Source organism: Chenopodium album, chromosome 1 (assembly GCF_948465745.1).
Source record: "Chenopodium album chromosome 1, dcCheAlbu1.1, whole genome shotgun sequence".
In the NCBI taxonomy this organism is placed as follows: Eukaryota; Viridiplantae; Streptophyta; class Magnoliopsida; order Caryophyllales; family Amaranthaceae; genus Chenopodium; species Chenopodium album.
The window spans coordinates 57,223,662-57,295,750 of NC_137834.1; the positions used below are offsets into that span (position 1 = coordinate 57,223,662).

General features: G+C 36.5%; 2 protein-coding genes across 5 annotated transcripts; one reads left to right on the forward strand and one right to left on the reverse strand.

Annotated features, from left to right (window-relative positions):
- Positions 1-25,406: 25,406 nt before the first annotated feature.
- LOC145556384 (inactive beta-amylase 9-like) lies at positions 25,407-28,543 on the forward strand. Its single transcript, XM_081618034.1, has 3 exons — positions 25,407-25,746; positions 26,937-27,419; positions 27,512-28,543. Exons 1-3 carry the CDS (start codon positions 25,516-25,518, stop codon positions 28,388-28,390), a joined length of 1,593 nt encoding a protein of 530 aa, XP_081474160.1. The 5' UTR covers positions 25,407-25,515; the 3' UTR covers positions 28,391-28,543.
- Positions 28,544-29,729: 1,186 nt separating this feature from the next.
- LOC145556394 (sulfhydryl oxidase 2-like) lies at positions 29,730-42,727 on the reverse strand. Of its 4 annotated transcripts, none has more exons than XM_081618045.1 (12): positions 42,352-42,727; positions 38,948-38,972; positions 38,768-38,860; positions 37,451-37,629; positions 33,599-33,668; positions 33,407-33,475; positions 33,249-33,322; positions 32,970-33,162; positions 32,314-32,354; positions 30,895-31,041; positions 30,304-30,789; positions 29,730-30,112 (listed from the first exon to the last, which is right to left on the reverse strand). In XM_081618045.1, exons 1-11 carry the CDS (start codon positions 42,567-42,569, stop codon positions 30,315-30,317), a joined length of 1,584 nt encoding a protein of 527 aa, XP_081474171.1. In that variant the 5' UTR covers positions 42,570-42,727; the 3' UTR covers positions 29,730-30,112; positions 30,304-30,314. The 4 variants fall into 4 exon arrangements, with proteins under 4 accessions (XP_081474171.1, XP_081474179.1, XP_081474195.1 ...); XM_081618053.1 differs by having other exon boundaries at positions 30,349-30,789; positions 42,352-42,726; XM_081618069.1 differs by having other exon boundaries at positions 30,349-30,789; positions 32,974-33,130; positions 42,352-42,724.
- Between the last annotated feature and the right edge of the window lie 29,362 nt (positions 42,728-72,089).

Sequence of the window (72,089 nt, forward strand, 5' to 3'; positions counted from 1 at the left end):
TATTCCCTACAGAATGTATGACTTGAAATGTGTTATTCTTCAAATTTATGAGTTCTATGAGACACTTTGAGATTGTCTATCATTTTTGCAATGCTATGATAAGTTATAATCCGATTCATGTAATTTAATCTACTTCATGTTTCTCTTTGACTTTTCTTTTGTGAAGTTGGTGAAAGTATTAACTAGGAAGGATTAAATTCGAAGTCAAAACTAGTTAAGTCTAATCATTTAGATTAGAAAGGTTGGAGAATTAGAAGAAGTCATGGGGTCTCTTCAAGAAGTGATAGAGTAGTATTTGTAACCATATGGAGAAACCATGTCCTTGTGTTTGTACTAGTTTTGGAGATGTAGACACCTGATTATGTCCCCCAAAAAACCAAACTCAGTGATGAGTACCTTTCACGTCATTGATTATCGAGTAAGGTGAAATGTTGAAGAATCTCATGGATTTCCCTTCTTCTAAAATTTTTTAAATTAAAATAATTCATTTCATATTTCAAAAATCATTCATTTCGTATCCTGTTTATGAAAAAAAGTCTAATCCAATTTCGTTTGGTCTATAATCTGGGTCCAATTATTAAGTAGTTGGATAGGATTTGAAAAGAGCTTTCCAACGATATATTATAAGTTCAAATCTGAGTTATAACGAGGAGGTTATGATCAAAATACTAAATAGGGCCCAATATGAGCTTTATATGCGGACCCAATGATCATGTGGAAGTTCCATTAATTTTAATTATATTTCTAAAACCATTAGGATTTATCTTAATTTTCTAGAATTATCTAGAAAATTACTTTAAGTTCTAAAGGCATTAGGATTAATTATTTATCTTATTATGAAAAGATAAATTATCAAGAATTCTACATCGGATAAAACAAGTGTTTTTCAAGGATTTAAATCTGATTTAATAAAGATAAGTACGAACTTCGGCTAACCCAATTTGATTGGGAGTCGGATTCCGTACGGAATTTATCGTGCTGAGACAGCCTTATCGCGGTGCGATAAAGCCATCGCGGCGCGATAGAACCTGTTTTACTCCGAGTCAGATTTTGACTCGTTTATGATCTTTTTCGGTTGTTTTCTCTATAAAAAGGGTCGATTTTCCTCATTTTCAATTCACCCACAATCATCAATCTTCTCTCTCTCTCGAAGCTTATTCTCTCTCTTAATTTTCTAAACACCTTTTTACACACATACACTATATGTCTTTCGCGAGACTCGAATCCACATAACCTAGCTCGAAGTTGCCTTAGACCTCGACGTGAAAGGTTGATAGTTCTGAGGGATTGGTCCCAAATCTATATTTCAATTAATACTACCTCCGGTCTGAGATATAAAATATTCCAAATTTGCGAGTAATTTGGACCGCAGGTAGTATTATTTTAATTGTTTGATTTAATATTTTATTGAAGTTACTAACGTTTGTATCCTTTTGATAGAAAGAGGTACGAGGCTTCAAAGTAAGTAATTTAATTAATTAATTATTCTTTTGATATAAAAGTCATGTTTAGAATATTATATTGATTCCTAGTATCATGTTAGGATGTTTTATTAATTCCTAGGTTGCTACTTTTCTCGTCTTTGAAAAATGTTAAAAAAAAAAATTAGACTATATATGTTAGGATGCTTTTATTGAATCCTGGTACCATGTTAGGGATAAAGCTTTTATCTTTTTTTATTTAGTGACATGCTAGGATTTGTTATTAATCATGTTAGTATCATGTCTAGGATCTTGCTAATAATAATATTATTATGCTTTGATGGGAATATTATTTTGATGATGATGATTTGTGGTATCAATATTGTTATGTTGCTTGATTTATTATTGTTATTTCCTGATCACGCCCTCTCTTGCAGGTTTAAAGGGAATTTGTACATGAAAATAGGCTTAATAAGATAATTAACAATTTTATTTTAGGCTAATATGATTTTAATTCAAGTGATCGTCAATAATAGATTTATTTGTGCATTAATAATTAACCAATATAAATTAAACAGGTTTAGGATTAATTTATTGATTGTATGTTGATCGAAAAGCGCACGTGAATATGAGAAGAACAAAGTAGAGGCCTATTTAGGACATGTTCAATCTCATATAGGTTAGATTCGTACCATCATGCCCGAATATCCAGTCATGGTTCAGGACCACTATGGATTTAGCGATCTATGTGATAGTGAATGGGGTGTAACCTTCACCCCGTGGATGGTTTACAAGTTCTTAAAACTTGTTTGAGACTCTTTTGCTCTAGTTTCCTTCCCTTTGGACGCCACCATGCTTAAATGTGTGATCACAGTGGGGCTCAAAGTTGAGGGTTAGAAATATTCCCTACAAGAGATAAGCAAGTAAATTTAAGTCCTTATTTGTGACCTACCATATTTGTAAAAGTTAGTTTTCTCTAACCATAACAAAGTCATTTGCTGTAATGTTGACTTTCACGCACCAGTTGAAACTTGAAAGTAAAGAAAATTGATATGGCAGATTAATTGAAGGTTAGTGATTGACTATCTCTATTATTTCTCATAATTAACTAAGTTTGTATTTTGTCTTGTTTACGTTATTATCCTTTGTGGTTTTGGTAATGGTTCAAATAAAGGTTAAATTGCAAACTGATATGACATCTTAGTTATGAATTGATGAAGTAAAGGAACTTTCTCCATGTGAGCATCCTTGTAAGGAATAATACAAGGTAAACAACTTTACGATATAAATTGAATTGAACACTAAAGTTATAGTGTGAGAAGTCATTACATGATTATTCTCGTGATCTGTTAGTTTGACTATGATTGTTAATCATTAGCTTCTAACTTAATATTTCTTACGTAACGAAAATATTATTAAATTGCAGTTAGAGACTATATTGTAAAAGTGCTCGCCAATGATCACTGTATGGTATCATGTAATAAGAATTTAACGTGCAGGTTTAAATTGTTTATGAGATAACCAACAGCAATGAGTTCACTATGAAATTTTGGCTTAAAGCGTTATGCAATCTTATTGCAAAATCTAATAGTACGTATCCATTGTGGGGGGAGCCAACTCTATTTGTTACATTAGTAACTTTTGTATATATCCAGTGTATAGTAATTTACCGTACATTGGGGTTCACTTTTATCAAATTAGGGTCACTTTGTCAATTTTTTGGGTAACTTTTATTAATAAAGCATAAATATTTCGTAACTTTTGCTCATTTTATGATAACTTTTTCTTATTTTAAGGTAACTTTAGCTTATTTTAAGGTAACTTTTGCTCATTTTAGGGTAATTTTATAACAGATGTACAATATTTTATTTAGGGGTGAAAGTAATTTAGATTAAAACCAAGCCGAACCGAAAATCAAACCAAATCAGTAATTCGGTTTGGATTTTTTTTAATTCGGATTGGATCAGTTTGAAAAAATTAAAAAAAATGCATTACGGATTGGATACGGTTTGGGGCTTAGAAAAACCAAAAACTGAATTACAAACTGAATTTCGACCCATTACTTTAACCCCGATTTATTTTTCAAAGTATCCAACCATGTTCCCCTTTCATATATAAACAAAAAAAAAAAAAACCTCAATTCTCAATATCTTATTCTCTCACTAAGAATGTAGTTAACAAGAAAATGTTGAGTGATTATAGGAATTTTTTGGGTGAAGTTTGGGTTTCGAGTTTTATTGTTGCAAAATAAGGGAACAAATTTTGGTTTGGATTGGATTCTAATTTGACAAATCGAATTAATTCGGTTTGGTTTGGATTATATCAAATCTTAATTCGGTTTGGATCCAGATTGAGATTTCCAAAACCAAATTAGTTTGGATTGGATTCGGTTTTGGCTATAATCCAAACCGCAAATCGAATTTTCACCCCTAATTTTACTATACATCCGATTTATAAAAGTTTGTCTTATTACATTTGTTGGCGAGTTATAAGTTACAATTAAGGTAGTTTACAATGGAATAAAAATTTATACATGTTGGAGGCATGAATACTAATCATAATATAAAATGTGATCACTTGATGTGAGAGGAATAATTAAGATTCCTCAACAAAGGCCTTTGAAGAAAAATTGGTGCTGGAGTCAGCACAAGGAATGGATTTAAGCCTATGAGGAGTGAATTGTGATTGATACCCATCTTAGAAATACCTAAGTTCAATGGGTCAAACAAAGTCACAAAAGAGCTCAAGTATAGTACCACGACCATTATATATATATGAGGTTAAGTTAAAGAACTCTTAATAAGTTCATAACCTTAATATATAAAGGTGGTTTGTGGCAGTACAAACTTGAAGAACTTACCTATGTGAATGTGGGGGCTACGTCCAACTCCCTATGAGGTACCAAAGGCTAGGAACTTTAAAGCATTCATGAAAAATCCAGAAAAATGTGGGGCATTTTTAATTTCACGAGAATACCTTTGATTTGAGAAAGGTTTAGTACGCAACTATGTTTATACTAACCTCAAGAAAGGTTCAAGGCCAAGTCCATCCAACATGATTCTAGAACACAATTGTAAATACTGGGTATCAATTCAAGTCCACAAGACATTGATACTTGCAAAAACGAGTATCCTTTGCCCAAATTCATATCTCTTTACTTTGCTCTTTTGAATCATGTGGGGAAATGTTGGAGTTATTCACTTATTCCCATAGTACAACTCCATGTCTAGGCTCATCGATTTTGCTTCAAAATATCCAAATTCTTTGCTTGATTGATACTTGTAGGGAATAGATTTCAAGCGTTAACCCCTAGCTTGAACCCCACTGTGATCATACACTAAAGTACGGTGGCGTCCAAAAGGGAAAAAGATAGAGCAAAAGAGTCGCCAACAAGTTTTAGGAACTTGTAAACCGTTCACGAGTTGAAAGTTACACCCCTTAACGATCCAAGAGATCGTCAACTCCATAAGGTCTTGAACCAAATAAGGGTTCGGGGATGAAGGTACAAATCCAACCTAAAAGAGATTGAATCTTCTCTAATAATAGGCCTCTACTTTATTCTGATCGTATTCATGCGCGCTTTCTGATTAACATGCAATCAATAGGATTAACCCCTAAACCTGTTTATCTATGTTGGTTGAATATTAATGCACAAATAAAACTATTATTGGCGATCACTTAAAATTATAATCATATTAACCCTAACAAGATTATTAAATTATCTTATTAAGCGTGATTACAACTACAAATTCCCTTTAAACATGCATAAAAGGTGATCAAGCAATAACAATAAATAATCAAGCAACATAATAATAAATAATCATCATAATAATAATTATAATCATAATAATAATTATAATAAAATAATCATCATTAAAATAATAATAATAATCATAATCATCATAAATTATAACAATTATAATCATAATCATGTTCATGTTAATATTAAAGCATAATAATAGCAAGATCCTAGGCATGATACTAACAAGATTAATAACAAACCCTAGCATGTCACTAAGCAATGAAAATAAAATCTTTAACCCTAACATGATACTAACAATCATAAATATTAGGAAGGACATAGGAAGCATCATAACAATCATATTTAATATTAAAGCTACCCTAGACATGATACTAGGAATATCATAATAACAATATAAACATGATTCTACATCATAATATCAATAAAAACCATTAAAGCACTTACTTTGATGCCTCGTACCTCTTTCTAATAACAAAATACACACGTTAGTAACTTCAAGGAAAATAATAATCAAAACAATTAAATTAAATGATTGAAAGAGAGATTTGGGACCAAACCCTCAGAAATTAAACCTTTCACGTCTAGGGCAAAGGCAACTTCGAATATGGTTAGGTGTTTCTAGATCTTGCGAATGCGGAATTTTGTATGTAAAAAGCAATTTTTAGAAAAGAGAAAGAAAGAAAGATGAATGAGAAGAGAAGAGAATGAGAGAATTAATTGAATGAAAACTGATTGTAGGTGAATATTAATTAAAACTGATTGTTGATGAATGAGAACGGAGTTTTTACGACGTTATTTATAGAGAAAATCAGCCAAAAAAGATAAAATATCAAAACAGAGCACTTGGCGCACATAAAACAGAGATGCCGCCAACCCTGGCTAACTGGCGCCAGGCACCAACACTAGCGCCAGGCCTGGCTCCAAGCGCCAATGCCTGGAGTCAGGCGCCAGGCTTGTTTTTGACGCGTTTTCGAAAATCATATAAGTTTTCCGTACTGGAGGATAAAATCGTATCTTTTCCTCGAAAATGCTTTTTGATTTTAATTAAAACTCTGAAAAGTCAACAAAAGTCAATTTATCAATGCTAATTGAATTAGGAATGAAAAGAACCTTCTAGAAGAATCTAGAAGACTAAAACCATTCCTAATTGCATTAGGAATGATAAATCATATTAGGCCATCCTCTAGATCATTGGGCCGCATATAAGGCTCAAACCAGACCCATTTTGGTAAATTGGCCATAACTTCCTCAATATTCATCGGAATTGGGCTTATAATATATCGTTGGAAAGGTCTTTGCAAGCCCCATCGGAATTGGACTTTCCACACTTTTGCTTCATTCGTTTATGATTCGACGTGAAAGGTACTCATCACTGGGTTTGGTTTTGGGGAGACACAAATGGGTTTCTACATAAGCCCCCACTTTGACTGAGTTTGGAGAAACGCAAGTTTCGAAAACAAAAGTCAAAGTATCGATAGGGACGGAGAATGATTTAGAACGTTCTACGTTCCTAAATCATTCTTGTAACGCCGATACCTGCAAAACTAGCGTTAGTTAAACAGATAAAAGAGTTAAGAAACGCGTATCTTGCACCGTCGAGCACACGTCTCTGAAAGTAACTGATTGTTGCCGCTTTACTGTTGTTTTAATGACCTCCTACAAGCTAGAGAATGCCATCCCGCTTGAAAACCGCTACGCCTGTAGATGCTTCCAATATAGAAGATTGCTTCGCCTGAAACGATCCTACACCGCATTGATAATATTCCACGTCCAAGGGAATACCATTGAAGATTATTTCTCTGGAAACAATCCTCATCCGCATTGATAATATTCCACGTCCAATGGGAATACTATTGAAGATTATTTCTCTTGAAACAATCTTCAGATGTTTGTGACAACTCTCCACAAGCTAGGGAATGCCGTCGAAGATATCCTCGCTTGAAGTCATCCTCATTTGATAATTTTCCAAAGGAAATTACCGTAGATCTCCGCTTGTCGATCCTTAAAAGTTCGCCTGAACTTTGCTTCCGCTATGCCTGTACGTCGGCGCTTCCGTTGCTTTGAACCTGTACGTCGGTGTCCTTTTGCGAATGAACCAAAATGTCGGTGCCTTTTTTGCTTTTGAACCTGTATGTCGGTGCTTTTTTGTTAATGAGCCAATGCTTAGGCGCTTTAAGCTAAGTGAGACGATCTTTCATCAGGTCGATCACTTCATGTAATCAAGATGATTACTAAAAATCATGTCAAATTGCTTAGAGGGGCTAACTGGCGTACCAAGGAACCCAAAATATATTGCAAAAAGGTAGAACAACCTCACCGAGTGGCTGAAATATCTGGCGCCGCTAAAAAGCCATCAGCGCCACACAATCAGCCTTAGCGCCAGGCGCCAAGCCTGATTTTTGACGCCAATGCCTAGGGCTTGGCGCCAGCACGGGGCTTTCCTTAAATACCCCTTTCCTCTTCATTTTGCGGTTTGCTCGTCGCGTAAGCTGCTCGAAAAACCGCAGAACTTCAATTGCTCGGTTCTTGCTCGTTTATCAACCGAATTCACTCAAATTCGTTGCAAATCAAAGCTCTTTTCATCTAATTTCCTGATCTATGTAAGTTTTCTTCAAACTCACATCAGTTTTTATGAATTTTTGACATGTTTACTCACGAATTTCATGTAAATTCGAAATTAAAAATGCTCAATTCACCTTGTTTATCAAGTTTTATGCCATGAAACGGCTTGATTATGTTTATATATTGCCTTGGGAGTAATTTGAGACTTGTTTGACTCAATTTGGTGAAGAAATGAGCAATTTGCCTTTGTTGGACCTCCTAAGGTCGTGAAGAACAATGTGACTTGTTCTTGATGTTTTTGCTAGCAATTCTTGTCCAATTTGTCACAATAATTACTATAGTATCGCAAGAAATTGTGTGATTGATTGAAAAATGCCGTTATGCTCAATTTGAATTTGTGCTCTGTTTTAGTACTATGTACTCTGTTTTTTGCGAACATAGTATCATGAAGCTAGGCGAACCTTAGATACTACAGAACTTTAATTTATGGTGATTTTGCACAATGTAGTATGGCTAGACAGCGAGGTTCGGGTTCACGGTCCCGAAACACTCGACGGGAGCATGAGCCCGTAGAGGACGACGTTACACCATCTACTTCGCTTGGTCGACTCCCCGAGTGGGATGAGCGGACCCTGTTCTTTGCCCCCGTCCACCACATTTCTGAGAGGGTGAGACGGGGCATCACGGTCGGGAGGACGCGCTATCACGGTTCCGGCTGTGATGGTTGGGCGATTTGTACATGATGTACATCGCCAAGGATCTTGAGATGAGACTCCTATGGGAGTCTTGCGGACTGGCTACCTTGTTTGAGACCTCCGAGGCTATGGTTGCCTCTAGTGGGGGTCACCATATAGTGCGTGATTTGGTGGAGTTCTTCTGGGACACCACCAACACTTTCCACTTCCCCTGGGGTGATATGATGGTCACCCCCACGGACTTCAGTCTCATTACAGGACTGGAGTTCAACTCTGTGCCAGTGCTGTTCGATTGTGTCGACGTCTTTTCTCCTGAGGTCGAGGAACTGTTGGGGCCGATCACTATTCGGGCCCGAGCTGAGGTCGAGACGTCTCAGTTTAGTGCCAGGGGAATTCGCCGCTCGACGCTGGCAGCGGCTTTTGATGACGATGCAACCACCCGAGAGCAACGGGTGCGCATCTTTGCACTGATGTTGTTGTCAGGGACGTTCTCTCCTGACAAGGGTAGTAGGGCGTTGCTTTACTACCTTCCTGTTGTCCGCGATCTTCACCGGATCGGGACTTATGACTGGGCCAGCTTGGCCTACGCTGACTTCATTCGTGCACTGAGGGACTCGTGTCGACACCGGTCCTTTGGGACGAATGTTGCTTTGTCCGCCTTTTGGAAGGTCGTAGAGGTAAACATTATTCCCTATAAAGTTTAGCTCTACATTTTAGCTAGCATTTACTTACAATTTTAACTCCTTGTAGATCTGGTTCTACGAGCACTTCCCCTCTGCTGCGCCGGCGAGACCATCGCCGCGCGGATTTCCAGTGAGCGCTTCTTGGGGCGGTCGCCATGTGGATATGTCTACTACACATGTCCGGAACTGGATCATCGTGGTACAACTTTTTTATTTATTTGCCGTATCGCGACGCTTTAGGTATACTCTCGCCTGATTGATGTTATTTGCAGGGGCCTGAGGTGGTGTACCGGCCGTGGGGCGGCTGGACAGTCCCTGGGTTAGCCGCACAGTATTCTGCTGAGCGTCGCTATTTCCTGGGGACTTATGGAGCGATCGCGTACTTGGGAGAGAGGGCTGCTAGACAACATTCCTCTGATGTCTTCGCCGTTCCTGCTCCTCCCCCCCGTCACATGTTCGACGACGCACGGTTGTTGAGCATGTCCGAGGAAGCTGGTACCCCTTGGCGGTCTTACGCGATCCCTGGGCGGTGCTATGCTGAGGAGCTACTACCGTTGTTAGCTCCAGCCCCCGTACCGGCTGAGGATGTGAGGGTAAGATTTTTCAACTTTTACTTTCCATTAAGTAGCCCCTAAGTAATGTTTTACTGACTTTTTTGCTTTATCAGGACTGTGCTACTGAGCTCGTGCCACCCCGTATGTCCATCCATTACCAGGGGACATATGGGCCGATCGAGGAGATGATTCCTCCGGCTCCCGAGGACGAGCGCTTTGTAGAGCGGTCGATTCCTCGCCACCAGACTCGAGTAAGTCTAGTTATTCACATTTTTTGTCCATATATCATGCATATTTACTGACTTATTTCTCTGACAGTTTTCGCGCGAGGTGGTTTCAGCGATGGCACGATGTATAGATGTCTTCCGGAGCCAGCTCGTCCGGATGAGGAATGCGGCCACCTGCCGTCGGGACGACGTCGTCCGAGAGGTAGTCTTTCTTTATATATTTTTGCATTACCGCTTCGATTTTGCCTTGTTTCTGATTTAATTCTTTTTGCAGGGCCATCCTATTGCTTCTCACACCCGCACGAGACCTGAGGTGCGGAGGGATCCGGCGAGGTCTAGCTCGAGACGTCGTCGTACTACGTTAGGGGGTAGAGGCGGTCGCTCTGAGGCTGCTCGTGCTGATGTTGCGGAGGGCTCGGGATCTTCTTCTGAGGGTGCTCATGCTGCACCGGTAGGCGAGGGAGTGGCTACCTCGGCTTTCAGAGGTGGTGGGATGTACGAGGTAGGCTCGTCATCGCAGTAGCCTCCACAGCCTCAGCCTCAGGTTGATCTTGGGTGGAGTGGACCTACATTGAGTTTTCCTCCTCCTGCGGAGACTGGAGCTGGAGCTGGTGGAGAGGTGACTCCTCGTACGGCGCAATTTTACGATATGATGGGTATACGTCCTCCGGCGCCGTAGTTTGTTCCTGTGATTTTTACTTTGACTTTTTATAGAACTTTGCCTTAGACTCACTATTTTTAGACATATTTTGTGTATTTATGCTATTATGAGTTTATTTTGTTTGCTATTATTATGTGCATGTTTGTGTGTGCAAGAGAAGTGTGACAAACAGTTTTGCGCAAAAATTTCGTCATATTTATTATTGATGGAGGGTATCCGACTCTCTCCCCCAAAAAGAAAAATGAAAAAAAGGAAAAAATCAAATAAAATATCGGGTGTATAAAAAAACTTGGAAATTAATCTAAATAAAATCCAAAAAAGAATAATATAATTAATATAGTAGCTATTTTAATTAAAAAAAAAAGAAGATAAAAAAAGATGTTTAGAAAAGATAAACGGAGCCGTAAAGTCATTAGCCGACTCGAGTTTAGGATAAAAACGCGATTTAAGCAAGCGCGCCTGATGTGGCAACTTGGCACCAGCTGGCGCCACGCAATGGTGTGTAGCGCCAGGCACTACACTTGGCGTGTGGCGCCAAGCGCTGGCGTCTGACGCCAATTACAGAGTCTGACGCCAATTGACGCTGATTCCGTATTTCATTCAGATTAAAACTGCTCGCAATTTGTGTATAAATAGCCCCCTGCCCAGCCGATTCTTCTCATAATTCCAGCAAATAAAATAATTCTTTGCCTTAGAAAAATAATACCATGTCTTTAGTCACCAAAACTTTCACCCAATACACTCATGAATGGTGTCGATCTCTTAATGCTAGAGACAGAAAAGAATTAGATTTGTTTCACTTGGGGGGAATTTATGGCGTAAAAGGGGTAGATCTTGACTTAGATTTCATACATTATACCGCTCTAGAATTTTGGAATGTTGATACTCATTGCTTTAGAATAGGGTATGATGAGATTAGCCCTTTGCCAGAAGAATTTGGTGCTATTTTAGGCTTCCCTGCAATAGACCTCATAGTAATCCCTAGAGTAGATGCATATTATTATAAGGATTTTGAGCGTTTCTTTAATTTAAAAGAAAGGGATTTATCAAAAATAGTAGATGGCAACATAGTTAATTTGAAAGAATTTGCACGCCATTATTTTGATAAACCTCTTTCTGAATCTTTTCATATATATAGAAGAAGGACGTTCTTATTTTGCATGCTTAATCAATTTTTTCTTAGTAGTGGTAAAAATAATGAAAGCCAATCAGTTATAACCACCGTTCTAGAACAAATTGAATCAGGGAGAAATCCAATGCCATTGATAGTTGGAGAGACCATGATTAGTCTTGATGAATTGAAAAGGAACCCAAAAAGCACCTTTTCGCGGCTCTCCAATTTTATTACATGTAGAAAAATAATATTTTTAATTACAGAAATCAAAAAATATATTTTTGTATTGTAATAATAATTTATTTGCATTGCAATTTTTTACAGATGTGGCTAATGGAAAGGCTAGAATTAATTATCCCTCCGGACAATATTGAGAAGTATACTCCCAATTGCTTCGTGAGGAGGAAGAAACGATTCCCTAAAATTGGGCGCCATGGGTGGAGAAGGGTCTTCGAATCTCGCGATTTTGCTATCAAGTGGGTCGTCCCATGGTGGAAAATAGAAAGGATGGTTGGTGTCAACAAGCAACCTTTCTACCGTCTTCCAAGTTTGTCTCGTATGACTTATTATTACCCCTGCAGAGTAAAAAGACAATACGGCTTGCGTCAGAATATTCCTTCCGGGGATCTTCGTCCTCCCTATGAGTACCCTGTTTCCCAGGAAGTAGACAGATTTGATGCTTACTGGAGTGCTAGACCTTTATGGGAAGTGATTCCTGCCAAGGAACTCTTAGGTGCAAGAGTTGAATTCAAAACACCTGCAATGCCTAGGAAGAAAAATGCTACCAAAGATAAAGGGAAAAAGAAAGCTGACGCCACAGATAAAAAGGCCTGGGTGGAAAAGAAACATGGAGTACAAGCTGAAGGGGAGACTATCTATTCTAAGATTGAATGTAGGTCCTCTAAAGGATGCCTACTAGCTAAAGTTATGGATGAGGAGAAGGAGGCAGACAAAAATTGGAAAAGGGCTAGGAAAGAAAAGAAAGATTAGGAGCATTGCTTAATTCCAAATTATTAGACTTAGTTTAAAAAATTTTAAAGTTAATTTATTTCTGCTTTATTTAAATTCCATCAATAATGTAATTTTATTTTATTAATGAAATTTCAGCTTTTAATTAAATTATGTAATTTAAATTTGTTTTATTAAAGCAATGAAAACCGAAAAAAAATTAATTTTCCAGAATCCTTCGAGTACGGAAGTCGAAAATTTTCCGAAAAACACCGAAATTTGCCCAGAATTTATTTGCAAATTGGCGCCGCTTATTTGCGATTGGCGCCTGCCAGGGAAGTCTGGCGCCAGGCGCCAATTTCATCGGCTGACACTGATGGTTGTTGACTAGCGCCAGGTTCTTCTCTGCGACGTCGATATTTCGCCGATCTTCTGTCGAATTTTTAATTAATTCTGGGACGCGAGAATGTCGAAAAGTAAGGTGGCCGCACCCGTAATGGGTTGCCTACGTATCCTTTCTTAAGGAATCAGACCAAATGTAGCTCTCTTGAGTATCTTACTCAAGTAATTATGGGTAGTATTTCTTAAGTTGGTCAAGATTTGTCATGTTCGATAATTCATTGCCATCCATATCAGTTAGTTTTGCTGCACCTCCTGACAGGATTGTTTTGACAATGTAGGGTCCAGACCAATTAGGTCTAAATTTACCCCTTGTATCTAAAACATTTTTCCTTAGTGCTTTTAACACCAAGTCTCCTACTTTGATGTTTCTTGTCTTGACCTTCTTATTAAAATGCCTAGCCATACGAGTCTGATAACACTGAGTGTGATGTAGAGCTTCTAGTCGTTTCTCATCGAGTAGAATTAATTCTTCATATTTTGCCCTAGTCCATTCAACTTCATCGAGTTTACTCTCTAACGCAATGCGTAGAGATGGTATTTCTAGTTCGACAGGTTGTACGGCATCCATTCCATATACCAAGGAAAATGGCGTATTTCCTGTTGATGTGCGAATTGACATGCGGTAACCCCACAATGCGAAGTGAAGTTTGTCAGGCCAATCCTTGTAATTCTCCGTCATTTTCTCGATGATAGTCTTTAGGTTTTTATTAGCTGCCTCAACTGCTCCATTCGCTTGAGGTCTATAAGGGGAATAATGATGATGTTGAATGCCGTATTTTTGTAGCAATTCTTCACATTCGGCTTGAAAGTGAGTTCTCTCGATAAATAGTGCTACATGTTTTGCAGTGAGTTTAGCGTACAATTGCGCTTCGACCCACTTTGTGAAGTAATCGATTGCTACTAGGATATATTCGTGGCCTCCTGTTCCTGAGGGAGTGATTTTGCCAACGATGTCAATTCCCCATGTAGAGAATGGCCATGGCGATGTGTAGGTGTCGAGCAAGGATGGAGGAACATGTTGTAAATTGGCATAAATTTGGCATTTAGGGCAACTTTTTACGTATTGATGGCAATCCCTATTCATTGTAGTCCAATAATATCCTTCTCGCATTATTTTCTGGACTAACATTTTGCCATTTATATGTGTTCCACAGATTCCTTCGTGGACTATCCTCATTGCTCTTTGTGCATCCTTCTTTCCTACACATAAGAGAGCTCGACCCTTAAGTACCCTTTTATGTAGCTCGTTGTCTATGAGTACATATTAGGAAGCCTTAATGCTCGTTTTGCCCTTTTGTCAGCATGAGGAGGGTATTCTCCTTTGGTGACATAATTGAGTATGTCTGTGTACCACGGTTCTTCTTCTTCTTCTTCGCCTTGGGCTACTTCGTCATCTTCTATAGCCTGGATGTATGCTGGTTTGTGCCTTTTTTCTATAGTTAGAGGCATTTGCTCGATTTCCGTGGGAATCCTAACCATTGAGGCTAATCTTGCCAAGGCATCAGCAAATTGATTTTCCTCTCTAGGTAGATATGTATATTCTACCTTCTCTAACTGATCGGTAAGAGTTTCCAGATAGGTTTGGTAAGGGGCTAGACTTTCGCTCCTTACTTTCCACCTTTTGGATATCTGATTGATAATCAAAGAAGAGTCTTCGAATATTCTTAACTTTTTTACTCCCAATGCCAAAGCTGTTTCAAGGCCTACCACGCATGCTTCATATTCAGCAGCATTGTTGGTAACGTCGAAATCAAGCTTTATGGAGATAAGGACATGCTCTTCTTTAGGTGATACTAGCAATACTCCAACGCCGCATCCCTTTTGGTTTGAGGCTCCGTCGAAGTATAAGGTCCAAGTATCATCTTCAGTAACCATTAGGTCTTCGTCTGGAAATTCATTGTCTTGTATTGGCGTCGAGTCTTCTATTGGAAAATCTGCTAGAAAGTCTGACACCACGGATCCTTTGATAGCTTTTTGTGGCATGAACCTTACATCAAACTGGGCTAGATTGACTATCCATCTTGATATGCGTCCATTGAGTGTAGATTTCTCAAATAGATACTTGAGTGGATCTAATCGGGAGACTACAAAGACGGTGTGCACTAGCATGTAATGTCTTAACTTGGTTGCGGCCCACACCAAGGCGAGGCACAACTTCTCGAGTGGTGTATAGCGTGCTTTGTATTCGAGCATCTTCTTGCTTAGTTAGTAGATTGCATTCTCTTTGCCTTCTACTTCTTGTGCTAGCATAGCTCCCATTGTCTCTTTGGTAACCGTCAAATATAACCTAAGAGGTATTCCGGGGAGTGGTGGTGCTAATACGAGAGGATTTGCGAGATAGGCTTTGATCTTTTCAAAGGCTTTTTGACACTCGTCGTCCCATATTACTGGTACATTCTTCTTGAGTTTTTTGAAGATTGGTTCACATATTGTTGTCAATTTTGATATGAACCTAGCTACTTATGTATTGCAACCGGCCAATAAATCCTCGAATCTGTTTCTCAGTCTTGGGCGGTGGCATTGACATGATTGCTTTGATCTTGGTTGGGTCTACCTCTATTCCTCTAGAGCTTATGAAGTAACCCAAAAGCTTACCTGAGGTGACTCCAAAAGCGCACTTAGATGGATTCAACCTCATATTATATTTTCTTAGCCTTTCGAAAAAATTCCTTAAGGCTATTTGATGGCCTGGACGGTCTTTTGATTTTACAATCATATCGTTGACATATACCTCGACTTCTTTATGCATCATGTCATGGAGTAAGGCAGTTGCTGCACGTTGGTAAGTAGCACCCGCATTTTTCAACCCGAATGGCATTATCGTGTAGCAGTAAGTGCCCCATGGTGTTATAAAGTTGTTTTCTCCATGTCTTCTTCTGCCATGAGAATCTGGTTGTAACCTGCGTACCCATCCATGAACGAGAGAAGCACGTGATTTGCCGTGTTATCTACCAGAATATCGATGTGTGGCAAAGGGAAGTCGTCCTTTGGACTTGCCTTATTTAGATCTCGATAGTCGAAACACATTCTTACCCTTCCATCTTTCTTCGGAACTGGGACGACGTTGGCGACCCATTCAGGGTATTTGGATACTTTGATGAAACCTGCAGTTATTTGTTTTTGAACTTCTTCTTTTATTTTAAGAGCTACGTCAGGTTTCATTCGACGTAACTTTTGTTTTACAGGTTTCATTCCTGGAATTAGTGGTATAGTGTGTTGAGCTATTTCTCTATTAATGCCTGGCATATCTTCATATGACCAAGCAAATACATCGATAAATTCTTTAAGTAAGTTAATTAAATCGATTCTTTCTTGTTTATTCAATGTTAATCCGATTTTAACTTCTCTTTTATAGGTTGAATCATTTGAGATATCAACTGTTTCAGTTTCTTCAATTACCGATGTTTTCTTTTCGAGTGTTTCCATTGATTTAATAATTTCTTTGTCTTTTTCATTGTTAGTTAAGCAATGCTCGTCATCTTGGGTTAGAGAAGAACACGATAAGTAAGGAGAATGAGAAATATTATTATACTCTGAGATCATTACATCAAAGAGTGATAAGTCCTTAGGGACTGGATCACAAACTATTTTAGGAGAAGAAATAGGAGGGGGAGGTGCTACTACTAAAGATCTAGAAGACTCTAGGGGGAGAGACTCCGACTCAGACTCTGACTCAGACGACTCTTCAAACATCGGTCCTTGCCCTGTCGTGATGGCTATCTTCCTTCCGCTTGGAGTAGTCACCTTGATAGTCTTGCGCCACCCTTGTAGTGATCCTTCAGCTGGAGTGGTTAACTTCGAGGGATCGAAGCTTTCACTTTGTAGGACTGTTTGAATGAGCGAGAAGTTATCCTCTTTATAAGTTGGCTCATTCTTTTCTCGCCCAAACAGTAGTCCCATGACGTTAAAGTCAAAGCATGGGGGTGCTTTCTCTTTGTAGACAGGAGCTGGGATTTCATCAGTGAAGTAGAAATCCAAGAAAATCTCGAATCCCGGTTGTCTTATGCCGTTTACAACAAAAGGCTCGGGAAATTCATGGCATGGATAATCCTCTCCTTCTTTTATAAATTGACCATTAAGCGTAAGAGGATACTGATCCATTGGGATTGCTTTCTTTTGAATGCGAGCATCCCTGCGTGCTTTTGACTTTTCCTGGGCTCGCTTGAGATCTTTCCGAGTCGGTTCGAAACCAAGTCCGAAAGTTTCTAACTTAGGGAGGCCAGGTGACTCCAGCGGTTTTGCCATTCCTTTCTTCTTTCCTAGGGTCATCCTAGGAAAATGTCCTTGTTTCTGCAGCATGGCATTTACAATCATGTTGGAATGGGGGTCATGGAAAAGAGGGGTCCTTTCATCCTCCTGGATTAAGGAGACTTCTTCGTTAAAGCCCCATAAATCTTCATCATCCTCGTCGTGCTCCACATTAATGATCGGATTCTCTATAGATTTGATCCTCATAGGCGAAGCATCGATGGTGACTGGAATTCCCCCAAGTATAGCTTTAACTTGTTGGTGGAGAGATGAAGGGACGGCCTTTAGATCATGAAGCCAAGGGCGTCCTAACAAAAAGTTGAACGAAGCTTTAATGTCTACTACTTGGAAAGTAGTAGCATGTTCTATTGCTCCTGCCGTTACATTCAGGGTAATTTTGCCAAGAGCTTGACGACGAGTGTTGTCATAGGCCCTTATTCCTTGTGTAGACGGAGTTAAATCTTCGTCCCTTATGCCTAGCATCCTCGCAGTTCTAAGTGGACATACGTTGATGGCCGATCCATTGTCTACAAGAGTCATAGGAACATTCATCCTCTTGCACACTACTGTGAGGTTTAATGCCTTGTAATGTTTGTCACCTTCTGGGGGTAAATCTTTGTCAGAAAAAGTGATCAAATTAATTGGACTAGAAAGGTCACTTGTGAGGAAGTTGGATAATCCCTCAGGAGTAGTGTCAGAATCTATCCCAATTTTTTCCAAGGCATTCATTACAGCCAACCTATGTTCTCGAGATGTTGCCAAAAGTTTCCATACATTCATCTCAACTTTTGTTTTCTTAAACTGCTTAACAATATCATTGTCTTCAATGATAGGTATGGGAACTTGTTGTGTGGTTGGCATAGGTTGTGTTGAAACGGGAGGTTGCATTCTCCCAGATCTTGTGAGGACGCCTATCGATGAGTCTTCTTCAGCCCAAATGTCATCTGTGGTGTATGACACAGAAGGTGGAGGTCCTACTATGTCCTTTAGATAGACATCTTCTTCATAACTGTCCCAAACTCCATTAATTGTTGCATCCTCTTCTTGTTGAACTTGGACTAGTTTCTTTTCATCAATCATTTTCTGAACCAAATCCTTGAATTTGAAACAGTTTTCTATAGTGTGACCCCCTGATTGATGATACTGACAGTAATATCTATCCGTCCTTTTCAATGATTCGAATGGTCTTGGTTCGAGAGGTTTGATCTCGCCACTCTCGGAGAGCATTTCGAACATTTGTGCATATGGGATCCCAATTGGAGTGTAGATTCTATTGCTCTTCTTGGGTTTTTCAGTGACTTGTAAGGAAAAACGCTTTGCCTCATAAGTCGTTCCCTTGCTAGCTAGAGGTAATGAGATCTTATTAGCTTCCACAAGATCTTGGATAAGGTTTTGAAACCTGTAGCATTCATTTGTAGTATGACCGTTTCCTTGATGGTACTTGCAGTATGACTTGAGATCCCACCTCGGAGATCGCTTTTCTGGTGTTGGATCCTCTGTTGGACCAATAGGTTTGATTAGTCCTTGATCATAGAGATGATCGAAAGTAGCATCATAGGTCATTCCTATGGGTGTGAATTCTCTTTTAGGTTTATCTTTCAGAAGTAGAACCTCGTCATATTTCTTTTGGGGTTCCTTTATGGCCTTGAGAGCTTCACGTAGTAGATGCGATACCTCCATCATAGACAGTGTGAGAAATTGTATATCTTCCTTACTTGCCGGTTCTGGAAGGTTATCCTTGACATCGAAAAAGGTTTCCTCTTCCTTTTCTGTGGCATAGATTTCTTTGACAGGTCTAATGAGAGATGAGGGGTCAACCTCGTTTTCTTCATCAGAGATAGCCAGGGTATGAGCGAGAGGTGCATTGTCGATGCTTGGCTTCTTACTGGCAGGGGGCAACGGCAGCTTGTTGTTGTCGATTAAGTCTTGGATAGCTTCCTTAAGCTTCCAACAGTTTTCGGTGAGATGGCCCCTACCTTGGTGATACTTGCAATGTGCATTGGGGTTCCAATTAGCCGACCTCTTCTCGACTGGTGGGTCCCCAAATGGTCCAATAGGAGTTATAAGGCCTTTTGCATTTAATCGATCAAATGCGGTGTCATAACTTATGCCAATAGGAGTAAAGTTCCTCCTAAATGGTTTCTTCTATCCTTGATTGTTCATAGCAAGGACTTCTCCTAAATTAAAAGTGCTAACGTTGTTTGAGTGGGTGGTTTTGGAAGAAGAAGGATTGTCGTTCTTCTTTCCTTTCCAGCCACTGTTGGAGTTATTGTTGGTAGCTTTTAACTTAGCCAAGTCGTCTTCAATATTGATCCCAATGTCATAGACGGCCTTCAAGGTATGGAGATTATTTTGATACTTGAGATGCTTGGAATATTTTTCTTGAAGATTTTTTATGAACAGCCTCACATACTCTTTTTCACTTGGCACCTCAATCATCTTAGCTGAGGTTTCCCTCCATTTGTTAAAGAAAGAGGTGAAGCCTTCATTCTCTTTCTGCTTGAGGATTTCAAGTTCCCTATGGTCAGTCTCGACTTGAATGTTGCACTTGTACCTATCAACGAAAGCGTTTGCTATGGACTCCCAGGTAGAGTAGGTCTTTTCTTTCTCGAGAGAAAAGAACCATTGTTGGCAAACGGTCTCGAGAGATAGTGAGAATAGAGAGGGGAAAACCTTCTTATCGATACCCTTAATACTCATTATTGTTTCGAATGCTCTTAAATGAAAGTAAGGGTTGTCAGTTGCTCTGAATTTTGGGATGTCATTGGCATTGAACTTCTGCAGAAGAAGATATTTGTCCACCGAGACCCCTTGTGATGTAAGCTCTTGAAACTTGTAGTCGCTAGACAGCTTTCTTAGACTCTCTTGCATGAGGTCCATCTGTTGTTGTTTCACGGGATCATCGATCTTGAGTGCGAGAAGCTTCAGTGTCTCAGTCACGGTAACCAGTTGGTTCCTAAGATCATTGACTTCTTCTTCTGTTGCCATTATAGTCTTAGCTTTCCTCTTATGAGCTATGGGTTTGTCGAAAAGTTGGACTTGTACGAAAAGGTTGTCTTTGATTAACCGTCCTTCCTTTCTTGACCACGCGCTGTAAATTAAACCATTTTGCGTTTTAATTACTTGACTCGAATCAACTTGACTTTACGGTTTATTTTAAGGAGGAAAAAAGAATAAATAAAAAATAAAAAATGGGTGCCTATTTTTGGCAAAAATAATGTACATATTATTAGGGAACTAAGTATATTTTTTTTTTATTATTATTGGAGGATTAATATCCGACTTACCCCCCTAAAAAAAATGACAGAAAAAACGCGCACACAAGACTCTCTTAAACATGGTCAAAGTATGTGTATTGGTGTGTGCGTTGAGTGTAAGTGACATGCTTGGACTCTTGTGTAAGACCATGGGACTTAGTGCCTAACCCCTAGCTTGAACCCCACTGTGATCATACACTAAAGTACGGTGGCGTCCAAAAGGGAAGAAGATAGAGCAAAAGAGTCGCCAACAAGTTTTAGGAACTTGTAAACCGTTCACGAGTTGAAAGTTACACCCCTTAACGATCCAAGAGATCGTCAACTCCATAAGGTCTTGAACCAAATAAGGGTTCGGGGATGAAGGTACAATCCAACCTAAAAGAGATTGAACCTGCCCTAATAATAGGCCTCTACATTATTCTGATCGTATTCATGCGCGCTTTCTGATTAACATGCAATCAATAGGATTAACCCCTAAACCTGTTTATCTATGTTGGTTGAATATTAATGCACAAATAAAACTATTATTGGCGATCACTTAAAATTATAATCATATTAACCCTAACAAGATTATTAAATTATCTTATTAAGCGTGATTACAACTACAAATTCCCTTTAAACATGCATAAAAGGTGATCAAGCAATAACAATAAATAATCAAGCAACATAATAATAAATAATCATCATAATAATAATTATAATCATAATAAAAATTATAATAAAATAATCATCATCAAAATAATAATAATAATCATAATCATCATAAATTATAACAATTATAATCATAATCATGTTCATGTTAATATTAAAGCATAATAATAGCAAGATCCTAGGCATGATACTAACAAGATTAATAACAAACCCTAGCATGTCACTAAGCAATGAAAATAAAATCTTTAACCCTAACATGATACTAACAATCATAAATATTAGGAAGGACATAGGAAGCATCATAACAATCATATTTAATATTAAAGCTACCCTAGACATGATACTAGGAATATCATAATAACAATATAAACATGATTCTACATCATAATATCAATAAAAACCATTAAAGCACTTACTTTGATGCCTCGTACCTCTTTCTAATAACAAAATACACACGTTAGTAACTTCAAGGAAAATAATAATCAAAACAATTAAATTAAATGATTGAAAGAGAGATTTGGGACCAAACCCTCAGAAATTAAACCTTTCACGTCTAGGGCAAAGGCAACTTCGAATATGGTTAGGTGTTTCTAGATCTTGCGAATGCGGAATTTTGTATGTAAAAAGCAATTTTTAGAAAAGAGAAAGAAAGAAAGATGAATGAGAAGAGAAGAGAATGAGAGAATTAATTGAATGAAAACTGATTGTAGGTGAATATTAATTAAAACTGATTGTTGATGAATGAGAACGGAGTTTTTACGACGTTATTTATAGAGAAAATCAGCCAAAAAAGATAAAATATCAAAACAGAGCACTTGGCGCACATAAAACAGAGCTGCCGCCAACCCTGGCTAACTGGCGCCAGGCACCAACACTAGCGCCAGGCGCCAATGGCTAGCGCCAGGCCTGGCTCCAAGCGCCAATGCCTGGAGTCAGGCGCCAGGCTTGTTTTTGACGCGTTTTCGAAAATCATATAAGTTTGCCGTACTGGAGGATAAAATCGTATCTTTTCCTCGAAAATACTTTTTGATTTTAATTAAAACTCTGAAAAGTCAACAAAAGTCAATTTATCAATGCTAATTGAATTAGGAATGAAAAGAACCTTCTAGAAGAATCTAGAAGACTAAAACCATTCCTAATTGCATTAGGAATGATAAATCATATTAGGCCATCCTCTAGATCATTGGGCCGCATATAAGGCTCAAACCAGACCCATTTTGGTAAATTGGCCATAACTTCCTCAATATTCATCGGAATTGGGCTTATAATATATCGTTGGAAAGGTCTTTGCAAGCCCCATCAAACTACACTACTATTGGACCCATATCATGGACCAACCAAACTGGATTGGCTGTTTTCTTAAAATAAGTTTTTAAAAACAGAAAGAAGAGAAAAGAAATTAAAACTATCCGCAACACTGGACTTTTCACACTTTCGCTTCATTCGTTTATGATTCGACGTGAAAGGTACTCATCACTGGGATTGGTTTTGGGGAGACACAAATGGGTGTCTACAATACCATGATTATAGCAATTAGTTAACTGTGATCATCATATATTTCTTCCTCGGTAGCCGTTTGATACATAGATGGAAGACTAATTAGAAAACATGCATAATCAAAGGGTTTTGATGATTTCTTAGTTGCCGTGAAATATTAATTCTATTCCTTTGACTTGAGCTTAGTGAAACTACTACATAAATGAAGCTCCTCTACTTCTTTTGAACACATAAAAAAAAAATTAAAAAAAAAAAAAAAAAAAAAAAAGGGATTACATACTACACTAAAAATTGAAGTATCCTCCACTTCAAAAGTACACACAAAAAAGATATATTTATCTTCTTTACTCCTAAAATGTTACACAAAATAGTTTCTTGTTTTGGGCATTGATCATTGTGTTCTCAATCTGGCTCTTTGTAGTACACTGGAGAGTTAGAGTCGTGCAGTGTAACCCTAGAGGTCGATTGCTATAATTCTGTGTGTACAAGTATGGTGCAAATTCGACTTTAAGGCAGTGATGCTATGTCACGCCACGACATTAAATCAGACAAGTTTGTTCTATTATTAATTGCTATTAGTTATAATTCCTACAAGTGAGTCATACCATGTTAGAGGATCAACTCAACCAAAAGCGAGCTTAAGCTTAAGCTGATGGTTAAAGCCTAGGATTAACTTGTCCTTTTGTTTTTTTTTGACAACTACCTCGCTCACAATTCCTCTTCCTATTCCTATTGCTCTTCCTATTCGTGTTCCTATTGAGCAGGAAGCCAAGAAGGGCAAAATAAGGAGAAAAGTCTGAATTTCATAGTTAATACAACAGTAGAAAACCATACTTACACGTACTTTGTCCTATAGGATGATGAGATAAATGCATCAAACTACAAACACAAACAATGCTATAACAATAACAAAAATTTCATAGGAAACAAAGAACCCTAAATTGAGAATAATTGAAATAACAAAAAGCCTTAGATTGTGTAATTGATATCCTATTATTACAAAAAAAAAAAAAAAAAAAAAAAAAAAAAATGGCTTTTTCTCCATATACCACTGAATTTTTACTTAATTAATTCGCCATATACCATCAAAAACTTTCAAATTCACCATATACCACTGAGTTTAACAAAAATGTTACCAAATGCCCAAATGACTAACGGACGTTCACTCTGCTAGTCATTATGGTTAATTATATCACGTGGCATAATAGAATTATTGGTTCTTTTTTAAAATTATTTTAATTCTAAAATAATTATTTAATTAATTATTAAAAAAATAATAAATAATTAAACCCACCCTCCCCACCACACTGCCTAGCCAACAGCCCTGCCCCCACCGGCGCAACGTCCCCGTCGGCATTGAATTCCCACTGAACCCCTGTGCCGGCGCCACCATAACTCCCAACGACCCACCTGAACTCGCCCATCCCTTCCCCCTAAACCACCAAGTCCATCATCCTCACAAATCCCACCCTAAAACTCGAAAAACCCTTTCTCCGGCGCCCAAACTCACCTTCACCACGCTGGTGATCCTAAATAACCCCTCCCTCTTCCAACTCCACCCATTTACCCCCCTCTCAAACCATCACCCCACCTCCCCTAATAACCCTTCCACTTAAGCCGAAAACTACAATATAGTGTTCCATAAGACATTACTCGTAAAAGGACGATAATATTAGCATAAGAGTTCAATGACATCAAAATTCCAACATTTCCAATATAAATACTTCGTAATTCAAATTCATTTTTTACGTAGTATTTTTTTTCTACAATTTTTATCTTAAGAAACCCCCAAACTACATTGGAATATAAATTAATAGAATAGTTTGCCTTACAGGCTTACACCCTAATTTACAATAATCTTAGGGGAAAATTGCTATAAATAATACAACCTTTGGCCAATTCTTTTTTATAATACAACATTTGGATTATTTTGTAATAATACTACCTTTAGAAGGTATTCATTTTAAACAAGATAAAATCGAATTTTCGGTAGACTTTAAGGTTATGAAAGGGGAGGGGATGAGTTTTTAGTGGTGGGGACAAGGAAGTGTGGAAAATCCCATCCCCTTCACCCACCTCAAACTCACCGAAAATCAAATTTTTCTTGTTTAAAATGAACACCTCCTTAAGGTTATATTATTACAAAATAATCAAAAGATTGTATTATTAAAAAAGAATGGCCAAAAGTTATATAATTTTAGCAATTTTTCCTAATCTTGATAGATTCCCACTATAAAAACTCTTGTCCAAATTGTAATAAGTAGTAATTTATTAATGGATAAGAATGCTCAATCATAGAAATTGAATGCCACTCATAGTACACTATAAATTCCAAAATTTTCAAACAAATAAATTTTTTTTTTTTTTTTTTTGAGAAAATACAAATATAAAATATATTTCCACTTGAATGCCACAAAATAAAAGTGTAAGTCCAAGTTGTAATTTGTTATATGGATAAGAATACTCAAACATAGAAATCAAAATAGTCACATGCATGTGAAAAATGTCCAAGATTGTTTCATCCACAAACAACCTTTTCAAACTTTGAGAAAAAACGAGCAAAGTTCCTAATCCATAACCATTATTTGCGGCTGTTCTTCATTTGCCACCTGTACTCAACACGTGTCAAATTCTTGTTGGCTCTTCACTATGCACTTTCCCACCCACCTAAAAATGCACTTTTCCTATTTAAACATCTTTACATTTCTTTCAAATTAAAAAATCAAACACTTTTCTACTACTATACTCCAAAAAAAAATTGTTCTTAAATTCTCAACTTTTTCAATCAAATTTAATTTTTTTTAGTGTTAAATCTATTTCTTTCTTGAAAAAATGGAGATATCAGTAATTGGTAATTCTCAGATGAAGATTGGGAAGATAGAAGAAAATCTGAGAGATTTATGTTTTCCCAATTTTGGAAATAATAAACAGAAATCTAGGGTTTTATTTGATCAATCAATGATCAAGGAAAAGGGTAATTATGGGTTTCGATTTCCTCTTAGAGCTGTGCAATCTGATGTTATACCTGTTGAGAAGACACCTGCTTCGCCTAATTCAATTTCTGTGAGCTTCTTCTTTATTTATTTTAATTTAATTTTTCAATCAGTCTATTTATTTATTTTTTTTTTATATAATTTTTTTTGTTGTTGTTGCTGCTATGATTTAGTGATTATAATAAACCAAAATTATTGTAGTATTTATGAATTATTATTATAAATTGAAGAAATTCCATTGAAAAATATTGTACAATTAGAATATCTGTGGTTTGTTAAGTAGAAGTGTATACAGAATAAAAATGAGGTAGTGTGTATTGTTAATTTAGTAAAATTAGAATTTTATGAGAAAATTCAAGTTTACTACAAAGATGAGCAAAAATTGTTAATTAAGTGTTAATTACGTAAATAAAGCAACAATTTTCCATTAAATGTTGCTTTCATAACGAAAATGTTATGCCCGGGTAGAATTGTTGATTTATTTACGAAAATGCTACTCGATTGACATTTATGTTGTGATAAACTGGGTTTCCTGGAGTAAGAGATAATGGGGACTAATGGAAGAGTAATGCTTTAAGAGAGTTGAGAGAGAAGATGGATATAATATGTTAAAGATGAAAATGAAAAACAATATTATATCAAATGGACATAGCCAATGAGAGAAGTGAGTCGATTTTTGTGGGACAAACTATAAGAGAGATATGAGACATTTTTTGTAGGATAGAGGGGGTGTGATCTTTGTATGGTGAGGTATTCAAGGCCGAAGAAGGGGAAGTTGATTTGGTAACTTTGAATGTTTTTTTTATTTCACCATATTTTTCGTGGGTGGATGGGTATACTCAATGGACGAGGTAGTAGTAGATCCAGCCATTATTATTATGCATAGATAGCGCTTTACTATGCATATTCATTAACTCCTTTATACTTAGTAGTACCCGGTGCCTTCCGTCGGCTCTAGCACTTATGTTGAAGATTATGTATTCCGCAAATGGTGATTTCAATTGTGTTTATGTTAGTAATGGAGCAACAATTTTAGATCATAATTTTGTGGGAATATAATGAAGAAGTTTGGAAGAATTTGTAAGCCAAGAGTGCAAGTTTTGGTCAATTTTGATCTCATAACTTTTAGTATAGATTCAATATATGTATTCATCTTCAAGTTTTCAATTGATGAGTTTGGTCCTTGGATTATATTTTTTGTCATTATCGAACCCACTATATTAATCTCATTTCTAATCGTAGGCTTTATTGGATATCCAGGTTGATGGCGTAAGCCTTTTTGTTGGGTTACCCTTAGATACAGTGTCAAGGGACAACACACTGAATCATGAGAGAGCTATAACTGCTGGCTTAAAAGCTTTGAAGCTAATGGGCGTTGATGGTGTGGAGCTTCCTGTCTGGTGGGGAATTGTTGAGAAGGAAGCTATGGGAAAGTATGACTGGTCTGGTTACCTTGCTGTTGCAGAGATGGTCCAAAAATTGGGTTTAAAGCTGCGTGTAAGCCTCTGCTTCCATGCTTCTCAGGAACCAAAAATTCCTCTCCCTAATTGGGTTTCTGAATTTGGTGAGGCTGACCCAAGTATATACTTCACAGACCGCTTGGGGCAACAATACAAAGAGTGTTTATCATTAGCTGTTGATGATCTACCTATTTTCGACAATAGATCGCCAATCCAAGTGTATCAAAATTTCTGTGAGAGCTTCAAATCAACATTTTCACCTTTCATGGGATCCACTATCACTGTGAGTATAGATACCTTCTTTAGTATATTATGCTATCACATTTGTGAGGTAGCTTTATTGCTAACTAATGTATTTCCCATTGTTTTTTGTAGGGTGTCACAATAGGGCTTGGACCAGATGGTGAGCTTCGTTATCCTTCATGCCATGATTCAGCATCACGCAATAACCACTCGGGTGTTGGAGAATTCCAGTGCTACGACAAATACATGCTCACACACCTCAAGCACTATGCTGAAATGATGGGCAAACCAATGTGGGGTCTGGGTGGGCCTCATGATGTTCCTTCATACAATGAGCCTCCTTGTGCAAAAAACTTCTTTAAGGATAATGGTGGATCTTGGGAGACTCCGTATGGTGACTTTTTCCTTTCATGGTATTCCGACCAGCTCATCTCTCATGGGAACCGCATTCTTTCCCTTGCCTCGGCTGTTTTTGGTGAAACTCCATTGATCATTTCTGGAAAATTACCCTTGGTGCATTCATGGTATAAGACTCGGTCCCACCCTTCTGAGTTGACTGCTGGTTTTTACAACACAGTTTATAGAGATGGATATGAAGAAGTTATTGAGATGTTTGGCAAGAATTCATGCAGAATAATATTGCCAGGATTGGACCTGTCAGACAATCGCGAACCAAATGGATCAAGTCCTCAGTCATTACTTGCACAAATTAAAGATGTATGCAGAGTGCAAGGGGTCGGTGTATCTGGCGAGAACCTTTCACTTTCTAAAGTGACTGATGGATTTTCTAATATTAAGAGCAATCTATCAGAAGAGAACCCAGTAGTGGATTCATTCACATATCAGAGAATGGGAGCAGATTTTTTCTCCCCTAAACATTTTCCTATGTTCACAGCATTCGTTCGTGGAGTAAATCAGTTGGATGTAGATGTCGATGATATGCCAGAAACTAGGAGAGTTGCAGAACCTGTACATGTGAAGTCAGAAGTTCTTCAGGTGCAAACTGCATAAATAATCTTTCTTTAGAAGAGATTAAGTAAATACTGAACCTTGTAAAGATAATTATAGAGAAACTGTCATGTAAACCTGCTCTATATCAATGTACTTGCCATAAGTTTAATTTGTAATTAAGTCGAAAGTTAAATACGGATTATTTTTTTCTCAGGTCTCCCTTATTGGCTTATTGCAGTTGTTTAAGGTTACTAAATGTTGGTTTATGATCGTTTACAGCAAAAAAAGAAAGTGAAACAACTGTAGAGAGTGCAGCTCTCTCAGTCAAACCTTAAGCTTGGTGGATGCTTGCCCCTTTCAGTTTATTTTCGTTTATTACTCTGTCTAGTGCAGCATTTTCCCCTTCGATCTCATGATTGATTGATTGCTTCTCTTCTGCTCCTGATTGTTTGATCTGTATCTTGGTTATGACTTGTAACCTTGAACTGCTGCATCTGATCCCAAATTTTGTAGTTCCTTCAAGCAGCAAAGGATACTACTCTTAACGATTCTTGTTTAGTTGCCATGTTGCCCAAAATTATGGGCAAGATTTTATTACAAGACCTTGTATATAATGCCATTGTTTTAAAACTAAGTGAGGCTTATTCTCATCTTGTTTGGGCAATATTTGGTTGAGGACATAATCTTGTTTCCGCATTGGAATTTTACATAAATGGTATTTTTAACATCAATTTAACTCTTTTGCCACTATTTTGCCTGTTATAGTTGTGAGAATCCATCCAAGCTTCGATGAAGGAATTTTCCGAACCGTCTGATCTTTTAGAGACGCTGTGGAAATTGATGTTGCGCAAAAGTTCCAGCGAAATTCAAAATACTCTGTACATTGCATAAAATGGTTTGCTAAGGAAAGGAGTAGGTTTCAAGAATTGAAGGCTTTTTATGCGTTACACTTTCATGAAGTAAAAGAGTACTCCCTCCATTTTTAAATACTTGCTCCACTTTTCATTTGCGGCCGTTTTTAAATACTTGTTCCATTTCCTTATTTGAAAAGCTTTTACAATATTTAATCAATTTCTCTCACCGAGTGGTCCTAACATATATTCTCTCTCCTCCAATTCTCTCTAGTACTTTTGCTTTCTATAATTTTTTATTCTTCCACCAACTCTACTACCTTCATATTTTATTACTTTCTCTAATTTCTCCTAAAACTCCGCGCATGGAGAAATAGAGCAAGTATTTAAAAACAGATGGAGTAATCGTTTGTAGTAAACCCAGCAGTACAAAATATTCAGCTATTATTCCAAAGACAAATGAAAAAGGTTTGACAGTATAAACTCGTAGGAGCAGACATAACTCGCAATATAAATGAACATATGTATCCCTCATCTTTACTCAAAAATTGGCATCAAATTAAACAATATCCTTACGTAGAGACATTAGCCGCTAATAATTGCATATGAGAACCAATTTCATGATGATTTCTCAACTCCCACTACAATGTGTGCACCATACAAAAAATGAACAAGAAAGCGTGTATTGTGTATGTGGCTAAGAGGCAACATATGTGAGTTTACGAAACTGCCAACCAAATTCAGATGCTCTGTACATTGCATATAATGGTACAGCAAGGAGCCGCGGTGTACTCTGCATGAGACAGTTCGGAAGCCTTAAATGTACATTCTTAACCCATATTTCCATATCCAAACTGCCTTAGCCATGGCTTCTGTAAACTGTGCTCGATACGCTTTCCTTCAATTATCTCAATTCCAGCTTCTTCTTGGCCTGAGATCAAGAGTGAAAGAACAAAGGATAAGGATTTCAAACAAAAGAATATTGATAATAACATGCACTTATTAAACCTACTTTCAAGGGTTCTTTTTTTTTTTTTTTTTTTTGTGTGTGTGTTTTTTTGTTATTTTCTTTTTTAAATTCCAGTTGATTTATGCCCGGACATCTTTAAAAGAGTTCATTACCCTCCTAATAGTCATATGTTCTTTAAAGAATGTAGATGTCTATACTTTCGACTCTTTTGCTGTGAGCGCCAATAACAAGTCAATGCCCCGAATAAAGCGCTAGCAACAGCGAGAGCAAGAGCTGCTCCAATTGACACAACCATGGGATTTGTTGCCTCCATCTGTTCTTCAGCATGTGAATGCTGAACCTCGTCATGCCTTAGAAGGTCTTTGTCCTTGTATACAGACAGCAATGTTTTTCCGTAGTAACTAGCCAAGAACTTGAACACCTCATCTTTGTCCCAATTAACTTGGCTGCTCGAGTCACTTTTCTGGCTCAAGTGACAAGAAGGACATAGCTGCTTTGGAGGCCAGATCATCTTTGGATAGTTGGGATCCCCAGTCTCAAGAGCAGCTTCTTCTTTACTTAGCCTTTCATTGACCTGATTATGCACGTCCCATAACCAGAGGGCAAAGTTGCGTGTACTGTTTAAAGGACTATCAACCCTGAAATTTAAAATAAATTCACATCAAAAAATCCCTGACCATGCTGAAACTTTCAAGCTGAAGAATTTGCTAAGAAGTCAAAGGAGTGGGTTCTAGCATCCTCACCTCGAACACATGTCAAAAAAATGCTCCCGACATTCCTCGCAGATGAAAAAGTTGTGAATGAATTCACATATGGTTGTGAATGCAGTGTGGCTCTCTCCGTCTTCAACCTTCACTGAAAGGGAGTGCAATAGAACCCATAATCCACAACTGCAGATAAAGCAAACCCATCATTAGACATATTATAACATTTTTCAAAATTCTACAGTTCTCATTAACAAACTGGGGGGTATATGGTATGGGGCAATTATCAAAGAGTAAGAATATAATATGCTGATTCCCTTTGTTATTGATAGTTATACCATTTAGATCATTTCCTTTATCGTTTTCATACCCTCAAAGTCCTCTACTTTGATTCCTCACCTCCACTATGGTAATTGTACTTCCAATCCTTTCTTGAGCCACCCCAACACCACCACATCCACAACTGCCTACCGCACCACCCACCACAGAAGCCAAACACCACCCTCACCTGCACCACCCACCACCACAGCCTACACCAGCATTGCCATTGCGGCCCTACCAGCGCTCATACAGTCATACCCCACCCAAACCACAGTGAATATCCCGATACCCAACTTCACCTGGCCGAAACCTCACCCTAACAGCCCAAAAAGCACCCCTCACCTACTAAAAAACCCCTCCCTAACCACCCCTAAACCACCACACCCATTCCAAACCCACCCGAAATCAGACCACCCACCCCGAAACACCCAGAGAGAGAGAGAGCAATAGTAGCAACAAGAGATTGACGGGGCAGTAGGATGGCAGCAGAGGGTGGTTGTATGGTGGTGGTTGAGGGAAGGGTAGATTGAAGGATAGGGTTGTGGTGATGGTGGTTGAGTGGAAGGATAAAGGTGATGAATTTAAATATAAGGGCTAAGTTTTCATTCTCCTTGTTTACCTTCATTAAACCAATCGCCCCCTAAATCATCCATAGGAGTATCATTGTACAACGAGAAAAAGATCCAACATAGAATACAATATCCTAATGCTATACTACCATTAAGTATCATCCAAGTGTAGGCACAGATTTTAACTATTTCTACTTCTACCGATGTATCACAGGGTAAAAGAAACAGCCTAGCAAAAGTAGAAATGTTTCAAGTTTGATCAATGGAGAAAGGTAATCTTGAGTACTGAAAGGCAAGTCAATAACAGACCACATTCCAATGGAAGTAACTTTAATTTTCAATATGATGGCAGTCTTTTATAAAGCAACAGAGCAAAGGAACACAATCCTTGTCCCCCCCCCCCCCCCCCCCAAAAAAAAAAAAAAAAAAAAAAAAAACAATAATAAATAAAAAATTGTAATTGAGTTGATTTGATTGCCACATGCTTGATGTTTATATCTCCAAAACATAAATTAAACAAACTGAAGAAGCTAAGTAGAGATTACAACAGAACAATGAGCTCACACACCTAAAGCCTCTTGTATCATTCCTGCTCCCTCGACAGAACATCTGCAATCAGCCAACCGAGAGAAATCAAAATGTATTTTATTGAAATATTCAATCAGAAAACAATTTTTAGTTCAAACAAACAAACAAACAAAAAAAAAAAAAAAAGATGACAATTATAATGATCAAATTCTATTAATTTAATTAATTCCTGGCTAACTAGAAGTTCTTTGTTTTCACTTTTCAATTTACTTTGGCTAAATAATTGTCACTTGAACTATCTACTCCCTATATTTTTTTGTTCCCTGAAATAGCAATATAAAGCATCTCACCTAAGGAAATCAGATAAACAGTTTCCCTACAATCAATTTGATGAGTACATATAACACCCTAATCTCTAACACAGCAATAGGCATGAATTTTGTGTTTGTTAATTGTACTAAACTCTGATGACAACAGAGTTTTCCCCTACCCTGTGTTTGGCAGACTTTGGGCAAGGGTGAGGATGTGAAGGCATGGCTAAGGTGGAGGCAAGGAGGTGGTAAAGAAGGAGAGGAGGGAGGATGGATATGGCTGGCAAGGAGGCTGGTATGCTGACTAAAGGGAAGGAGCGGGAAGAGAGAAGGCATAAGATAGCAATATATCAGAAATAAAACAAGAATTAGTAAAGAGAAGTACCAACCCAGTATCCACGAGGAACATCTTTTCCACAAATCTGGAAACTCTCAAGAATTTTTGTTGCATTTTCAGATATGCCATCTTCTTTATTATCTGCCATAATCTCTGGTGGATACAAGTCATCAAAGTTGACAAGTATCTCAGCGCTTCCTTTACGGCATCTGATAACAGATATCCATGGTAGAAAAAAAACCTAAAATTACGCACTTCCTTTAAGCATTGATAAAATTATGGTCACATCTGGCAGATGTGATATATGGGGAGAACTATATGGCATACCTCCTTGAAGGATGATGAGCTGCTATAAGTTGAAGAAACCTCACGAGTGAAGCTTTGGTCCCCGGTTTTATCATCTGTCATACCACATGTAGAATATAAGGAAATGAAACCTGGAACAAGCCTAGCACAAATTAATCTAAACAGATGACTGACAGTACCTTATGCCGCATAATGATATCAAAAGCAGAAGATGTTGCTTCCTCAATGTCATAAACTGCTTGCGCAATCTTCATGCAGAATAACAAGAATTTTATTAAACCAAATGAAGGCATCATCGTCATTATCAACAACAACAATAAAATAAAATAAAAATAATTAAAAATTAACCAGCTTCTTATAGTTAAAAGTACCTGCTCAGGAACTAAAGTCTTTGATTGAAGGTGCTCGTGTTCATATTTATTGTCATCAAAACCATATGAGCTGCAGAAAGACAATCTAGCATTAATCTAGGAGCTAATAATAGGAATGTAAAGTTAACACTCAATAAAACACTACATTATGGATTAAATTTACACCAATTAATAATATCAGCAGAATGAGCTTTCATGTGGATTAATAGCCAAGGTAGATTGGTAGGCATTGCTACTTCACAATTAGTTAGGGTATAGACAGAATGTGGAATATGTCACCATGTTTTACGAGAGCATAAACAATATGTCAGCATCTTTTTAAAAGAGAAAAAACACATCACCAAAGTTACAAAATAGGGGGCAATTTCAAACATCTTAATTAAGTTAGCAACACACACACACACACACACACACACCAATCTCCAACTGTCTCTATTTGTTTACCACTTGCAATATGACCATAAATTCCCGTTAATCGAAAGGCGATAACATAACCATGTGGGATCTTTTTGGATTCGTCTCATTAAATATTTATTTTTAACAAGTTTTGATAAGATTATGCATATGGAAATGGAGATATGTGTTTTGTCTTGAAAACCATAAATACTAATGGGGCAAATAAATAGGGACGAAGTGAGTACTTGTTTGAGAATGGATGAAATAATCACATAGCACTAATGGGGTATCAATCCTAATAAGAAAAAGGAGGACTTGCAGTTACTTTAAGAGAACCAAGTTCCAAGGTCTGAATTCTAAATCCTTTGTGAAGTATTTTCTTTAAATTGTCAATCCAGGCTGTTCACCAGTTTATGGCCATGTGAATTGTGTATGGCCTAGGCTAGAGTTTATAGGGAATGGGACCAGCATTCTAAGATTTCGAAAAATAATAAAAGGAAGAATAAAACAAAGATAATCTTTATTATAACAAAGTAGATCTTGGTTTATATAAACACGAAGGAGGCAAAATTCAGCTCCAACCAAAGGTCAAGGGGAAAAGAGAGAGAGAGAGAGAGCGAACAATGACCACAATGTGGTAAGGAAACCCAATTTCAAGTACACATATATAAATTGCACACGTATTTAATGTAACAACTAGTCTTAAACCCGTGCGGGTTGTCTACTGTATTTATAAATTGCACACGTATTTGATGCTTCTTTTTTTTTTTTTTTTTAACGTATAGTGATATATTGATCTAAAAACTCTCATAAATTCTTAAACATTCAATAATACCATTTAAACATTTATTCCCAAAAATAGTAACATATGAAATCGAATTTCATTAAATCAGAAAAGATGTACATTTTACACAAAAATATTAATATATGTAAGCGAATTTCATAAAACCAGAAAAGATGTACATTCTTACCAAATAAACATTGCAAAGAAAAAGGATAATCAGATGATCACAACAATTCTACGGCCTAATACTCACAATTTTCGTCGGAATTTATGACAATTGGAAACGAAACTTGTGACAATTGAAGATGAAAAATAAATTAACTTCTTCTCAACATCCCACAAACAAATTAGTCGTCAGATACCATAAACCTAATTTTGTCATCCAAATAAACTAAAATCTGACCAAATTAGCCAAAACAATCCCACAAACTTGACAACCCAGAAGTTCTTAAAACATAGTAAAAAGAAGCATCAATTAACAATAAGACAATGAGAGTGAGAAAATATAAATTCTGAAGAAAAAAAAATTTTAAAAAAAAATTTATAGTATCAAAAATCTATAACAGATAAATTCACCACTGCAACCTGATTTCAAATATGAAACCAAAAAATTTAACGGGTAAAAATACAAACCTTGTTGTAACATACATCACGAAACCGATCACGAAAACCCAATTTCTTTTAAGCAAAAACTCAAAGTTTGGTTGGAGAGATCAATTGCATGTGTATTGTGATATAAATAGGAGAGGGGAATGTGGAACTGACTACTAAAGAAACAAATTTTAGAAACAGATGAAGAACAATGATAAGAGGAAAAGAAATAACTTAAAAGGGAAAAAAAAATTAAAACACTTCACTGTGATTTTTTTTTTTTTTTTTTTTTTGGAAAGGACGCTTCAGTTAGATTAAAAGGGCTTAAATTTTTGTAAAACCAAAATAAATTTTTTTTTAAAATAAAAAGTCAATCACGTGTCCTCCAAACTTCCTGTTTTAAAATATTAGTATAGATTTCTTCATGGAGCATGATCGAATAACAATTGACATATTAAAAATTCTTCCAATTTCCATTATACAGCTCCCTTCAGTAAACTTGGTGTCACCGAGGCCACCGACACATACAAAGAGTATAGTAAACCACGTTTGCCTCTTTAGTGTAGTATGTTGCACTAAGAAAATGTGTCATGTAGTCATGTACAATAAATACATAAGAAACTCAACAATCAAAAACCTCCTTCGTATTTTTTATTTGCAACAATTTGGCTTTTACAATATTCAAATACTTACATTGACATGAATTTTTTTTATGAATATTTTTACGGAAAAATTGCCTAAAATAATCCAAACTTTGCTTCATTCGCCCAAAATAATCCCAACTTTCAATAATTTTTTAATAATCCAAACTTTAATATACATTCGCTTTTAATGGTCCCAACCGGTCATCTAACTCGTTAAAACAAGTTATTTGACACATGTTGCCATGTGATAGGTCAAAAAAATTTAATAAAAAAAATTAGATTAAAAAATCATTTCAATTAAAAAAAAAAAAAACTCTTTCAAAAAAAAAAAATTATAAAATAAAATCCAATCCCGGCAGGTAGCCGCTGACAGTCTGCCATCGCAGGGAGGCTATTACCGCCGGCATCCCCTCCCCTTCTCCGTCCCATTTTCGACCCCCCTTCCGTTCTCCCGCCCGTTTCCGACCCCCTCCCCCTCCCTCACCCGAAACCACCCACCCAAATCCGAAACCCTACCGCAACCACTCTCACCCATTAATTCTCTCTCCTCACTTGCCTTCTGCAATGCCTTTCCTTCCCATTCCCAAAACTTCAAATTTGCAACCTCAAATTTTTAATATGAAGATGAAGAACATGTAATTGGGGATTGTTTGATTTTTGAGATGGGGTTCTTTTAGGATAGGATAAAGTCTGGTTAGGTGGGGGTGGTGGTTTCGGGTTTGGGTGGGGGTGGAGGAGGTGGTTCCGGCGTCTAAGTTAGGGTGGGAGTGGAGATATTGGTGGCTAAGGTGGTGGTTTTTTTTTCATAAGATTTTTACTTTCTTTTTATTTATTTTTTTTTTTAAAAAAAAAATTAACCTATTTAGCCGGTTTCAAGTCACCTGGGACTATTTAAAATGAATAGGGTATAAAGTTGGGATTATTTAAAAATAATTGAAAGGTGGGATTATTTTGAGCAAACGGAACAAAGTTCGGATTATTCTTGGCAAGTTTTCCTATTTAAAAAGCAAATATTATGTTAAATGATGACAGGAGAGTCTCGATGCATATTTTCAAAGTAAAAGATTTCATAATTTTTACTCAAAGATAATCGAAGATATTAAAGGTCTAGGAAATGTGCAGGCAAGAATGAGAGTCAAAGTGTTATAGTTTTTCTTTCTTTCTTTTTTTTTTTTTATTTTTTTTTATACCTAGAGTTGTCCTCTGCTATTACTTTTAATAAAGAATAAATATCCCCCCAAATATAGCAGCAATAAAACCAAAGACCTGTACGGCTATATATCAGCAATGCAGTGAAAAATGTCAAACCAAATCCATAGTGCTAAACAAAAAGCATGCAACAAATATAATGTACCGCACAGAACCCAGAGTAAAACTTTACCAAAAATCATCTTGTTTATAAACTTATTGGTTGCAATAGGACAATAGAATCCTTACCTATTCATTTTCTTATTTATCCAATTAAGCAGCCGATCAGATGTGCGCCCATCCTTGATTGACATTATATCACCATCATTTCCATCCCAAACAGCCGTTGATGCAAACTTACCAGGCTTACTCCAAAGAAGCATAGGGTAACGATCCACTGAAAACCTATCACATAGTTTGGCATTTATCTGTGCTGCCAAAAAAGTGAAAAATAAAAAATAAAAAAAGGATAATCACTACAAAGAACAGAAGCAGCTAAAAATTACTGAATAAATCTTGGAGCAAAGCTAAGGCATACACTATACAGTATACACAATTGTTGAAGGAATTCCAATATATTGATGCTAATAATAGAACAGAGGACTGCCATTGCAAGTTGAGATTTCAAAACAATTTCAATGATCACTCCCATTACAAGAATATGATGTCATAATGATATTCATAACACAGAATCAAACAACATAACCCACCCCAAACAAAAGGATGAGAAAACCAGATACTTAGAAAGGAAACAAAATGAAAAAGTAAGAAAAATAGGAAGCCAAAATCATGTCATGTCATGAGAAAAATCTTTATTTTAGTAGAGCAAAAAAAGAGCATATTAATTGCCTCATCCATAATATTATTAAAACTAAAAGGGATAACATGTTGATGACATATGTCACTCTTAAGTCATCATGAGATTTATGACATGGCACCACATGGGTAATGACATGTCAATGCATATAATTATTTGGACCACATTAAAACCCTTACATCCCTTGGAATTTCGACCTTTTAATACCATTATTTCCCTATTAAGTGGAAAATTATTTCATATTGATTCACCATTAAATAAAATTACCTTTTGATCTATTGTATTTGTTGTTTTATTCCACAACAATGCCATTTTATTACTTAATTAACATTCATTTAAAAAAATTATACAAACTTAAGATAATTTTTTTAATTTGTACTTAAACGGAATCCGGAGCATCGCCCGAGTCACAAACTAGTTTTTTTTCATTCCTCAACTGTTCAAATTCATACGATGTATATTATTACCTCAAATGACATAAATAAACAATTTTCTCCCGAACATCCTTTTTTTACCAAAAAAAACCATTGTAGAGTCGGTGCAAATGTGCAATGATCAATTGATCACAATAAGGTTGCCATATCACCATTTCATCAACACAAGCCGTATGACACATAGGAAAGACTCAGCTCAAAATATTTAGTCTTCAAACAGACATCTGACATAATAGCCACATTCTCACTCAAGAAGAGCGAAAAATTTGCAGTCACAGAGGTGATCAAGGTAACACAGAAGCAAAGCACCAATACCTTTGAGGCACAATCTACCCTAGCCATCAAAAGAATTCCTGGATGTGCTGCATCAGGCCCATTAAAAATCCTTGCAACTTTTTCATAATGAGGCTGCAAGAAAACAATCCCAACTTATCATACAGTTGGTTATAAAGAAGCATTATTTGCAGCAAAAAACTAATAAGCACTTGATTCTACCTTATAATTTCTGCATGCAGGGCACCTGTCACATCACATTGCAAATTAAAAGAGTCAGCATATAAACAACCAACAGTATAACCTAGGACTCATATAGCATCTTAGTAGCTATGAGGATGTTAGATTTAATCATAAACTTTTGTATGATCGCAATCCCCAATGATTTGGAGAACCAAAAGGATGCAAGAAAAGTCCAACTCCAAGAATTTCATTTTTGTTCATTGGGTTGGGACGGGGGTGGTTTACAAAAAACATATATTTCCAACTTAGCCACTTTTTTTAAGAGTTATCCCTAACTCCCTAAACATCAATTGTTCATCAAGATTCAGTAATAAGCTATGTTCTAGAAAGAGTCCCTACGGCCCTACCTTGAAACTCTTTCACGTCCTGGTACTAACAAACAAACATGATGTCACCAATTTTTTTTATCTTTTTTTTTTTTAAATACGATCATAAGAAATACTTTACTAGAACAGCACAGAACAATATCTAAAAGGAGGTATCCTCATAAAGTAACCATAAAAACCACAACTACAAATTAGCAGTTTCTTTGAAAATTTGGGAAATCTCACCTCCTTAGCCCATAAAGAATTAAAGAGAGCCTAAAATATATAAATAGATAATTACTTCCCAAAAAAATCACAGTCCGTTTACCAAAGTGGAAAACTGCAGCTATTCAGTATGTAGAAACAATCTCGCATCTCCAAAACCCCAGAAAGACAACCAACATAGTGCAAGAAGGCAGTAAGGCAATGATTTGTTGTATTTCTTCTAGATAAGCTGACTTCTATTGCCATCAGATGGGGTTAATTATTTTTACATATAGTGCGGTATGAAAAACCCAAGGGCAGACCAAAGATCCAGCTAGCAACTAACAAAGCCAGTTTTACGTTTTTTTTTTCTGTCTTTGAGAGAGGAAAGCTTACATCTAAGCAACATGTTACTATAAACATGTTACAATATAGCACGGAATATTAAAGTTAAGAGATCTCATGTTAAATTCTTTTTTGAAATATGTTTCATATCATATGTGATGACTGATAGAAGTATCAAAATTGACATCACCTTTTTAAGTATGAAAAAAAAAAACATATACATCATATTAAATGTTATTGGGATATTTATAACAATTAATATGTACATTCTCTTTTTCACTGAGGGGAGCTTCGGTGAGGAGTGAGGGGTATTGGGTATTTTAGGGTTTGAGAGAGAGAGAGAGAGAGAGAGAGAGAGAGTGATGGGTAATGAAGTGGGGAATGGGAATGGAAATGGAAAAGTCTTGTGGGGTGGGGGAATCAGTGTGAAACATATTTAGGTAAACTCAATAATGAAAGTGGGTAAAGGGAATGATAGAAAGTGACAAACAAACAACAACAAAGGGAATGAGGCTTGTTCATTTCCGGTCCCTTTGATTATTACCCCCAACCAAATGCCCCCTAAAGTAACTTATGTTAATAGTGTCCAAAGTCAAATCATGCCAATTTAAATGAGACGGAGTCAGTACTTATTATGATTATAGATATTTTTTTTAATGAAATTGTATTACAAAATAATTCTTTTAAATTAATAGCTTTGGCAAAATAAGTTCCTATAATACCATTTTATTTTTTTTTAAATGCCCAAATACCAAAAGTTTTGACACTATCCCATTAGGAGTAAGACACGTTTGTTTTCCAGAAACAGCTCCAAATCTCCCTCTACCATATTTAACCGCCTTTAACCAATCAAGTAGCTCCAAATAATGGTCAGTTCTCTCTCCTCTTTCTATGAAGATAATATTTCGTGTTGATATAGATAATTATTATTCTGTGAATATAAAAAAATCCCTCTGTGTTAGTTTTGTTCCAAACAACATACAATCAGAATAAATTTTGTAATTCCACATTCTATGAATTCGAAGTTTGATCAACGCTTGACATGATCAAACGTTTATTAAAACTCACATATTCATCTTCAGGCATTAGATTTTTACATTACTCCATGTATTGACGATCTTTGAATTTTGAGATGCCCCAGAAAAGTTGTCATCTTTCTTAGTTATGATGATCATTCTTTTTTTTTTTTTTTTTTTTTTTTTCCCCTTTCGTTTTTATAATTGGCTTATAGGCTTATACCAAAGTTTTCATCCCATCTGAGAAAAGATTGACACTATTGTTTTCCAGAAATCCATAAACAACTCCAATTTCTCTCCTCCATATTCTACCACCTTCAGCCAATCAAGCAGCTCTAAAAAACGTCAGTTCTATCCTCTCTTTCTATACCGTTTATAATTAATATTGTTATAGATAATTACGATTCTGCAAATATAATGACATCCCCCTGTATTAATTTCGCCTAAACCCTAGGCAGAACCCAGGGAATGTTATTAAGAGTGTTAAAGCCTCCAGTGTATTCTGGCAGCACCTCCCTATAACAAGAAACAACTGCCTTCTAAATACTACCTCCGCCCCTTATTAGTTGATCATTGCACAGAGACTAAGCACATGTTCATGTAAGTATAGTCCTTTAAGACATCCATATAAGGTACATAATTTTGTCTGCGACAGAAGGATCAGCTTGTATACTTTAGCGACTTTCAGCCCTTTTCCAAGCAACTAATTCACGTGTACCTAAAAGCTAACCCTAACAATGTCACAATTTCCATGAGTCGTGAGTCATGCTCTCCCCCAGCAAGACATGAACCCTTATGTCAAAGACTTGATTCTTGGACATGAAAGTATACGATGTGTAGTGAGTTTCTAGGAACTCAAAGAAGCAGCAGGGTACTCAATTTACAGTTCCACTTCAACCAGCTCTAACTACCTACACTAAACATAGAGTACTCTAATTTAAATTTCCTAATTTAAGAAATGAGCAGTTATGCCATCGGAAACACACACCTTCCCATAATTACTACCTAATACTACTAGTAGATTACAAGTAAATCCACCCTTATTGCAACAATTCAAAACATCTACATCACGGCATCACGCCCTATATGCCCCACAAAATTCTTACATCCTCCAAATTACTCTACTCCACGGGACACCCCGCTAATTCGATTGGTCAGTACACAATTAACAACATAACTCTAAGACTGTTATCTGCAATTGCTAATGCTTTCTTTACCTCAGCAGTTGCAATAAACACAATTTCTGTAATCTCTAATGCCACACTTACCACGAATATTAACTACTCCGAAAATACATAATAAATCACACATTTTTAATTTTCTATCAACAACAATTGTCCAAACCCACCAAAACATTAACCACCAACTAAAATCGGGGCAAATTAAGATCATCAATTCAAATAATCAAACATGAATACAGTCAATAATGTCCAATTCAATCCATTCAATACAAAAATCAATCAAATCTACGAATATCAGATCAAAATCCAAACAATTAAAATAATTCACTAACCAGTGAGCAAAGAATTCGACAATAGCAAAAGTAGCAGGGGTTTCACGAAGAACATCCTTGAAATTAGTATCATTCAATTCAACAACAACATCATGAAATTCGCCATTTACAACATCATCGGTAATCTTCCGAAGAATTGAACGAGATCCAATCGACGACGATGAAACATCGAAATTCAAGTGAGAGAAAACAAGAAGAATCACAAAAAATGAATACATTGAAGTTTGATTAAAGATTATCAAAAAAAATGTGGAGTTGATTGAAAATGGCGGAAGTATAAAAAAGGTGTTTTGGTTTGGTTGAAGTGAGTTTAGTTGTTCAAACAAACTTCAATAATGGTGTTGTAAAATAATGGTTAAGAAAGAAAGAAAGCGCGCAGGTTGTATGAGAGCAAAGTTAGGTTAATCCCTGTTTTTTTAAGTTTTGTCGTCTTTTTACATTTTTTTTTAAGATCTTCCATGACATGATCTTTGAGTTACAACATTTTTTTTTTTTTTGTTTTAGTTTATTATATTACCTCTGGTTTTCAATATTTGCGGGTTTAATTTTAGAAGTTTCTATAGACTCTTGGGTAAAATTTATTTGTGAGCGTTAAATGGAGATTTAAAAAAATAAAATAAATAAAAAATAAAAATAAAAAAAAGAGGACAATTTAGAGCTTATTCACATTTATTAAAGTGAACTGAACTGAACTGATTGGAGGTGAATTGAACTGAACTAAATAGAAATCTCCCTCGCAAGAAAGGGCTCTCTCTCTATTCGATAGAACGACCTGCCGACGGTAACGGCGTTTTCTCCCTGGTGGCTAATCTCTTAGCAATGGCTGAGGAACTTGCAGCCTATGTCTCACGCCTTGCTCTTGAGGAGGAGGGATCAGTGATTGATTTAGGAGAAATACAGAATAACGAAAGCGAAGAAAACCTAAGTCTGATGCTAATTGGGCGTATCCACACTGACAGATCCTATAATGTGGAAGCGTTTAAGCGCACAATTACCAGCGCTTGGGGGCTTTCCCATGGTGTTGCGATAAGGGTTTTGAGCCCTAATTTATACGCTTTTCAATTTTTCCATTACAAAGACAAGGAGAAGGTTTTGGAGGGACGACCCTGGTGCTTTGATAATAATCTAATTTTACTAAAAGACATTGAAGGGGATGAGCAGCCTGATGAAATTGTGATTAAGCACTCTCCTTTTTGGGTCCGTATTAAAAACATGCCATTCAATTGCCGTTCTGATGCCTTTGTACGAGCGGTGGTAGCAGGGATGGGTGAAATTCTAGAAATTGAGAAAGATTTGCTTGGGGTAGGACGCTATAGACGAGTTAAATTGCTGTTAGATGTAACCAGGCCTTTGCGCCGATTTCAGAAAATCAAAGACAAGAAGGGGAAGGAGGTTCAGGTGGACTTTGCTTATGAGCGCTTGCCGTTCTTTTGTTTTGCCTGTGGTTTGATGGGGCACTCGGAGAGGGAATGTCGAGTGGTGGATGAAGATGAGAAAGAAAAGAAATTGGGGTGGGGCTTTAATCTCAAGGCTACACCTCGAAAAGGGAGAGCAAAAGAACTGGAAGAGTTGGAGGAAATGTCTAAGAGGAAAGCTTTGTTCATTACTAAGGCAGCGAATACGATCCCTGTAGTGAATAGTGATGCTGGTGAGAAACTTGATATCGAAACGAGTCAAACTAATCCCATGCTTGCTGACCATGTCCTGAATGATGATTTGAATGTGGAGGGCTTACCTGTGATGACTAAAAATTCAACCCTTGCTTTGTTGGAGAAAGGAGAGGGGGGAGGGAAGGAAGGGGAGGGGGGTGTGGTGAGTAGAAAGAGTGAAAATAAGGGTAGGAGGGAAGAAGGGGAAGGTGCTGGGAGTATAAAGGGGGTGAAGGCTGCTGCAATTCCAAATTCGGGCTTTGTGTGTTAATTCGAGTGAGATAGTGAAGGAAAAGAAGGGTTGGAAGAGAGCAAGTAGAGCAACAGGGGAAGGGGCTATGGAAGTGGAAGGGGTTGGGAAAATGCTGGCAGGGGCACAAAAAAGAGGGGTGAATGAAGTGTTAGAAGGTGAGACAGAAGATATTGAAGGAGATAGGAAACGAGGTAAGAGTAGTTCCCTTTCACCTATGTCGACTGTTTTTACGACGGAGGTTGGCGATTTCCAACCCCGTCGATTGCAATGAGTTTCTTATGCTGGAACTGTCGGGGTGTGGGCAACCCTTGGACAGTTCGAAGACTCCGCAAATGGAGTAGAGCTATTAGCCCGGATTTAGTTTTCCTTTCGGAGACTAAAATTAGCAAGGAAGCAGTGGAAGGAATTAAAGCTAGAATTGGCTACAATAGTGCTTTTGGAGTGTCTAGTAGGGGGAAAGCAGGAGGTTTGTGTATGTTTTGGAATGATGATGTTGTGGAGTTTAAAATTGTTTCTTTTTCTCAGAACCACATATGTGGGGATGTGATTCAGGGAGGGACAAGGTGGAGATTTGTTGGTGTGTATGGATGGCCGGAGTCCGGAAAGAAGCACCAAATTTGGAACTTAATTCGACACCTTTGTGAGGAGGCTGACTGCCCAGTTGTATTGGGTGGGGATTTTAACGAAATATTATCTTCTGATGAGATTGAGGGAGGGGTGGACCGAGAAAGGAGGGAGATACAAGGGTTTAGGGATGTTCTTGATACATGTGAGCTTCGAGACCTTGGTTATAAAGGCCAATGGTGGACTTGGGAGCGTGGGAAGACAGTGACAACTCGGGTTCGAGAGAGACTTGACAGGTTCATTGCCTCATCTTCTTAGGCTAATATTTATCCCCGTGCTTCTGTTGAAAATCTGATGAAGTTTAGCTCTGACCACGCACCTATAGTTTTGCGTTTAACTCCTAAAGCTCGAAAAAGGCGCAAACGAACCAAGACCTTCAGGTTCGAAACGTCATGGCTCTTTGATGAGTCATGCGAAGGGGAAGTGAGGAAAGCTTGGCAGTCCGTAGAGGGCAGGGATGTAGTTGGGAAGCTTGGGGCTACGGGTAGTGTGCTGGCTACTTGGAGCAAAGAAAAATTTGATGATTTGGGAAAGCAAATTGAGGAAGTGGAGGCAGCCTTAAAAGAGGTTCAACATGATTGTGTCACACCTGAAACATGTGAGAGGAGTGTGGAGCTTGAGAAAAAATTAGATGGTTTGTATCGAAAGCATGAAGCTTATTGGTTCTTAAGATCCCGAGTACTTGAGGTTAGGGATGGCAACAAGAACACGAGTTACTACCACCACAAGGCATCTCAACGAAGGAAACGCAACATGATTGAAGGACTGTATGATGGAGAGGGCGTGTGGCAGGAGGAGGACGAGCTTTTTGAAGGAATCATCAGTGGCTTTTATTCGAACTTATTCACCTCCTCTGACCCCACAGAAGATAATATTCAAGAGGTTCTGCAGCATGTTAAACCGGTTATAGTGGAGGCAGACAACGCAGATCTTCTACGGTCATACACAAAAGACGAGGTTTATGCGGCCCTTCTTCAGATGCATCCGTGTAAAGCCCCTGGCCCAGACGGGATGCATGCTATATTCTACCAGAAATTTTGGCATATTATAGGTGATGATGTTTTTAATTTTGTTCGTAATGTTTTATGTGGTATCTCTACTCTAGACCATGTGAACAATACTAACATAGCTCTTATTCCGAAAGTGAAATCTCCTACTAGCTTGTCAGAGTACCGCCCTATAAGTATGTGTAATGTGCTTTATAAATTGGTTTCGAAGGTTATTGTTCTCCGGTTGAAGTCTATCCTGCCGAATGTTATCACAGAAAATCAAAGTGCTTTTGTACCAGGTCGATTGATAACTGATAATGCTCTTATTGCCTTAGAATTGTTTCATACCATGAGGAATAGGAGCCGGAGCAGGAAAGGGTCGATTGCCTTGAAACTTGACATGAGTAAGGCCTATGATAGGGTTGAATGGGGTTTTTTGAGAAAGCTTCTCCTCACTATGGGATTTGATGGTAGATGGGTCAACCTAGTGATGCACTGTGTGACGTCGGTAACATACTCCTTTATAATTAATGGGAGCGTATGTGGAAAGGTAACCCCAACCCGGGGCTTGAGGCAAGGAGATCCACTCTCTCCCTACCTCTTTATTTTGGTTGCTGATGCTTTTTCCCATATGTTGCAGAATAAAGTTCGAATTGGTGAGCTTCATGGGGTAAAAGCAAGTAGGAGTGGCCCTGCTATCTCACACCTTCTGTTTGCAGATGATAGTTTGCTTTTCACTCGAGCGACTCGGCAGGAATGCGAAGTTATAGTTGATATTCTCAACAAATATGAAGTAGCATATGGTCAGAAAATTAATTTTGAAAAGTCGGAAGTGTCGTTCAGTAGAGGGGTAAGCGTGGAGCAGCAAGAGGAGCTTATAGGGGTTCTCAATATGCGCATGGTTGATCGTCACAGCAAATATTTGGGAATCCCTACGATAGTAGGGAGATCGAAGAAGGTCATTTTTGGAGCACTACTTGACAGAATTTGGAAAAAGTTGATGGGATGGAAAGAAAAAATACTCTCGAGGGCTGGGAAGGAGGTTTTACTGAAAGCGGTGATCCAAGCGATCCCGACATATTTAATGGGAGTATATAGATTCCCTTCTTCTGTGATTCAGAGCATTCGTTCGGCCATGTCAAAATTTTTTTGGGGTTCGGGCTCTCAAAGGAAAACTCACTGGAAGTCATGGGACTATATGTGCACGCCAAAATGCTTTGGGGGTATGGGGTTTAAAGATCTAGAAGTGTTTAATGTTGCTTTGCTAGGGAAACAAGCCTGGAGGCTCGTTCACAAAGAGGACTCCCTCCTCAGTAGAGTGATGCAAGCTAAATACTACCCTAACAGCTCCTTTATTGATTCGTATTTGGGCACTTCGGGAAGTTATTCTTGGAATAGCATATGGGGTGCTAAGGCATTGTTGAAAGAAGGGTTAATTTGGCGTATTGGTAATGGCACCATGGTTAATATATGGAGAGACCCGTGGGTTGCAGACGAAGAGGGAAAATTTGTTACAAGCCCGGAAGTGGTTGGTTTGAGCACTGTGAATGACCTTATTAATTTCTTTAGGATGGAGTGGAATGAGGAGCTTGTCTCCTCCAATTTTAATGAAAGAGATACTAAGTGCATTCTCTCAATCCCTCTGGGTTCACAAGCTTCGAAGGACACTATGACTTGGGCTTTTTCGAATGATGGTTTATACTCAACGAAAACATCTTACATGCTTGGTACTGGATGTAACTTTGATCAGTTTCATCAGGCGTGGGCTGCTTTATGGGGTCTCGAAGCTTCACCAAAAGTCCGGCACTTTTTGTGGCGTATGTGTACAAATACGCTGCCAACTAAGAGCCTCTTGAAATATCGTCATATAATTGATGTTGCTAGCTTCCCATGGTGTGGAGAGGAGGACGAATCTGCTTCCCATGCTATTTTTCAATGTGTACGTGTGCAAGATCTTTGGGCAGAGAGTGCGTGTGGTGATGCTGTGCTGAAGGAAGGAGAATCAATGTGCGATGTTGTGGTGCGCTGGGGTGATTTGGGAGGGAAGGTTAAGCAAAGGGCTGCTATTCTTGCTTGGGTGATTTGGATGGAAAGGAACGATAGAGTTTTTAGTGGTAAAATCACCCCTAATGAAGTACCCCTTGCACGAGTCCACAAAGCAGTAGAAGAGCACGGTCTATATAGCAAAAAGGTATACGCCATTTCAGCAGCAAAACCGCAAGTTAGCAGCAACAAATGGCATCCTCCACCAGCTGGGGTTGTTAAGATTAACTCAGATGCATCGTTGAGCGAGGAAGGCTGGGTGGGCATGGGAGTTATTGCTCGTGATAATGAAGGGAACGTGTTATTTGCTGCTACGCGAAGAGTCCGGGCTTGGTGGCCCCCTGAGATCGCTGAAGGGAAAGCTATGCTCCTCGCTGTGAAGCTAGCTAAGAGGTATGGGTATGATAATGTTATTCTCGAGTCGGATAACCAAGTCCTCATCAATCGTTTAACAACAGCCTTAGTCTATTTATCAGATTTTGATGTAGTGTTAGAGGATATTCTGTCGATTAGTAGTGCTTTTATGACTTTTTCTTGGTCTCATGTTAGAAGGGATGGCAACATTGTAGCCCATCACCTAGCTAAGCTAATGCCATTTGGTGTGGAACAGATATGGGTGAATCATTGTCCTGTGATGATCTCCCCTTATGTACTCTCGGACAAATTGTCCATTGATTGATTAATGCATTAGCACGGCTTCCCCTAAAAAAAAAAAACTGAACTAAATAGAGATGAAATCAATATTTTATGAGAGAAGAAAATTAGGAGCAAAACTGAACTGAACTAAGTGAACATGCCCTCTCCCCATTTTGTAATGATCAGTGGCGTACACGGTGGGTCCCGTGACACTGCAAAAATAAATAAATAAATAAATAAATAAATAAATAAAGTTTGAAATTAACAAAAATAATGTAAAAAAATGTATCGTAATCAACCACCCAATTTGGTTTGTACGTTTCCTTGGAATTCGGTTAAAATTATGCAAATTGTTTAGATGATGGTTTCACGATCCATCTCATATACTACAAAATCCTTCTTCTCCACCTCCTCAAGTAAATGTTCAAAACCTACGATGAATGATGTTAGAGATATATTTGCTTTGATTGATGACATGAATGATATTATAGATCAATATTAAAACACGAAAACTATTAGAAAAAATTTGTAATTTTTTTTAAATAACTATTTTTTACGAGAAAAAAATCTTTTCATTAATGAATAGCCATACGTAGGGATGTCAATGGCCAATGGGTAGGGTTTGGGCAGGTCTAGTAATACCTGGACCATACCCGTACCCTTATTTTTTTCCTATACCCATACCCTACCCGAACCCTTAGGGTCTACAATTTTAAGACCCTTACTCGGACCCTATGGGTCTAGCAGGGATTGGGCATGGTCTAAACAGAGTGAAGTGATATAAAAACCTAAATTTCAATTATTTTTAGCAATTCAATTTCAAGCTATGCACCAATTTAGATGAAAGTGGAAGAAGAGGGAAGCAATCAGAATCGATAGAAGAAGAAAGAAAATGGAAGGAAATAGCAAAAATGATGTCGTCTTTGAGGGGTTGATCAAAGTGGTGGAAAGTTTTAGCGTTTTGGAAAAATTCAAAAAAAAAAATGTTGGTGGTTATTACTAAAACACCAACAACTTTTGGTAATTACTGTCAAAAAATCCAAAGGTTAAGTTACTCTAATATATTTTTGGAAAAAATTGATTCTAATAATCCCACCTTTGGTCGGTTCGCTATTAATAATTCCACCTTTATAGTAGATTTTCGGTTCGCTGTTAATAATTCCACCTTTATAGTAGATCTTCTTCTATTTGTCCATAACCTATTGGTAACAGATTTTGATAAGTTAAGATGACAAGTGTCACTTTATAATTGGTCAAAAAAGAAAAAACAAAAAAAAAACCCACCAATCATCACCACCCATCGTGATGGCGTGAAACCCCTAAGGCTTAACCTAGCCCCACCAAAAATCGGCCGCCCATCACCCTAAACCCCCGAAGATGGCCGACAGGAACACCCCCCCCCCCCCATTACCGTAAACCACCCCGCAGACCAAAAGTCATCCCCAAAATCACCCCCTAACCCATACCCTAACCCTGAAACTGACATACCCACAACCTTCATGAAAACCGCCCAAAACCCCCTATCATCGCCTAAAACTACCAAAAACTCCCTCTAATCACCGAAAACCCCCGTAAGCTGCAAGTCCTACCCAAATTCAAGCGCAAGCCATCTCTTTTGTTGTTAAAGGTTTTTCTCTTTTTTTTTTTTACTTTTTTTTAATTCATTGAAATCAAGGGCCGATTTTGCTGCGTGGGGGTGGGAATAGAAGTTCCGCTGGTGGGATAGAGGTTCCGACGATGAGAATAGGGGTTTCGACGGTGGGATGGGGGAGGAGGGGCTGCCGGAGGTTGGGAAGGATGGTTGTTGGGGTTGGCTGGGTTTTTTAAAAAAAAAAAAAAAAAATTTTAAATTTTTTTTACCAGAAAATTTTATTTTTAATGTTTTTTTAACCAATTATTTAGTACACGTGTCACTCAAATTTACAAAAAGAAAAAAAAGTTTACCCAATGTACAGGTTACCGGTTATAAAGAACCAATGTATCGAAAGAAGATCCCCTATGAAGGTGGGATTATTAAAAAATAATCTAAAGGTGGGATTATTAGAATAAATTTTTCCTTTGTTTTTAGAAATACTTTTACTTCTTATATACTAGAGAATATTTATGCTTTACACGGGATATATTACACGCGAAGAAAATTACATAAAGTGAAATATAGATAGTGGTATCCTTTGAAAAAAAATGAAAAACAATAGTAGAACGGGTAGTTAATTGTGTTTTTAAAAAAAATTAAAACAATAATATTAATAATAAAAAGTGTGATCCACAAAATTTGAGTATTGGGAATTTGGGGTATTGGGAATTTGGAGGATTGTGGTGAATTAACTCTATTATACGAAACCAGAATTTGAGTATAATAGATCTGCTATCAATTTATGTGTGCTTCATTTTATTTATTGAAATTAATTAATTATTCAAGGTTTATATTTCTAATAACGGGTTTTTCACCACATACCCCTGATTTTTTTATTTATTCACCATATACCCATGAAAATTGTCAAATTCACCATATACACCTGAGTTGTTACAAAAAATCACCATATACCCCTGATGACAACAAAATGAGTGGAATTTGATTAATTATGCATCTACATATACATCACCTTATATTTCTCCTTTCATCCCTGAAACCACTCCTCTCCTTTTGTCCAATCCCTGAAACCGCTCCAAATCTCAATAATCATATTCGTATAATTTATTTTGAGATAGAAAAAAAAAGAAATTTGGTGTGGTTTTGAATGTGAGAAAAAGAAATGTGGGTGATTTCGGAGGTGGAGGAATGTATTAAGGGTAGTTTTGGGTCATAAGTAACCTTAATAATTGACAAAGTTAACAATCATTAGTCATCAAGGGTATATGATGTATTTTTGTGAAAACCTGAGGGTATATGATGAATTTTATAAACTTCATGGGTATATGGTGAATAAAAAAAAACTCAGGGGTATATGGTGAAAAACCCGAATAAAAAATGTTTTATAATTTTTTGGTGATTATTCTGGGTTTTTTGAATTATGGGTTTTAGTTATTGATCATTTAAAAATAATAACATGAGTGTCGTATGCGATTAAAATGAATTGTGTTTTTGGTTTTGAATCATGAATCAATTGCAACATTTTTTTCAAATACATGGACTATATACTTATTGATCATTTAAAAATAATAACATGAGTGTCGTATGCGATTAAAATGAATTGTGTTTTTGTTTTTGAATCATGAATCAATTGCAACATTTTTTCAAATACATGGACTATATACCTAATACTGCACATGGGAAACAATTGACAATACCAAAATATGCGGCAACTAGCTAAGTTGTTTGTCATTGATCACTTCAAAACAAAAGAAGGTAGGAACCTAGCAAGGATTATCTATCTATATATCTATCTATCTATACTATATATTAAAAGGCGTTCCTTTTTGCACTCTTCAAAGTATGTGTGCTACGTCACAATGTCACGTCATCATGCAAAGTATATGTGTCATGTAAGCTAGCCACTTCATTTAAGTGAAATAAAATATGCTTTGAACAAGATTTGAACCCATAACCTCCAATACATATAAGTAATACATTCACCATCCCAACCAACTATTATTAATGTTTCAAGCTGCACATAATATTATTATATATTCCTTTCATTTATTAAGTAAAATAAAGGTAATATAATTTATTTATTTTTCACAAGATTAGAATATAAAAACATATGATGTAAAAAAAAAAAAAAAAGTGACATCCGAGGCAGCGCCCGAACCACTCACACATTTACTATACAAATAGTCGAACATAATTGCTAAATTAAAGCAAGAAGTACACAAACTAGCAACTCGGGGCATCGCCCGGGGTACACACTAGTAATATTATTAAAACCCATGGACTGCATTATATTACAACACGTGGCATCCTTATGTCAACATGACATGGCGCAGATTAAGGAGACTATATAAACGGAGGGTTGAGAGAGATTTAGAAGTGTCTCACAGGGGTAGATTGGTTATTTCATGCGGGATTTAAATTTTGCCATTTTAGATTCAATGGTACAAAATACACTCTCGGTGGTATAAAATATAATTTTAGTGGTATTTAAAAAAAGGTTCAAATGTCTAGTTAGGCTGTCAAATAATACCATTACAGCTCAGTGGTACAAAATACACTCCTAGTGGTACTTATAAAAATCCTCAGTGGTACTCAGTAGTTGTGGTCCCAAAATTTTTTTGTCATTTTTGCATGTGAAACCATTTCTGAAAAGTTTTAGTGGGGCCCACACCACCTTTTCACTCTTCCTATCTCTCTCCTCCTTTATCTCTCTTCTTTTTACTTTTATGTTATTTTAATGGTTGTGAGACATTTGCATTTGTCTCACAACCCTCCATTTTTACGTCCTCCGAATTAAGCTATCTTATAAAAATCTAAGGCGTGACATGGAGGTTAACAATACTTAAGCTACCTGGAAAACTTTTCATATGTGTAACCTCTTTATAATAATGTTTAATTTAATGGAAAACTCTTCATATGTATTAACCTCTCTAATTAATTTTTTTTTTCTTATCTCCTTAGTAATTGCACAATAATAAAATCTAATTAGCAAGTAATTAATCGCACTAATGGTGATTCATTGGATACTTATATTCTAGGTTGAATAAGCATCAAACAATTTACAAGTAATATTTCATCATTTATTATATTTACCATTATTAATATTATTCTTTTGTTTCTCTAACTCATACGTCCATTAAAGAAATTGTATGACTAAACTTTTAATTTTGATACTATTTTTTTCTCTATCTGTTGCATATTGCTTGGGTGTGCCTATAATATACGAAGTACAATTCTCATTTATAGTATACATGTAATACATTTTTTATTATTATTCTTATGAGTTAGAGCATGTTCTGATTTACTGAACTAAGCTGAGCTGAACTGAATTGTTTATGAGAGAAGGAAATTAGGAACTGAATTGAACTGAAATTAAGCTGAAGAGAACAGGTCCTAAGTGCTTATAAATTATAATGCACAATTTTTCATTTATCAATCAATAACTATATACTAAAAAGACACACCAGCAATGACACGTGTCATTTTCTAGTGTCTCCTTAGTTTTTTTTTATTTAAAAAATATTTTGGAAACAAATCTTATACAATACATAAATAAAAGATAACAAATTTATACACAATTAAAAGATTTGATGTATATTTCCATAATATATTATCAACTATATAAACATAAGTAAAAAAAAAATTGATTTTTTTTTATAGAATTTGTGTCAAATATTACTAGAAGGATTCTATTTTTATTTTAATTTAATATATATTAAAAGCTCCAAGAAAGTAATTCGAATATCAAATATTAAAAAATTAGTTAAAATAAAAGATTTGATTTATCCTTCCAAAAAAAAAATAACAACTTTAAATTTAAGCAAAAAAAAAGAAAAGAAAAAAAAAGAAAAAAAAAAGATTCTTAACATAATTTTAATGTCCTATGTTTTAATAAATTCATTTGGTTAATAAATGATATCAATGCAATTTGTTAGTGAAATCAAATATATACAAAAATATATGCATATTAACAAATGCATATTTTTAAAATCATGTCTTGCCAATGGACAGTAACTAATTGTCACCTTTTATATACACCCGGGTGCACATAGAGGTATGTGTAGGTAAAAGTAGTTTTAAAGAAAATATACTGGCTAACAGGCTCTTTCATAAATTAAGCATAATCTTTTAAACAAATTTTTATTTTATAACTAAATGTAGTGTTAATATGAAACAATTATTAAAAATAACCGTGCATGGCACGGGACCTAACCTAGTGCTATAAAAATCGTAAGTTTCAATTATTCTTATCTCTTACATTGAAGTTAATATTTTTAGGTGGCATATGTGGCACATTGCACGTTTAATTGGTCCGGATCCGGGGCATCGCCCGGGGCAATAACTAGTTTTTCTTAAACACACTTTTCATCAACTAATTTCTAGCTTTTAGTTTTTAGAGAGATTTTGTATAAAGCACTCTTATTATTATTGTTGATTTTCATAATAGAAATTCAAATAATTTCCTTTACGTGTGGTATTGATTTTTTCTTAACCCTTTTATTGCGTATTTTAATTATTGCTTTTGATATGTTTGATTTAATTGATTTGGTTAATTTAAAGTTAATTACATGTGAGTAATTTAATTCTATGGTTTTAGGGATCCATGAATTTATATGATGGGATAATTTGTTCTTGTTAATTGTTGATATTTCATGTAATTTTCTATTGATTGTTTTAAGTCTATGAAATTAAATTAGGCCTGGTTTGATTGTAATTGTATAGAAATATTGATTTTATGATTCAGAGATATAACTTTGATATAAAGGCTAGTTGTAATAGGCAGAATTGGATTTAACATATTACAAGAGGTTGTTACTTCTAAATTAAATTCTATGATTAATAAATTGTTTGTAAGAGCCAGTTAATTTGATACTTGCAATATTGATTGTTTACTATTCTATTTTACCTTTGAATATTATTCATTGGTGAACCTATACCCTATGCCTTATAATATTGATGTTATCCCTTAGTTAATTATTTCTTTAGATTATAATTTAATTCATACAATTCATACTTGTTTCTTAATAATTTAAATTATATTATTTAATTTGGAATAGAAGAACATTGCTTCCCAATTCGACCCTAGTTGCCTCCGTGACTACCTTGTAAGTGGATTCTAGGATTACTTTGATTAGGCAATACTATTTTAGCATGTTAGAGTGAATTCCTTTAAAAGAATGGGTTCAAAAAGTATTTAGCTTTTTAATAGCAAAGATGGTGTTAAAAGTGCGCGAATTGTAGATTTTATGTCAACTTTATGGGGGCATATGGACTACGAGAAACATTAGAGTTTTAAACAATGAAGTTGGATATTTAGCATCGTCTTTGCCCAAATCCAAAATGGTAAAACATAGGACAATATGTACATCACCAGGCCAGTAAGAAGGGTGGTAATATTTATAAAGGGTGGTAATATGGATGGAGGCTCAGCATACCCCTAAGGTTTTTTTATAGTTAATTAGTTGGTAAGAGCTATATTATTACGTATGATGTCATAACACAAATTAACGGTTCTTGGGAGAAGAAAAATAGAAAGTTGGGGTGGGTTAATTGGACCTTATCTAATACTCGTAGTAAGGATGTGTTCTATGATGGGGGAGGACACCATGGGTGTGAAGCTTTCCGCAATTAAAATAAACAGATCCAACGTCTAACTCTTTATACGGATTCTACACAACTAGTTTTTTCTCTATAGGGAAGATAGGGGTTGTCTAATTCAATTAAATGGACGATAAACAGTAGGGGTAAGAAAATCGGGTACCCGCTCAATATTTTAGGAACCAGACCCGGAATTGGTTGGGACCGGGTCATAAAATTTGGAACCAAAATTGGAATTGGTTCAACCAGGTCCTAAAACATAGTAATTGGAATTAGAACCACCGAGTACCAGTTCCGGTTTTGGGTACCCACTTTTGTATGTAATTGTTAAAATATAAAACAAAATATAATACTTATTTTCGGCTATCTTTATTTTTTGCATTTAAAACATTATATTATATATGCATCATTAAGATATTTGTATTTATGTTAGGTATTAATAGCACTTTTTTTTATTTTACTAACTAGATACAATCAATAGATTCTTATTATTTAAATTTTATTTAATTTAGCATATAAACCGGTTCCAGTTACAAAAAAGTTGAGAATTGGAATCATAACCAATTGTAATTGGGTCCTTAATTTATTACCTGGAATTGAAACCACCAGGTCCAATTCCCGTTGCGGATCCGCCGGTTCCTAGCCAATTCCAACTCCAATTCCGGATACCTTGAATTTTTGCTCACCCCTAATAAATAGTATACATGATATATCAAAGAACTTCCAGCTCAACACTGTTGCATAAGGAAAGTACAAGGGAACAAGTTTAGAGAGCAAGCGTCATACCTTATTTTTGCGTAAAAGTTTTGTTTAATTTAGTTCTTTTGTTTTTGCTTTAGATTAATTTATGCGATTTAGCATTTGTCAAAAAAAGAAAAAATAAAGTGTGTAGCCCTGTACTATTGGGTTGTTTGCACATCCTAATAAACATCCCTGCTCCGACTTATTATAGTTAATTTTATGTCCGAAAGCTGCTTCTATATCTTGAGAATATCAACTATTGCCAACAATAATTTCTCTCGGTTGACTCCAACAAATAGATAGCAAACTGTCCTCTGGAAATAAAACAAAAAGGTGAGAATTTTGCCTCGTTCCTACTCGCACCAGCACCATGAATTAATCTTGCATCCGACGCTTTCTTGATTAAACTTTACAAAGCATCAACAATCGTAATAAACAAATATGGAGAAAGATCGAGGGTCACCTTGTCATAGACCTTGGGTGGGCGTAATCGAGTGTTATTGATATAACAAAAGAATATGAGACTATCGAGACCCAACTCATCACTATTTTCACCATTCCTACTAAAACCGAATAGAAGAAGCTTTTCAAGGAAGAACCACTCCACAGTCCACCTATCACAAGCATTACTCATCATATCAAGATTCATAGCCACTGTCCCTTTATTAGGCCCCTCACTCCTTTTCTTCACCGTGGGAAAGAGTTCAATAGAAATTAAAACATTATAAATGACTAATTTGCATGGAATGAAAGTACTCTGATTTTCGGTGATGACTTTTAGGAGGATAGACTTCAATCTCACTGCCTTGGAATCTATTTTATAGAACACATGGCGTAAAGAAATAGGGAGAAAGATTGATATAGTAGTAAGGGGTTTAACTTTTGGGATCAATAAAATATTTGTAAAATTCACACTCCTTAAGAAAGAAACCACGTGAAGAAAAATACAATCACGAATAGTAGTGTATCATCACCTAATATATGCCTTTTTGATAAAATATTGCGTGCATACCGTCGAGCCTTGGATAATCTCACAAGTGGAAGCAAAACTCTCATCCATGGTGAAGATTGGCAAAGAAGCTCGTTGTCTGGGGGGAAGCCGATCAAAGAGTTCATAACAGCAAGGACCGCTAGCTTCATATGTTTCTTTCTTAAATCTCTTAAGTCTAACCTAAATTGGGGGTGTGGTCAGACTTAATTTTCACTTAGTGTTTGATAATTGCTTCAGGAAATAGTTCGAAACATATTTCATTCCTACAATATCTATCCAAGTGCTCTCTAATCATTGTTTGCTCACATAACCCCCGCTCAAGTATATACAAGGTTTAGATTGACTCCATGCATTTACGCTTAATTTTAATTTTACTACTACAATACAACTTGCATTGACACACACATTTTGGTTTAAATCCAATCCAACAACAATCTTATATATGCAATGAAATATTTGTCTCATTTAAAAACATTTTATACCAAAGTTTAACCCAAGCATTACACTACCTGCTTGTAGTTACTTTTTTTTTCAAAATGGCATAGTGTATAGTGTATTAAACTATTGTAAATTTTTAACAGGTCATAAACTTATACCCTAATTTAAATTCTCCATTGAAAGAAAGGGTTCTCCCTCTCGGAAAAAAAAAGCGTGCCCTATCTGTGAGATAGTGTTTCTATCGGATTCTGGTCGTTCTCCCTAATGGAAATCATTTTGGACTGATGGCAGAGGACATAATTAAGATGTATTCCCAACTCGAAATTCATGAGGAGGAAGGAACATCGATTGATTTAGGCGCAATTAACCCTAGTAGCGAGGATGATAATAATTTAGAGTTGATGTTGGTGGGAAAAATTTTGATAGAACGATCTTATAACGTAGAAGCTTTCAAAAAAAAAAAAAACAATCACGAATGTATGGGCTCCTAACCATGGCCTGGCAATTAGGGTTCTTAGCCTTAATTTGAATGCTTTCTAATTTTTCCATTGGAAGGATTTAGAGAAAGTTTTGAAGGGTCGTCCTTGGTGCTTTGACAATATGCTGGTAATTTTGAAGGAGATTGATGGTGATGAACAACCCAAAGAGGTTAATCTTACTCACTCACCCTTTTGGGTACGTATTAAAGTCTTCCATTCAATTGTAGGTCTGATGAACATGTTAAGGTGGTGGTGAATGGTATGGGGGAGATTCTTGAGATTGAAGAGGCTTTGTTGGGAATATGGCGTTACAGGAGAGTTAAATTATGCTTGATACATCCCGACCCCTACGTCGTTTCCAACTAATTAAGGATCATAGGGGAAGGGAGCTCTGTGTGGATTTTGCATATGAACGCTTGCCTTTCTTCTGCTTTGCTTGTTGAATCATGAGTCACTCAGAGAAAGATTTCCAATTGGTTCCTAAAGAAGAGAGACATTTTAAGTTTGGGTGGAGTACTGAAATCAAAGCAACACCACGAAAGGGGATACTAAAGGAGGTAGAAGAGATAGAAAGTCTGAAATCTAAACAAAAAAGTCACTTTGTGACAAAAGGGGAGGTTGAGAAGTTCCAAGGGGATAATTGTTCTAGAAGTCCCAATTCATCAACGAGCGCTTCCTTCTCTCAAGATAAAGAACTGGTGAGTGAACATGAGAACCCAAACTTAAATAATAAACAAATTCCGTCTTTGATAGAAAAGAAATTTAATACTCAGAGCGCTGATTCTATTAGTGAGAAGATTTTGAGAGATGTCTCTGCTTCTATGGATGATATAGGCATACATCTAGATGATTTCGGATTGGTGTTGCTACTGAAAGAGGGAAAATCAAGGTTATCAAACGTAAATTCCGACCTGCTCAAGCTCCCACGGTTACAAATAACAGTTTGACTACTCTCAAGCGTAGTGTTGAAGCAATTGATATGGAGTTAGAGGATGGAAACGATTATGGGAAACGAATTAAGCTTGATGACACAGTTGATAAGGAAGCAAATTTGGCGGCGGAGGTTGGTTCGGACCAAACGCGCCTCTCACAATGAAAGCACTATGTTGGAACTGTCAGGGATTGGGCAACTCTCGCGCAATTTAACAACTCCGTAAATGGAGTAATAGATTTTCTCCCGACTTGATTTTTGTGTTGGAGATGATGATTAATAAAATAGAGGTGGAGGGTGTTAAGAACCATATTGTCTTTGCTAATGCCTTTGGAGTTGCAAGTAGAAGACGATCGGGTGGTTTGTGCTTGTATTGGAGGGAGGAGACTAATTTTCCAATCAGTCTCTTTCTCCCAAAATCATATATGTGGGGATGTTAATATTAAGGAGGGTGTGTGGAGATTCGTCGGTATTTATGGTTAGCCTAAAGAAGAGGATAAGTATAAAACATGGGAGCTATTGAGACATCTTTATAATGATAGTACTTACCCTATTGTGATAGGAGGGGACTTTAATGAAATCCTTCGATTTGAGGAAAAGGAAGGAGGTGCTGACAGGGTAAGGCGTGAGATTATCCTATTTCATGAGGTGTCTAACGACTACCAACTTCATGATCTTAGCTACGAGGGCAGCTGGTATACATGGGAGAGGGGAAATTCAGTTGACACTAGAGTTCAAGAGCGCCTTGACTGGTTTTTGGCTTCACGCTCATGGACTGCAATGTTTCCAAATTCCTATGTGGAACATCTTGTTAGAATAAAATCTGATCATGTGGCCATTTTTTTGAGGCAGAGAAGCAGGGCTAAAGGAAAAAATAAGAAAAAAAAGTAGGGTTCAAATTTAAGTCCAGTTGGCTGCTAGACAATTCATGCGAGCGGGCAGTAAAAATCCATGGGATAATTCTTTGGGTGCGCCTACTATAGAAAGAATTAGAGCAGTAGCTAGTGGTCTCAAGACTTGGAGTGGTGAGAATTCAATAAGTTAAGAAGTCAAATTGCCGATGTATGTTGAAGAGGCTTTTCGAAATGCAAAGTTACAAACGACTTTGGTAGAGAGTTGTAACACCCCCAATTCTCCCTCTACGGAAATACTAGTATAATACGCATAATTATACCGTAGAGATAGACTTGGGCGTATTATCGCCGCGTGATTACGCAAGGCTACTCAAAGTACTTAACTCAACAACAAAACTTGCAGCGGAAACTCAATTTTCTTTAATTAATACTTATAAAAATAGTAACATTGTTATGAGTGCTCAAAAATAAAGACAAGACCAACATTCCTAAACTAGGTGAAGCAAATCCTTGGACTCCCATATGCTCATTCATGACTCCACCTGAAAATAGTCTGCTTACCATTACGGTAAACAGGGTGAACCAAAACAAATAAGAAATATGAATTAGCAAAATATGCTAAGTACGATAAGTGCAAGATAGTGTAAACTCAATTTATTTGCAAACATGCGTTTAAAACCAATTCCAATAATTAATCCAATAAATTCAAAACTCATTATTCCAAAACTGATTCCAATGATTCAATATGCAAAATAATAGTTAATTAAACCAATTCCTTTTAATCCAATTCCTTACCCAAGTGTGCACACTCCCCAAGCTAGTCTCCTTATATTACAAGGCTATTCTTGAGGAAAGACCCGGTCATACAAAGTCCAAGGCCTTATCAATAAATCAAATCCGCATAGTGGGATTACTAACATCCTTATAAAGCATTAATAATAATAATTCAATGTTTCAATAAATTCTTTTAATATCCAGTAGTTCCCAATATTATTTAAACACGATAAGTAATCCAAACCATTCAAAACATGATTTAAAATTCAATCATTAAAATACTTTTATTAAAATAAATACCTTTAAACATAATTTATTTCAAAATTAATTTAATTCAATCATCAATCAAATCATGTAAAACATGTTATTCAAACCAATTACTTTCTAAGGTATCTAGCCACCTAAACGTACCTTGATCCTTGCTAGAAAAACCACACAAAAAGAACCTCAAGAACCTTGATTGAACACACCCCACAAATAAATATAACCTTAATCAGTATAAGGTTAACAAATAATCACAAATAATTAAATTAAAACCTCCTAACTATATGTACATGAACCTTTCAACATAAACATTATTAAAAGTCTGATTTTATATAATTAAAACTAATCATAATAATTATTTATAAATCCCCCATAAAAATAATAATAATAATTGAATAAGAGAAGAGAATAAGAAAATATAAGAAACCAAGAAAGAAGAATTGGATTTGCGTTGGAAAGAATAGGCAGAACTTGCAGAGGCTATAACTCCTTGGATATAACTCCAAATTGGGCTATTCTTGAGCCTAACCTCAATAAATTTTCGAGTGGAACAATCTTTTGTGAAACATTAATACCCTAAAATCTGGCCAGAAGTGCCCGATAATTATCTTCAAAGATAAACGGGATGATTTGTGTAAAAAGAGGAGAAGAAAAGTAGAGAATTGATGTGAATAAGTGCGAATAATTAAGGGTCTATTTATAGTGTTGAGGGTGTAGAAAGGATAGAGCATAAGGTGTAATATGATTACTAGAAAATGTGATAAGTTTTTGGGGTTGTTAAGGTACTTGAATCAAATTAAATCTAGATTAATAGTTGGGTTAAAAGATAAGAGAATTTAAATGGATATACATATAGTTGGGAGAAGAAAGATAGGAACAAAATGAGATAATGAAGAAGAGAATTAGAGGTTAATTTAAAATATAATAATTAACAAACTAAAGTCATAACAATCAGTCTTCAAAACATGATCAAATCACGTTTCACAATTATTTTTATTTATTTATTTTTTAATATAAAAACGAAAATAATAATAAAATAATTGAATAAATAAATATTTTATATAATATAAAATTAGTTAAATACATAATGTATATTAGATATTTCTCTTGAAATAGTTAGTATAATAAAATATGGACCGGCCTTAAAAAAGATAATTAAACCTATATTATTAATTTAGAAATCCAAAAATAATTAATTATTCAAATGATTAAATACTTATATTTGGCGCAATAATGAATTTACTAAAATACTCTTTTTATAAAATAATTCTTAATTAATTAATTAGAAAATACGTATGAAAATACGAGGTATTACAAGAGTATTTCGGAATGTGCTATGCTTAATGAAAAGCTTGATGAGATGAATGATAAATTGGAAGTGTATTGGTATATTAGGAGTCGAGTCTTAGAGGTTCGAGATGGAGACAAGAACACGAAGTACTTTCACCTTAAGGCGTCCCAAAGAAAGTAGAGGAATTTTATAAGGGGTCTGTTTGATGAGCAAGGCAAGTGGCAAGAGGAAGAGGAAAGAATTGAAGAGGTGGTTTCCTGACATTTCAATGCTATATTTACCACTTTGGAACCCACCGAAATTATGATCCATGAGGTACTTGAAAAATTGAGCCCCTGATCACTCTAGAGATGAATGCAGAATTGATGAGACCCTTTACAAAAAAAAAAAAAAAGAAATCCTTTCAACTCTGATGCATATGCATCCATGTAAAGCACCCAGCCTGGATGGCATGCATGCTATCTTTTATCAGCGATTTTGGCACATCGTGGGTGATGAGGTAACCTCCTTCGTTAGTAATATTTTACATGGCGGTTCTTTCCTTAATCATGTAAACAATACTAATATTGTTTTGATCCCCAAAGTTAAAGAGCCGATGACTACTGCGGAATTTAGGCCTTGTAATGTTCTGTATAAGTGTAGACACCCATTTGTGTCTCCCCAAAACCAAACCTAGTGATGAGTACCTTTCACGTCGAATCATAATCGAATGAAGCGAAAGTGTGGAAAGTCTAGTGTTGCGGATAGTTTTAATTTCTTTTCTCTTCTATCTGTTTTTAAAAACTTATTTTAAGAAAACAGCCAATCCAGTTTTGTTGGTCCATGATATGGGTCCAATAGTAATGTAGTTGGATGGGGCTTGTAAAGACCTTTCCAACGATATATTATAAGCCCAATTCCGATGAATATTGAGGAAGTTATGGCCAATTTACTAAAATTGGGCCCGGTTTGAGCCTTATATACGGCCCAATGATCTAGAGGAGGGCCTAATATGATTTATCATTCCTAATGCAATTAGGAATGGTTTTAGTCTTCTAGATTCTTCTAGAAGGTTCTTTTCATTCCTAATTTAATTAGCATTGCTAAATTGACTTTTGTTGACTTTTCAGAGTTTTAATTAAAATCAAAAAGCGTTTTCGAGGAAAAGATACGATTTTATCCTCCAGTACGGCAAACTTATCTGATTTTCGAAAACGCGTCAAAAACAGGCCTGGCGCCTGGAACCAGGCCTGGCGCCTGGCGCCAGCCATTGGCGCCTGGCGCCAATAAGCTAGTGCTGGCGCTAGCTCTGTTTTGCGTGCGCCAATCTCGTTTTGCGTGCGCCAAGTGCTCTGTTTTGATATTTTATCTTTTTGGCTGATTTCTCTATAAATAACGTATTAAAAACTTCGTTTTCATTCACCTACAATCAGTTTTCATTCGCAATCATTAATTCTCTAATTCTCTCTTAATCATTCACCAATTCTCATCAAGTTTTCTTGATTATTTCATCTCTCTCTCTTTCTCTTTTTATAAACTTTGTTTTCAAATACAAAATTCCGCATTCATTAGATCTAGAAACGCCTAGCCATATTCGAAGTTGCCTTCGCCCTAGACGTGAAAGGTTTAATTTTCGAGGGTTTGGTCCCAAATCTCTATTTCAATTATTTAATTTAATTGTTTTGATTATTATTTTCCTTGAAGTTACTAACGTGTGTATTTTGTTATTAGAAAGAGGTACGAAGCATCAAAGTAATTACTTTTAATGGTTTTAATTGATATTATGATGTAGAAATCATGTTTAAATTGTTATTATGATATTCCTAGTATCATGTTTAGGGAAAAGGTTATAATATCAAATATTAAATATGATTGTTACGATGCTTTCTATTCTCTTCCTAATGTTAGTATCATGTTAGGGCTAAAGCTTTGATTTTTATTGTTTAGTGACATGCTAGGGTTTGTTATTAATCTTGTTAGTATCATGCCTAGGGTCTTGCTATTATTATGCTTTAATATTAACATAAACATGATTATGATTGTCATAATTTATGATGATTATGAATATTATTATTATTATTTTAATGATGATTATTATTATTCATGTTTATTTTAATGATTGATTATTTATTATGATGCTTATTTATTTATTGCTTGATCACACCTTCTATGCATGTTTAAAGGGAATTGGTACTTGTAATCATGCTTAATAAGATAATTAATAATCTTGTTAGGGTTAATGTGATTATAATTCAAGTGATCGCCAATAATAGATTTGTTTGTGCATTAAATTCAACCAACATAGATAAACAAGTTTAGGGTTAATTCTAATGATTGCATGTTAATTAGAAAGCGCACATGAATACGATCAGAATAAAGTAGAGGCCTATTATTAGGGCAGGTTCAATCTCTTTTAGGTTGGATTTGTACCTTCATTCCCGAACCCTTATTTGGTTCTAGACCTTATGGAGTTGACGATCTTTTGGATCGTTAAGGGGTGTAACCTTCATCCTATGAACGGTTTACAAGTTCCTAAAACTTGTTGGCGACTCTTTTGCTCTATCTTCTTCCCTTTTGGACGCCACCGTACTTTAGTGTATGATCACAGTGGGGTTCAAGCTAGGGGTTTAATGCTTGAAATTATTCCCTACAATAAGCTTGTTTCGAAGACAATTGTTACGAGGCTTATCCTTCCTTGTATAGTATCTGTAAATCAAAGTGCTTTTGTGCCGGGTCGATTGATTACAGACAATGCTTTGATTGTTCTTGAATTGTTTCATATAATGAAGAAAAGGAGTAAACGGAGGAATGGTTCAATGGCTTTGAAACTTGACATGAGTAAGGCCTACGATAGAGTTGAATGGGGTATTATGCGGAAATTACTTCTTACTATGGGGTTTAATGGGAGGTGGGTGAATCTAATAATGAAATGTGGTAATATTGTGTCTTACTCCTTCATTGTGAATGGGGGAGTTTGTGGGTCTGTTAACCCTTTTAGGGGACTCCGACAAGGAGATCCTTTATTTCCTTACATGTTTATTCTGGTTGCCGATGTTTTCTCTAAGATGTTGCAGAATAAAGCGGACCAAGGAATGTTACATGAGACTAAGGCTAGTTGCAAGGGGCCGGAGATATCTCACTTTTTCTTTGCGGATGATAGCTTACTTTTTACCATAGCCAACCGACAAGAATGCACAATTGTAGTTGATATTCTCAACTAGTATGAAAAAGCATCCGGACAGAAAATTAATTATGAGAAGTCGGAAGTGTCTTTAAGCAAAGGTGTAAGCATAGATAAAAGAGAAGGTTTAATTTGATGGAAATTTTGGGAATGCCACAAGTGGACAGACATGAAAAGTATCTCGGGATTTCTACAATTGTGGGAAGGTCCAAAATGATAGTCGTCTTTGAAGCTCTCCTTGATCGAATTTGGAAAAAGCTACAAGGTTAGAAGGAAAAGCTCCTTTCCCGACCCGGGAAAGAAATTTTACTAAAATCTGTCATTCAAGCTATTCCCACTTACCTCATGGGTGTCTACAAATTACTGGGAGTTATTATTCAAAAAATTTATGCAGCTATGGCAAAGTTATGGTGGGGTTTGTGTAACACCCCTAAATTACTCTCCAATAATAATGATACAAATATGATTAAGAGAGTAGCTTAGGAGAATTACCGCCACGTGATTACGTAAGGCTTTTCAAAATACAAATGTTTGCAGCGGAAAAATACATACTTAACTTTTGTTAAATAATAATAGTTTTCAAAATTGAATCACACGATAACTCTTCATGCAAATCGTTAACCAATAAATCTAGACTAAGTGATTATCGCCCTTTGTTCCCAATGCAACATTTAGATCACATCAACTCATCATCGTCACCTATCTACTTATCAGAAGTGATAAGTAGGGCCAAGCCAAAAACAAAAGAGAAATACGCGTTAGCAAAAATGCTAAGTACATAACAATGCTAGATACGTAAATCATCAATTTATTTAATTAAACACGCTTTCGTAAGATTTCGCATTTTGTAAATAGTCGATCATTATTCAAACCTTTTATAAATGGAAACTCGATATTTAGAAACATTCCAAAATAAACAACTTTCCAAAAGTAGATTCCAATAGAAATGGAAGATCAACATTTTCGTAAACCAATTTCCCAACCTAAGTGTGCACAACCCTCAAGCTAGTAACTCATTTACATAGTCTATACTCGAGGAAAGACTAGATCATAAAAAGCTCATAGTTTTATCATTTATCTCCGCATAGTGGGAGTCAAGAAAATCACATAAACATCTTTGATAAATCAATCTTCCAATTCCCATTTATGGGATGATTAAAATGATAACATTTCCTTTTTAAACAATTTAGTAAACCAAGTAAGTTTACAACCAAGCTTATAAAGCATTTAGATATCGAACAATCGTTTTTATTGAAACAAGCTTACACGATTTATTTTATAAACATTCATAAACCATTGTTCAACATTCAAACATAGTTCATCATTCAAAACATAAAACACATTTATGAATAAAATGACATAGTTAAAGATCTAGCCACGAATACGTACCTTAATATTTCATACAATCATATGAAACCTCTAACAACGAAATTGACACTTCCTTTCAATAAACCAATAATCCTAATCAATACTCTTTGAACACAAGATATAAAATATGGACTCAAACTAATTGCGCATGAAAAATTGCTTTAAATCTTTTATAAAATTAATACTTGTTTTTGTAAACTAATCTTTAAACTTTATCATTGTTAGATAATAATAATAATAATAATAATAATAATAATAATAATAATAATAATAATAATAATAATAATAATAATAATAATAATAATAATAATAACTTATTGTAAATGTGAAAGTACATAAATTAGACCAATAGAAATAATATAAGCATGAGGATTGGGCTCACCTACTCTTAATGGGTCAACATGTCATTAGAACTAATTTATATTGGTGGGATTTTGACAGGGTAAAGTCGTATCCCTAAATCAAAAGTAATTCCTAAATCCTCTAACTAATGCAGATAGGGAAGTAAGGTCGAATCCACAGAGAAACGAGTCTTTCTATTCCTAATTAACTAATATAATCTAGATTATTAGGTAATCGATATATAAGTTCGAAAATGAAACTAAACTACGAAGGTTAAGGATAAGGAGAAAACAATGAATAAAAGGATCTAGGGCATAGGTTCACCAATAAATAATATTCCAGGGTAGGATATAATAATTATTCATCAATGCATACATCAATCAGATTATAAAGGGCTTTCACTACGTATTATAATCACACAATTAATTTACCGGTATTAAATCTCATCTTTCGAATCTCGACCTAACCATTTATAAATTAACCTGCCTATTGAAACTAGACCTAAACATCAATTCTCATCTGTCGAATCTCGAATCAATATTGTCAAACTCATGCATAAAAGATCAGGCCTAATCTAGTCACAGAGCATTAAATCAATCAATAGGAAATTAATCTAGCATTGACAATCAACAACAATAAATTACCCCTTCATATTATTTATGGATCCCCATAAACCCTAGAAATAAAACTACTCACACATAATAAAAACTAAACTAATCAAAGCAAATAAACAAGACATGATCGAAGGAATAAATTAAGCAACTAAGATTAAGAGAAGAGAAATCGTTACCAAAATATATCTGGAATTAAGAATAAGGTTGAGAGTAAAAGTATAAGAGAGAGTATTAATCTCCAAACTAAGTAGAGAGAGAGTCTAAGAGAAAAGGTAATTAGAATTTACGTACATAATTCGTACTTAAACATTCCTCAAAACAAAAATTAAAACAAAACAAATCAGCTCTAAGAAAAACACGCGCCCGATCGGGCCCGCCTTTTTGCCCTGCCTTTGCTTGGCACGCTGCGCCCGATCGGGCGCACTTCTTCCTTGAGGCTGCTGTTGCGCGCATCCGCCCGATCGGGCGTATGCTTGCCCGATCGGGCCCGACTTCTTCTTCGAGGCTTGGATTTTTGATTGGGCTCGATTCCTCGGCCCAATCCGGATTTCCTCATCGGATCTTGATTAATTGATCCAATGGCCCCGGTATCACATACCAGACCCTTAATCACCGGCTCTCACCGATCCTGGGCTTCAAGAATGGCCGTGTCCTTCTAGCTTCCGTAGTCGATCCATGAAAACCCTAGAAAATGCTCCAAAAGTGCAATTTCCTGTAAAACTCAACTAAAACTACGAAAACACTAGAAAACACAAATTAGTAATAAAAGTGGCCCTAAAGAGCCAAAAACACTACTAATTATGACCGTGGGACGGGGGTAAAACTCTATATAAATTGGATATATCAAACTCCCCCAAGCCAAACCTTTGCTTGTCCCTAAGCAAATAGCTCATCAATGAACATATAAAACATGCCTCATCCCAATAAACAAAATCAAGCACAAACGATTCAAGATAAATCTAATGAACATGCTTCAATGTCAATCAATCTCATTCATCTACTCATCCTTCATCCCCAACAATTGTCAAGTAAAGCAAACCACATGAGCATATAGAGTTCAAGACTAGTGCTCACGCACTCAACTCTCATTTATGTGGCAAGTAAAAGATGTATTCGATCGCTCTCCGACCAACCCCTTTATTTGTGAACAATGCCCTCCCATCTCACACTCTTGTGTGTTTAAAACAATGAACGCTCAACCTACTAGTCGACTCGAAATATGTCAAATCATAACTTGCATTGATAAACAACACTTTCACATTCATACAACTCTATGCACAAAGGTCGGAAGGTCTTTAAAGCTTGTAATGTAAGGCTAGGGTAAAGGGTAGGATAAATTTAGGAAAATGTGAGAGTAAAGCCATGCTAAAGGGAGCCATATCCTAATAAAACCCAAGGTCACAACAAGTGATGACCAAAACATCTCCAATCACAACTCAACTCCACAAAAGTTCACCAAACAATCATATATACAACAAAATCCCAACACTTACATATTCACTCACAAAATATGATAATATGGAATAGAGTGAATTAAAACAAACTTTGAACCACTTATTCTTTTTCTTTCTTTTTTTTTTCTTTTCTTGAACTCTTTTTTTTTTTTCTTTTGAATTTTTTTCTTTTCTTTTTTTCTTGAACAACCTTCAAATAGAACATTTGAACATATGAAACAACTTTTTTTTTTCTTTGCTCTTTTTTTTCCCTTTATATCTCACATTGGAAATTTTCAACTTTGTAACACAAAACATCAATATTTTCCAATCATAATATCAAAGAACAATCACTCTTCTTTTATTCCCACATTGTGCAAATAATGTTCACACCACAACTCCCTCACCTCACCAACTAATAGCTCCCCCAAGCCAAGCTTGGGACTAGTAACCAATGGGGCTCATATAGGCTTGTAATGCGGCTAAATAAACAATAAAAGGGCACAAGCGACAACATGGGTAACAAGAAGGGAACAAATGTATCTAACATCGTCTGAAGGCTTCCTAAAAGAACAAATGCCTTCGTCCTCCTCAATGTGCATAATATTGAGCTATATAAACATTACGAATAGTTGCAAACCAATACTCAGATTCATTGACATACTAGGAACTATCACACATTCCTAACCAAATCAACTAGTCAAGCACCATATTCACAAATAGTTGGCAAAATTGACGCATGTTTAGGAATCCAAACAATTAAACTTCAAATCATGATCAACAAATTCACAAAGCTCATTATCATATACCAAGAATTAAAACAATATTTCTAATTATGGGACACAGGGAAGCATGATTTACAATTCATTGGAACGTATTTTTGAATTTTTTTTGTTTTTCAAAAAAAAAAATTTGTATTTTTTTCATAGAGGAAAGCAATAAAAACTACACTAGGAAAGCAATAAATAGAGAAGAGAGAAAGAGGGTCACCATATATACAATAAATCTCCCCCCAATCCAAATCAAGCAATGTCCTCATTGACTTGGGAGGGTAGCTAGGAGAAGCTACTCCTCATCGTCATCCATCCTCTCATACCCTCCTCCATAGCTCGAGCCGGCACCACCCTGGCTCGTTCCAGCACCACCATAACCCGAACCACCTGCAAAGTAGTTAGGGTTCACATTTCCCCAATACCCCCAAAAGGAGCATCACCCCCATATCCATGGACTGAAGAGTAGTCCACATAAGTACCAAATGCTCCAGGGGTGGAATACCCTCCTTGGGGGTATTGGAACCAGTCGGGAACTAATGCCTCGGGGGGAATAGCCCCTCGGCGTGCATAGTCATCATACATGGGGTATAGACCCCTCCCAAGGTTCCTCTCTATATGGCCTACCCGACCATCCAAGGTGCTTAACCTAGAATCTAGGTTTTGCATCATGCCCTCAACTCTCCCTTGCCCCATCTCGATACGGTCCAATTGGCTTCTAAAAGCCGAAAAGTCATAGGGGGCATTGGGGTTGACGTTATAATCGACCGAGGAAGTGGGTATGCCATAGGTGAAGGGTGGAGGTGGTGGGTAGTGTGGTGAATGGGGTGGGGGGGATTGGTCTTGGGGTGATTGGTGGGGTTGTGGTGAAGGGTGAGGTGCTCGAACCTCACCTTGACCGTTAATCTCAAATGTGTAGGAAGGCTTCCCCTTCTCAAATTTGGTCAAGGCGGGGTTGGGTAAGGTAAAGGCTTGGTCCCTCCTACCCGATTGTCGGTGGATTATCCACCAAGTGTCACCTCCCACGGGTTACACCCAATTTAGGCTCCCTAAATAGGCTAGGTCCATGAGGTTTGAGCCCGCTACTTTCCTATGCCCATCCGGGTTCCAACCTAGGTGTTTTATGGCAATATGGGTCACTAACTCCCCAAAATAAATAAGTGCCCTAGACCTACCCGCTTCGGCCGCATTGGCCGCCCTTTGGAAGTGATTGGCTATCCTATGGGGTATGTTCAATTTTTCAGCATTAGGGATTACATAGGATGCCAATAATTCTAATTCATCCCTCCTCACATTTGCCGGTTTATGCCTCCTAAAAATAGTGAGGCCGGCAAATCTTTGCCAAAACTTTGGGACGGGATGTTGAATCCACGTCCCTTTGGCGTGTTGGAGGTTAGCCAAACCCTCCCCAGTGAGTCTCTTGTAGACCACGGCAATGTGGTCTTGGGAGGGTTCGATTGGTTTATCCAATTTTAATTCAAACAACTTCCCAAATTCTTTAAGAATTAAACGCACATCGTTGTTCAATAATCGGAATTGCACATGAGTGATTATAGCATTCATTTTAATAACATTAAAACTAGAGATAAATTCTAATGTTAAATAATCATATGTATCATGGCACATTTGAAAGAAACCACTCATGCCTATACCCTTAAACAATTTTTCCACATATTTATCAAGACCTAGTCTAGATAATGTAGGATGATGAACAAAGCGGGTTGAGATTACCTGTCTATCGACGAGATTTAGCATCCTAGCCCGTTGTTCCTCCGAGGTGATAACAACCTCCTCCCATCCCGGTACTTGAAGCTCCGGGTTGACTATTGGTTGTTGTTGCCTCGAACTTTCGCCCCTTTGTTGCCTAGAACACTTTGAAGCCATGTTTATGTGGAAAATTGAGTA

Bases quoted from the DNA above. Each gene is read 5' to 3' on its own strand.
- LOC145556394 (XM_081618045.1), bottom strand. From the start codon at position 42,569: ATGTATTCATTTTTTGTGATTCTTCTTGTTTTCTCTCACTTGAATTTC. The intron at 38,861-38,947 runs GTAGAATCAAGT...GTTTTCTTGCAG, and splicing joins CTGCATGCAGAAATTATAAG to CCTCATTATGAAAAAGTTGC. The intron at 33,323-33,406 runs GTACTGTCAGTC...GTGGTATGACAG, and splicing joins ATATCATTATGCGGCATAAG to ATGATAAAACCGGGGACCAA.
- LOC145556384 (XM_081618034.1), top strand. From the start codon at position 25,516: ATGGAGATATCAGTAATTGGTAATTCTCAGATGAAGATTGGGAAGATA. The intron at 25,747-26,936 runs GTGAGCTTCTTC...TTGGATATCCAG, and splicing joins CTTCGCCTAATTCAATTTCT to GTTGATGGCGTAAGCCTTTT. The intron at 27,420-27,511 runs GTGAGTATAGAT...TGTTTTTTGTAG, and splicing joins TCATGGGATCCACTATCACT to GGTGTCACAATAGGGCTTGG.